At 41.3% G+C, this 72,089-nt stretch overlaps 1 protein-coding gene and 1 long non-coding RNA gene across 2 annotated transcripts; one reads left to right on the forward strand and one right to left on the reverse strand.

The window, feature by feature from the left end:
- Nucleotides 1-15,277: 15,277 nt before the first annotated feature.
- Nucleotides 15,278-29,227, reverse strand: LOC106487354 (uncharacterized). Its single transcript, XR_001293051.1, has 3 exons — nucleotides 29,215-29,227; nucleotides 19,584-19,640; nucleotides 15,278-15,359 (listed from the first exon to the last, which is right to left on the reverse strand). It is a non-coding gene; the product is annotated as an uncharacterized lncRNA (long non-coding RNA).
- Nucleotides 29,228-46,316: 17,089 nt separating this feature from the next.
- Nucleotides 46,317-48,819, forward strand: MAP10 (microtubule associated protein 10). The gene has a single exon (XM_013946045.2). It carries the CDS (start codon nucleotides 46,335-46,337, stop codon nucleotides 48,651-48,653), a length of 2,319 nt encoding a protein of 772 aa, XP_013801499.2. The 5' UTR covers nucleotides 46,317-46,334; the 3' UTR covers nucleotides 48,654-48,819.
- The last annotated feature ends 23,270 nt before the right edge of the window (nucleotides 48,820-72,089 follow it).

The following is a 72,089-nucleotide window of genomic DNA, read 5'->3' on the forward strand; positions in this document are numbered from 1 at the left end:
TTCTACGGGTATCCACAGATGAAACACCAGGCATAGCAACTATTTTTGCAGTGTTTGTTTCCTAAGGTCATTCTTTAAAAGCCATCTCTTTCTTTTCCTCCATATTTATCATCTTTTGCCTGTGGGGAATCTGAGAGCAAGGCATGTACATCTGTACACACCATAACTGTGGTTAGCCCTTTTGCTGTAGTAAGTGAGCAATAAGAATGGAAAAGAAATAAATAAAAGCAACCTGAAAAACATCTAACTTACCAAGCCAGTAAGAGCTTTCAGACAGAGACAAACACAGTCTTTCTGCTTGCACAAATGCACATCTAAAATAGTGTTGCCAGTATATTATGGCTCTATTCCAGACTCACATCACTGTAAGATGAGAGTGAATTCTGGAGCCCCAAAAAAAGTTTAACAAAAGTGAAGCAAGTCTGAGACTTACGTAATGTGCTGAATTAATAGAGTAGTGCACTTTAGAGGCATTGTACCAATAATAATCAACTATCAGTGAGGAATATTCATCAATTTAAAGCTTTTAAGACCTTGAATTGGATGGCTCATTGGTGTAAATTACCACAGGTCCATTTAGTTCAGTAAAATTTTACACTGACTTGCACCATCTTGCAGGTCTAGCCTCTTCTTTTCTTTTCCAGGACTGCTGATTCTTAAATCAAGGTAGGTAAGTCAGCCAAATTACTAAGGACAAGCAAGTTCCATAATGGTCAGAGGTTCCTGAATACAGTTTCCAATAACTTTTTCAAATTTCTTACCAGTTTGATTGGTAAGAATTAGCATGGTAGTCTCCTCAGAACAAGCTTTCTCTAGACATCACAGTAATTCTCCGTTATGTATTAGCACAAACTTCTGGATGCAGAGACTTGGCCCTTTGTTATACCCCAAAGGAGGCAAACGTGCATAGGTACCAGCACTCACTTCCCAAAACAGTGTTTGCCAAGTTCTTTGGACACTGCTCCCTTACCATCACCCATGGCTCAGACACCACGGCACACCAAACTACACTGAATACTGTTGTTACCAGATAAAGTGCTCCCATATACAGCAGTGATTAAACAGAATAAAATGAGAAAGGTAGGCATCTCTTAGACAAGCATCTCTCATTTTAGCTCAATCCACACCCTTCCTAAGTACGAAGGCACCTGAAAATTAACAACAGCCAAAGCTCTACTCATTCAAAGTCAGGAGAAAGATATTAGAATAGTTATTCTGAGTCTGCTAGTAACACATAGGTCCTGCTTTGACCATCAGCAGCCTGGAATTTTCATCCCTGAGAAGAACAGTGTGGGTGAAAAACCTAGGAAAAGCTAAGGCAGCCCAGTGACACAATACTACCAGTGCTGACTCAAGAGCGACCTTGGGATTCCTGTTTCTGAGTCAGTGGTGACTCTACACAACACACTGGTAATCGGCTCCTTATCTGAGGATGAGCTGCCATACTATTGCAGCAGCCCAGTGACTCATCCAGGAAGTATCTGCACTGCTATTCGTCTAGCGGGGAACGCTGACATTTAGTGAGGGGAAAATGGCCTTGTTCCAAAGCAGTGAAGTAATGGTATGATAGTAATAATAATTTACTTCTACAAAGTGCCTCTTATTGTGAAGAAGCACTCAACAGATTATATCTATGTGTATACGTAGAGATCAATCAGTCCCCTCTGCAGGGGACATGCCAACCATCCTGCATCGACAATACTGCACAATAGCATTTTAGAGAAGTGAAGAAAAGCTTCTCCAAATGAATACACAGAAAAAGCATATTGTGCAGGAAAAAATGGCCAGGTTATATTTACAAATATGTGCTTATTCAGACAGGAGATTCTCTTATCTTCTAGTTTCCTAATGCCAGGCCAGTGCCAGGGCAAGGCTTTGTGCAAGCATTAAACAACAAACACAAGAGAAAACCCAAGGCACAAAGGTAAGTAATAAATACATGTGCATTGGCAAGATGGAAGACCAGCAGCCTACACACACTGTTACATTCAGTCTGACCCCATGGACCCATAAACTCAGTGACCTTGTCCCAAGTTGGGCCAGCTGAGGATGTTGCCCATCAGCTCTCACCCTCGGCCAAGGGAGGAGCCCAGGCAGCCGTGAGCCTCCTCACCCCAACCGGTTGCCACTGCCATGCCACCTCTGCCCTGCCCCACGCAGCAAGCAACACTCATTGGCTTCTCACCGTCCTTCCCACCGTGCCGTGCATCCCACTCCCTCCTCTGCACTGCCAGTAGTGGCCAGCTGGCTGTGCAGTGGCCAGGGGAACAGACAGATCCAGCTGGGCATAAATAAAACAAAAAGAAAAATTTTAAATAAAATAAAATGTCTGTGCTCAGCTCTTCCAGTTCCCTGACCCAACTCACCACCTAGCCCCACAAGTGCTTGGGCTGATACGGCACAGCCTTTGGCACCTGCCCAAATCCACACTCTCCATTCTGCAGCAGATAAGTGAATCCACAAGCCTTGGTCCAATTCTTACTCACACCAGAGGCACCTGTGAGGATACCGTAAGTGGATGCAGGTGGCCACTATATAGTGATAAAGTGCCTCAGAGGATGGTTATTTCATATCATCATGGCCAACTGTTACTGTCTTTGTTCTTTCCACAATAATCTTATAGGAAAGCACAGTAGCGTTCAAGTAACTGTGCTTATTAACTCTGTGCAAGGTGTTATATGAACACATTGCAGTGCTAGCAGTCTTTTAAAGCACAGTAGGGCCATAAAACAAGCCACGTACAATTTAAAGTTAGCTTATTCCTGTCAATTATATATTGGCTTTACTATAAGAATTACTGCAGTTAATATACATAAGCAACCCAGAACAAAGGGAAAAAAAGCCAGTAGGTTTTTCAAGGCAATGCCAGCCAAGCAGACAACAGACATATCCTGTGTGGGATTTTCAAAGACATCCAACAGTGACCTAATTGTTCTCCCATCAAAGTCTACAGGGGTTTTACTATTGATTTGCAATATAGGTGCAGTTAGTATGGCTGGAATTTAACAGTAGTGAAAAGATCTCTCCTCTGCCTTCAGTTTTACAGACAACCTCTTCCTGTTCATAACTTTGGAGTTCTTTTCTTTCATGTCAGCTATAAAACTTTTGTATAGAAAAGTCATAAATATTCAATCCTATTGAATTTTCTCTTAGTGCAATTTAGAAGCTGGAAACAAGGCAGGAAAACCAGTATCACAGTATCAGAAAAAATTGTGGAGTCCCTCTGCAACAATTCACAACTACTTCTGATCTGTGTTTTCCTCTGAGTGTTGCAAGAAGGTTTAATCTGGGAAGACATGAGGTGGATTTGGAGTGGCAGACCCATTAGGCAGAAAGAGTAGGTAAGATCTTAGACTGTGATGCTATTGTAGTCTAGGAACCATTGAGATCAAAATCCTATTGGATTACTGGTGTAATTTAATTAAATGCTCAGACATACACATACAGTCACATTTATGTATATGGGGCATTACACCCCCAAACCTCCTGTTAAAGCATATTAGGGATTCATATTTCAGTAACAGCCAAACGCTGCTGGCAGTGGTATTTTTATTTGTTCTCTAGCATTACAAACTCTGTGCTAGTCAGCATGTGAAACAACTCCCCCCTCCTCCACAACTTAGGGTAGGGACAAGACACCTTAGAAGGACAAGACTGGCAAATGAACAGCATGTGGGTATTGTATTTTGTCACCCTCTTGTTTGCACAGTGTAGCTCACCACCTGCTCAGCAGCTATTTTTCATATGTTAGTTATTTAGATCATGTCAACAAATGCATGTTTATGTGTAAGTGCTAATTATGCCAATGTAAAGGAAACCAAGATAATATTAATGATCCTCTCTTCACTCTGCTTTGATTTTGTTTTCATTGATTCATTGGGTTGGCCTCACTGTGTGTTGCAGGGTGGCTGAGGTTCAAAAGCACGCATGATGGATTACTCATGCTGAACTACCCAGCACCCTTTGTAGCGAAGGTCATGTCTTAAACCATTCCCTTGCTCGTAATCATGTCAGAGTCGATAAACATTTATATCTGAATAGCAAACGTAGCAGTGCTAGTGGTTCAGATTAAGGAGGAAAGGACACAGGTCAGGAAAAGAGACTGCTCTATTGGTTTTCTCCGCCACAATATCCTTGATCAATACAACTAGCATCTCTCACCACCTGACCCAACACATGAGAATATCTTACCTGGATCCTTTTATAAAAAATAAGTTTACTCTGCTGGTATTTTTAGAGAATCCTGAAATGCAGTCTGTTCTGGACTTTCTTCAAGGTGAGACCGGATCTCTTCTGCATGAATTTGCAAAGTTAACAAATCAGTTCAGACATGTTCACAGGGGTGTTTCCAATAACACCAGAACAGATCATAAATTTCACCGCTTCCACCAAAAACAGGAGATAATCTCTAGGCTAAATTGCAAGCTCAGCTTAGTCAGAAGCTCAAGGCTCAGCCTGAATGCTTCTGACTCCCCCGCACATATGTTGAAGTACTTGTAGTTAGCCTCTGGCTTTCAAAATTGGCATTTAAGGAGATAGGGCTTGTGTTCCTCTGGGCCTAAAATAAATTTTACTGAGTGGAAAATAAAGTATGTAAATTATTAGTCCCTAGATTTGGGTAATTAGAGGGTTAGTGGACTTATATCTGCAATTGCACTACAAACAGAATGCTACAGTATGCTTTCTGTATCTCACTGGACCAATTGGCACTTAATGACAGTGAAATTCAAGGTATGCTGCTGAAAAGCCGGCCCTTGCAAATGACAGCTGGAGCTTGTGAACTGCGCTCTACTATTTTTCTGCCAACATTGTGTGCAGGTTGCTTGAAATCTCACCTTTGTGGGAAATTGGGGAAAATGAGGGACTCATGACTGACTGAACATTTACAGAGAAAATTTTGTCTGAGGCAATGCTTGTTTTTCAGTGGTTTCAAGTCATCTATTCAGAACAATCACTGGAGGGATGGGTTCACTGTGGCAAAACAATAATGGTTTTGGAAAAGTTTTCAGTAAATTTGGAAGACCCTTGTGTGTGAATTTCCTTTAAGTAACTTATGATCTAGATTCTTTTTTCTTTACTTTTGTCTTCTAAAACTATGAGCTGAGTTTAAAATCCTGGCAAGCAGCAGAGTCTGAAGTAGGTATGTGGAAGCTGGGTGCACCTAAAACAGAAAAAGCTCCTCACATGCTGTGGTGGTGCAGCCAAATTCTTCATTGTCATGGACGTCATTGAGACATTCATGCCAAGGAAAATTTGTTGTGAAAATTACTCTCTGGTTTTATAACGTCATACAGGATCCTTTCTGTGCTGGTAGAAATGCCAATATAAAACACAGCAGTAGCAACCCAGGACCGGAGCATTAATGGACATTCACCTGACTCCAAATAGCAGGTCACCTTGACCACACTCATCACTGCTATTAATTGCATTTTATTCATGTGAGACTCTATTCACCACTGCAGCACAGACCAGTGCTCGGTCTCCCACGCTGACAAAGCTATCAACAATATCTGAAGGTAGGTCTTCAACTAAGAAGAGTTACTGTAACTCCACTCAGCATAGCTTGAAAATTCATACTACCTGAGGATTTGCACCCATCCCCTCCTCTGTTACTGATGGTTTTTCACTTGTTCTGCTCTTGGGAAAGTTTCACCCATCAGCATCATGCAGTTTGGTTAAGCACTTCTACACCATGAAGCAGATAATTCGAACACATAGAAGTTGGACATTTCCCGACAGTTTAATCAGTAAACAGTTGCAAATAGGGAAAAAAGAGAGAGAGAGAGAAAACAAAAACAAAACAGAACTCCCTAATTGATTCACAAACTGAAAGGATTAAGAACACTCTAGATTATTTATTCACAGTTAACAATTTATCCAGCTCTAATTACAGCTGCTGGAACACTTTCCTAGCTGCAGTATTAATTATACTTATTTCATGACTGCTATTTCTATGAACGGAAGATGAAATATGCAATTAGGTGATCAGATATCACACCGGTATCACTGTTTTTTTTTTTTTTTTTTTTTTTTTTTACAATAGATATCATTATCCTCTTAAAACACTGCTAAAGGTTGGGCATAATTGCTGCCCATCATTTAACACAGAGTAAAGAAAGAGTTTAGCCCCTTACAGAAGCAGGCACCTTCTACCCAACAAGCAAGCACAGATCACCCAGAACAAAGGCACACGTGTGCAAAAAGGTTTGCAAAGGCTTGAGTATCAGTTACAACTGCAGAAAGAAACAGAAAAGCTAAGGGAGAAGGCTACCAAGAAACACCAGATTAGTCTGGACAGCACTAAGCACACAGTCCTGAGAAAAGTAAAACAAAGTGACTTCTGCACCTACGTGCTGCACGGAAAGGACCTCAAAACCACGAGCAAGGACACTGACCAGCTGGGATCCCTGTGTCATTCGAAAAACAAGACTCTGGCTTTGCACGGGAGAAATTCAAAGAAACCCTTGATTCCATCACCAGTATCTCCATCTATGGAAGCAATCCATCATGATGCTTTATATTTAGCTAAAAGCTTGTGTCAGAAAGAGTAACAACAGGAAGAACATTAATATCTTGTTCTTTTATACTGCTCCTTGTATACTACTTCTCAAAGGAGATAACATTATTTCCATTTTACAGGTAGTAAAACTGAAGCACAAAAGAGACTAAAAATATGCAAAGGCCTTACTGTACAAAATAACAGAAAAAATAATATTTCCATTATGGAAGCTCCTATAAAACATATTAAAGCAGTAAGTCCTTAAAATTACATTTTATGGCATGTTAAAAAAAGAAAAAGGGAAAATACAGCATATTTAATTTCATAGGATCTTAGAGTAATTCTACAGAACTTATATTACTGTTATCTCTGCTTATTTTATAGCTCATATTCTTTGTTCCCATAAAGATCTTATCCCCTGGAAAAAAAACAGATTAGAGCTATCTCAGGCATTCAGTTTTCTTATTTACAAGTTTGAGAAGGAGAGTTTTGCAGACTATCTTTTCCCTACACTTTCAGCAAAAGTCTATTTTGGTCATTTTTTTGAGCGTTGCTTGTAAGGTTAGTTGATCGTTTGCCTTTTCTGTGTGGAAAATGAGAGCAGTACGACAGACTCAAGAATTTCCTTTTAGAAAGAGAAGTATAAATATAAGAGGATTATCGCATTTACTATTTAAAGTCACAGCAACCTATATGATTTATTTTTATGAGCCCTGTTAATTGTCACAGTTACAGGAAAGCAGCAAACTTTAACTAAGAGAAAGGAAGCCCTTTTCCTTGTATTTTGCTATAACACAGAGAACAAAGACGGGCCAGACTGTTAATGATTGCAAGTTTATGGAGTTTTGAAAGCCTGAATAGCCAGCCTATGTTTGCTGTAAAAAACCAAATCGCTCTGTGATTTACTGCTGACTTGCTGCTGCAGGTGCAATCGCGTGGCTGGATCCGAAACGGCCTAGATGTCCCCTGTTACTCGCCCATTCGCACAACTGCACCTTAAGGGTCTCAGTACTGTTTCCCAGAGAAATCCAAAGGAAGCCAGATTGCTTGTAGGAACCCGGAGCCTACGGTGTTCTGCCAGGACACAACACATCACCCTGGTGTTGGTTAAAAAAATATTTGGTGGGTGAATATTTCCTTAAAGCTCCTCCAAAACTGAAACCTTTAAAGAGAACGTCTTGATCTGAGCCAAATTACCAATAAGTGAAGGCTTAAATAAATAATTTCCACTGCTTTTCATTTACATCAGCTGTTCCATTCTGTCAATGCCAAATTGTTTTTGTGAGGTAAAACTGTTTCCATTCAACCTGATTATTTTGAATTTTAATTTAAAATATTAAGGTATTATTTTTAAAAATTAATATTGAACTATTGCAAGGGGAGCAAAATGAAATGATTTAACATTTTCAAATGGATTTTATACAGGAATTTCCCTTTCAAAACTTTTTTTTTTTACTTTTTAATCTTATTCAGAATAGAACATCAATTTTCAAATACTTGAATTTCCATTTTCTAACCATGTCTTGCAGGTCAAAGTGCCTTACAGTTTTATAGTTTAACCTAATTTTCACTATTTCTTTGTCCATTTGATAAATAAAATCTCACTGTACAGCTCATTTGGAGTTCATTGCTGAAAGCATATTTCTGTAGGGAGTTCTTTTTTTATGGCTATGACACATTTTCTTCCAAATTTAACTTACTGAATGCCTTTGATTTCCTTAGGTGACCTGAGCTTGCCAGGGAGAAATATGTAGCGTAATATTTTTGAGGCAATAACAGCCCTCACCTAGTTGATGAAGCAGCATTGGCTAAGGTTAATCTGGAGAAACAGTCCCTTTCAAACAGACCTGCTGTGGAACCATGAAAATTCGATCTATTTTGTTGAGTGAAGAACATATTTTTCTTTGAAAACTGCCTCCTTCAAAGCAAACTAAACTCCAGTCCTGTTGCTTAGAATAGTACGCTACTTTCTAAGGCTGAGACACATGATAGATGGCCCACATTGTTTCAAGACAAAGCTGTTTATAAATAGCTCAGCCTAAGACAAAGGGTCTGATCTCACTTATGCCAATTTTAGCCCTGCTTTACATTAACTTATGTGAAAGAAGATCCATAACATATAAACTCTGCAGAGTAAAGTTTCTTCTAGAAATGCGATCTGCTTCCTGTATTTGAAATATATTTATGCTCTCTCCCTAGCAGACTGAAGTCTGCAGGGATTTTTTTTTCCTGAGGAAAGATTGTTTTACGATGTTCTGTACATGTTTGTATGCAGTCAGTCCCCTCTGCATTTTAAAGGTCTTTACCTTTTTACCTTCACCAGCAGGACTCAGTAGCAAATGTGTATTGAAAAAGGGGACCATCAGTATGAGACTGTCACCTGACATCTGGGCAGACATAACGTGTGATGCAAATTTCTGGATCTCATACCGGAGACTGTGAGGCCAATTGCTTAAAAGACTAGCTATGTCGATAGAGCCCCCCCATCCTCCCATTTTAATGCACATGAGTAATTAAGATATCTTCCCAGCTCCTCCTTCTATACCCTTGCAGACCACTGTCTGCCTCGCCTCCTTTCCAGGTTGGATGAGAAATATCCAGATCCTCACACACATACCACTCAAGCTGATGGGCTCATACGTCTGAAAACCAGGGACAAAGGCAAGCTGGACAATTAGAGAAATGCTGCAGTAGGTCATCCAGAAGAATCAGTTCTGGAGGGGAAAACAGAGTGAGAGCAGAGAGAGTCCATTAATAACAGGCTGGTTTCTTTCCACTTCAGGGCTCGCAAGGTGCAAAGCTTCAGACATGCAAGACTTGACAGGTCTGTAGCACTTACAGTCAGGGTACATATGTGGGGGCCTTTGGCACCACTGAGATGGTTGGTTGGGAAAATGTACCGTTGATCTTATCAGCGTGTACAAGTATCTGAAGGGAGGGTGTCGAGAGGATGGGACCAGACTCTTTTCAGTGGTGCCGAGCGACAGGACGCGAGGCAACGGGCACAGACTGAAACACAGACACTTCCATCTGAACATGAGGAAAAGCTTTTTCACTGTGAGGGTGACAGAGCACTGGAACAGGTTGCCCAGAGAGGTGGTGGAGTCTCCTTCTCTGGAGATATTCAAAACGCGCCTGGATGCAATCCTGTGCAATGTGCTCTAGGTGACCCTGCTTGAGCAGGGGGCTTGGACTAGATGATCTCCAGAGGTCCCTTCCAACCTCAGCGATTCTGTGATTCTGTGATTCAGTCATCCAACAACGGGAGTGTTAGACGCTTGTCACAGGCAGAAATTGGAGGGAGATGGCAGCTGAACAGGGGTCAGGATACTGGTAGCAAAGATGGTGAGAATCCCAGAGATTAGGGAGCGGAAGAGGAGTGCTTCCATGACCAAACAGCAAGAAAGGAAATGCAGCCACAAGAAATGTCGCACAGAGCAGCAATGCAGTTGGAGAAGGGGTCACTAGAGCCGAGCTGAAATGCAAGACTCCTCCAGACCCAGAGGGAAGAGTCAGTGAAGCCAAAGCTGAAAAATAGCAGGCTCCACTACCACGGGATTTGCAAAAGCAGGGAAATCTGGTGAATAACCTGCCAAAGCAAGGGCTCATATCCTCCACAGGTGAGTATCCGGGCGGCTGCCCACAGGATGGGAACAGTTTGTGCTGAGCTTAGTGGTTTCACCTTGGCCGGACCCCCCGGCTCCCAGGGATGCAGTCCTAGGGCACTGCGAGAAGCAAGCTACCAGGGGTGATGTCTGTTTAACATGGGACTGACGTTTGTGATTTCTCCAGTCTCTAACTCACTCTTAGTAAGTTAGTGTTTAATATTTGCCAATTCAAAAAAGAAAAAAAAAGGTGGAAAGTTCACAACACCTCAGATGTAAGCAATATGATATTAGACAACTTCCTCTTTGAAACACATTGTGAGACTTGCAATGTTTAGGAAAAACTTACTGACTAATATATTTTCCATAACTAAAAAAAAAAAATCATACCACTCATTCAAAACAAACGCTTTGGAACTGAAATTGCTGTCTTTATTGTGCATTATTTTCCCCTTCAACTCAGGTTCTTTTGGAGTCTTTCTTTTAGGTTCATAGGAACTTGAATTTTATTTTTTTCTTTTATAATCTCTTCAGGGCTAGATTTTGTTATCATGTTCCACACTAAGGTCCTGTTGTCTTTTTTAGTCTACAGGAAATAGTAAAATTTACTTTACAAAAGAAATCTAATTTGATACTGATCTTTCCATCATTAATGTTAACAAAAGATGACTAAGTCAGCCGTCTGACACTGAGCTACAGCTAGTGAAACAGAAGGGAAAAAATCAAATGTCCTTTTTTCCACCATTGTTTGTTGTATAAACCTTAGAGAGATTGAACAGGTATTTTCTCAGGCATTTCTACTTCAGCAAAAAATTCCTAGCCACCCTCCTAAAGCCTAGCATCATGTCTGCTTTTCTATAAACCACACCATATAACCCATCTGCTTTCCCATAAACCTACCTTTGAATTTCTTTGGAGCGTAGGTTTGACTTTTCACATCTGCCCAAGAATGCTCCCTCTAAAACATCTTGAACATGCTGGTAGAAATACATCCTGTGTCATGGAAAACAAACCACAAAAGACTAGCTGTTGATTTTATCCATGCAATGGCTAAACATAATGTGTATAGTAGCTGCATATACAAAAGGACTTCCTACAGAAATGTGGATTTATTTTAGCATGGGAGGAAAATAAGTGAGTGTATTAAAGGAGTCAATGTGAAGAACACAGAATAACAGTGTGCTTGGCACTAAAGGCACACTGGTGTGATGTTAATATACTTCTGATTTACATTAGTACAGACTCAAGCTGGCTGTGACTTTTTGGTTAGTGTGAATGTAAAGCTCACTAGTCACTGATCTGAAATGTTTCCCTCAGGGCAACTAAGACAGAGTGATGACTTAAAGAAGGCTGTCATCATTGTGACTGTCACTTACTGTCCATAGAACAAAGCATACTTTAGAAACCTAAATCGAGGTATTCAGTAAATCAGTTCAGTTTATTATGGAATTGGAAAAAAAAAACCATTTTGTGAAGAAGACAACATAGAATAAAAGGCCTTGCATCTTTATACAAATCTTGTTCTGCAAGTAATGCAGGTGTAAGAGAGTGTAAAATCAGATGTCTCCATTACTTTATGTAAATGACAGCTTTCTAAATCATCTTTTTGTTTTCACCTGTGATTCACTTCCTGTGGCTGTCCTTGCTACATACTCAATAATAATGATGTAAACTACTGTTGTAAATGACAGAAGAAAAAATATTTCCTTTCTTTACACAGAGACGTTGAAGTTCTTATGGAAAAGGAAGAGCTCTGACTCTTCAATACCTGCAGCTATGGCAACATACCAGTAAATCCTCTAATAAAGTTTAGAACAATGGTAAACTTCTATTACAGCATGCCCAAATCAAATAGATTTTTAGCAAAGGACAACATGTATCTAAAACTCTGCAAAGTGATGTGAGACTGCAGTGATGAGCAAAATCAGAGTGACTAGCATCTGCTTCATGACGATAATCGGTAATTTGTCAGCATTTACGCCACCATAAATTCATCAACCTGGAACATATCTGAGGGAAATGCTAGGACTGGAAGAGCAGGAAGGCTGCTGGTCCAGATGAAGATAGCGACAACTCTGGATAGGGAAGTTTCCAAGTCCCCATGTGCTGCACGCTCCTTTCAAACACATGCTACCAGACCTCACCCAAATCACACAGGCACTAACGCCACGCACATGCACAACATGCCGAAAACCAAGAACCTCCTTTCCTGACACATATATCTAAAGACAAAATGACCTCCTCAGGGCCCTTCCAGCCTGAATTATTCTATGATTGCATTGTGTAGGTTTTTTGCTACGTGCCAACACTAGCTATAGCACCAGATTACACAAATCTGAGAAAAAGGTGCAGCTGGCTGCCCGCAGGCAGCGAGAGGCACCCCTGACAGGGAGAGACTCTGCCCCCGTCAGCTGCCTCCTGGGAGCTCTCTGAGCAGAGCAGCCAGCCTGGAGAATACCAGTGCTGCCCTCAGTGCTGGGATGCAATAGGTTGATATAACTTCAGCTTCTAACTGCCAATACCAGGAAAATGTTCATACGCTGGAAGTAAAAAGCAGCAGATACCAGCGTTTCAGTGCCTGCCATGTTTCATGAGCACTTAGGAAGCAGGATGGCTGGGCTGGTGCTGCCTCTGCAAACAACGAGGCTTAATGTCAGGTATCTAAAGTGGCCCAAATATTACTTTACTGGGGTTAACAGTAGGTACCGCCATCTGAGACTGCTGGCCTTACCTCCCAGGTACCAGGCGGATCGCTTTCCCTCAGCAGTGGATCACCACACTGGTTCCCATATTTGCCCTATGATACCTCTCTTTGCAGTGACACTTCCCACAAATGCTTTGTTAATATTAAACTGCATGTGTGTATACCAATGGACAAGGAGGCAATGATTTAAAATAATTAGAGACGCTTAGGCCATCTGCACTTTTGATTTCTTAAAAATGTTTACCATGTAATTTCCAAGGAAAGTGCACACCGGATGACTGCGATTGCAAACTGCGTTGTGACTCAGCTGGGGCTGACTCCCAAGTCCCCCTGCCTCACTGCCACCATGTAGCAAGCAGCAGAGCCGCCGGCCTGAAAGCCCTGCCCTCCTGCCCCACTGCGCTTCACACGCAGCACCCGTGCTGAACGAGAAGCCTCTCCCAGCCGACTATCACATCAATACATCCGTAAGTGCTTTTAGAGACACCCTTACTTGTCATTAACTCTCCACAGTTAATTTTTACACAAAGTCAGATACAACATGTTACAGAACAAAAGTCTTGAAAAGTTTTGTTTTATTTCAGAGGTTTGTCTGTCCCCTCCCACTGCGCCAGAAAACTTCTTATCTCCCCAAGCATTTATAATTCTCAAGCAAAGATTGCAAATTTGGCACATGCAGATTATTCATCTGCATAGGAATTCACTCAAATCACATTCGCATTTATTGATTTTTAACATAGGAAAAGAAAATTACAGATATCTATACAAAAAGGCAACCACTTAAGAGCATTTCACAGGTGCTATATTGTTGATTCTTTGGCTCAAGCAGTGAACTCTGGATTTTTTTGTCAGGATGAGATGCAAAGTATGTTGGGCGTATCTAGCACCATTTGAGAAATCCTAAGCTATCCAGGTAACATCTGACACAGGACCTCTGGAAGGCTATTGCCCTTCTTCAGAGGGAAGTGAAGGCAAAGCAGAATACTCTTAAGGCATCTCAAACGATGCTAGCTGCCTGCAAATTGCTGAATTGTTCCCCAAATCTTGTTTCTTCTAATGAAGATCAGCTGGTAGCTTCCTAGCTTAAAAAAATCTCTGCCTACTATTCCAGGAGGCTCCATACCCAACCTCTCTGCCCCTTCCCTCATTTTAAAGTCAGTCTTCTGCTAGGGACAGAAAAACATTCCTTAGCTGCTAAGTTCATCTCTGTGTTCAAAAACCTGAAAACCTGTCAGTCCATACAGTTTAGCTCTGACCTGCCATGCAGGGCTCCACCTTCAGAAACAAATGAAAAAATCATAACAACTTCAGACAGGATATTACTGCACCTGCTCAGATTTATGGATGTATGTGCAAGAACTTTGATGGGTTGGGGATGCTTCTCTGTAAAACAGGCAAGGCCATTTAGAAACCAGATGTCTGGCAAAACTACTCACGAGTGTCCTAGTGCACTGGGCAGCAGCCTCATATATCCAGCTAGTTTTAGTATAAAATGCAAAGCGCTGCTGAGGCTGAAGGCAAATGTTCAGCTTTAAATAAGGTAACGGTTTCTGGATTCAAGGCTCACTATTCAGTTATTAACATTTTTCAGGTTAAGAGAATGTCATTAAGAGCATAACAATGTCAATATAACAAAGTATAACAAGTAACAAACCAATTTTAGTGAAGCATTTATAATGATGGATTGTTACCAATTTTAAAATAGTTGTCATACTTCCTTATGTCTGGAGTTGGGAGGTACCTTCACATGCTCCTTGACTGATTTAGCAAAACACAGACATTTACCTTGAGATAGCTGCCTTGAATCCCTTCAACAGACAGTGGAGAAAACAGACACATTCAGGGCATGAGGTGTATATCTTAACACGGTGTCTAAAAAAGGCAAATGAATCATGCCATAAAAGGGCCTGTTTCTCCCCATAATGATAAAAGACATGCCAGGTGATCCGCTCAGCTTGTGGAGACAGGGTACTTCCCACGATGAGCAAGCAGGATCCCACCTGCAATGCCTCATGCTGATAATGGCCCCAGATACTACGACAGATTGAAGGGGAAGATACAGAAACAGAAGGCCAAGAGCTTGACCTAGATTATCTTAGATGTGTTTAAAAAAGTACATTCCATTCTTTAGACATGTTTTCACCTTTTTGGAAAGCTGGTATTGTCATTTTTTTTAATGTGGGGCATTTCCCTTGATCGGGTTGAGAAGGGCAGTTCTCGGTGAGTAGTCACATTGAAATACAGGAGGATATGCTCTGCTTTCTCTATTAAGGAGGCAACACTGGGATGTTTGTAAGCAGGAAAACACGATATCTTCAAATCATGTCAGCCTAGTCAGAAATATGTCAGACGAACCTGTGGTGTGTCAGTTGAGCACGGAGTTGTGTCCACTTGAATCGCTGCAGTGCTGCACACTAGACTTCAGCACAGCCTAAGCCTTCCCAAGAGGGCAGTTTTTCAGGCAGCCCCTTCAGCTGAAACATTGCACCTGGATGGGCAGTGCATGTCTGTGGTGCAGCCTAGCAGGTTCAGCCCAAACAAAAAGCTCCACCTGCAGAGAAAAATGAAGAGCAGAGGAGCTGGAAATAAAAGTCCCACAAGACACTGAATCTCAGCTGGACACATGAAAGTTTTTAAGAAAAGATGAAAAGAAGTATTTCAGTTAAACAAGCAGCATGTGTAATTTTGAGACTCTAAAGGCCATATAACGTTGATTCATTTCTAAAAAAATATGACTTCCCTGAAATGTCTCAACTTTTCATTCCAAGTCATGATGAATAAAAATTAAAAGTATCAGAATTTTCCATAGAATGGAAATCCTTGTCTTATTACCCACCTATAAAAATGATCTCAGGTTACCTGCTGTTAAGATGGATGTGGAAAGGAAGTGAAAAAATGAGATTTTTCTTTGTCAGTGGCAGCATTTCAATTTTTCAGTGATTCAGGAAGAACAGACTCTCCTGATACGCTTTCAGAGGTAGTGCTTTCAAAATAATGATTTTTTTTAATGAAAAATTATATTTACCAGAAAAAAAAAGATAGCAATCCTGTGGTATATATTTCTCGGAGCTGTAATTATAGTTCAGCTCTCTTCAAGGTAAATTAAATCCATGAAGAACAATATTTTTGCTCAGAACCAAAATGGTATTTAGACTAACCTATGTCCCAAACCATTTCCTTAACTTGTTTCTAAAGACAAGATTTCTTCATGTGCCAGCAATTCCCTGAAGGACAGGTGTTTAGAATGGAAGTGATTATGAGAAACTGATGATTTTCACATTAATTTAACAAATAATGTGAAATCATTGAACAGTAACACAGTAACTCTCTTTTTTTAATTATAAAACAAGAACATCTTTTTCTTCTGACTTCAGCACAAGTAGAGCTTTTCCTTTAAATTGATGTTTCAGGCAATCTCACACACTCCCTGATCACCTTAACATTTTATATACATCTGGTATGCACATTTACTTGCACTATATGCCCAAGGGTCAAAGTATGGTGTAGGCAGCACGTGCAATTAGAGTAATCAAATATTTATGCAGATGTATAGCACTGCTGGATGTACTTTAAGTGCTATATGCAAGAAACAAAATATGGGTGTGGAGGAAAACACTCTGCACAATATAAAGGCTGTCCACAGGCAATAGTTACTGGGAACTTTGTTCAAGTAATACTACCCACCTTCTGCTCTTTTTTTCCCCCAGGCTCTACATAAAATGGAGTCACAGAAGAAAATAAAAGTAGCAGATCCTAGATTTCTGTTTCACTTAATTCCCTCCTTTCTAAATATCCATCTTTTTACACGTGAAGGCAATATTTTTCTTCCACTTCTTCCTATTGTAACTTGATACAGCAATTACATATGTGGAGATAAAGTATTTAAGAATGTTTTTCCTTGACCATAGATAACTTCATATGTCTTGCCAAAAGGCAGTATGTTTCCCCCCACAGGACATGGAGTCAGCCATAGCTGTTTCCAGACAATTTACAAAAGAGTTTTATAGTCTCAGGATACCAAAATAAGGTGTAATGAAGTGGAGGAGGTCTATGTGCTATCACAACATCTTGCAACAAATAACCTTCAAAGGAGTGTTAGATAAAATGGCCAAATTTGTACTTTACGTGCATCGTTTCTGAAACCTATCCCCAATTCTGCAGGCCTGGAAAAGAGCGAGTCACAAATCACTTGTAAGAGTGGAAGAGTTCTTTGGTTAGTGACCAAGGAGTCCAACTCCCCTGGGGAGCATGAAGCTGCTTATTCAAGGGCATGAGCTAATATCTGACTAAGGGGCTTTCAAGGGGCCCTTTGCCATGTCATGGGTTTTAGCCTGGGGCTAAAGTGACCATAAGGAAAGATTAAGAAAAATAAGACTATTAATGTAATAGGCTTACATTTACCTCAGTTCCTCCACTGGAGTATGTGTCTGGGCCATGAAATAAAAATAGAAAGCCCTCAACCAGCTCTAAGTCAGTGTGTGGAACAGCTCCATCTTATACAGGAATGTAGGAGGATCACCTCCAATAGAGTTAGAAAAAAATGGCATTCAATGACAGTTGTTTCCAACATGTTCTTTGGAATAATCTAGATCTCATCTTTTAGATTGTATAGTATCTGTTTTCCTGTCACCTTGTTGCTGTTTTCATTTCAGAATTAACTGCACAAATGATTTTTTTGTCACAAGAAGCAATGGACATTTCATTTTGCTATCTAACTATGGAGAGGTCAACTTTTTCACCTAAAAGAGAGTCCCAGGTCCTTCTGACTTCACGTAGTTTACTTGTGATCAGTAGGCAGACTTCTCCACGGTTAAATGTCTGCCATCAGGTTGAACTATTCTGCCTACCCATTCAATCTTTTTTAAAATGTACAGAGACTAAACACTAGACTGTCTTTGAAAAACCTCCAAAATTCCATCAACTGAATATAATTTCTGTGTTCTTGGCATACATAATTGAGTTCTGAGCACCACCCATACTTCCCTTGAGTTTTCACTGACGTATTTTCAAGGCCTTTGGTCAATGTCCACTTAGCTCTCTGCAAGGAAAGTGGATGTGCCAGGAAGCACAAATAATGGTCTAAGGATACAGTCACTCTGGTAATTACCACTACTGAGGAGCTGTGCTTGAGGGGGACTTTCATACCCCCCCAGAAGAGCGTAGCTGGTGTGATCTGGTTAGAGGAGCAAGGCCCTGCATGGGACTTCTTGCAGCCACAGCCACGTGGAGCAGGGGACTGGCCAGGAAAAGGAATCCTTCTGACATTTCACATCTATTTCTCCCCTTCCTCACAGAGAGCAGAATGGGACTTTTGTTACCTCTGATAATTAACAAACCCAAGGAACAGCGCTGAACAAGTATCATGACCAGCTCTTGTGTACTCCACTATGCTTGGGCTGAATTTGGCCCTGACATATCTCTATTGAGCCAGTGCCTGACAGGCAGAACTGAAAACGCTGCACATATCTTTTGGAAGAATCAACACTTGACAAAGTATCCTGAAATGAGTTTCTCTGCCAGAAGTTATGCAGCACCAGGTTGAACCAAAAATTCCTTGTTGCTATGGTTGCCACTTCCTCTAAATCTCTTTACTACTCCTTGTTGAACAGCAGCAAAGGAGAATAAAACATATACAACACTTGTAATTGCCTAGTGCATATTTTAACATTTGTCTTTGGTGGCTGCTTTAAATTATGCAGTAATTTTGCTGGCATGTTTCTTCAGTCTCTCTTTCCTAAGAGGATACATTTTACAGTGCTGAAATTGGACACTGGGTGTAAGAATCACACATTTGAATATTTTTTTCAGTAGCAAATGTGTCACATGCAATGTATTACAGCTCAAGCTGTAAAAATTAAGTGGCATTTGCATTCATTAAGTATACATGAAATCTAATTCCATTAGGTCCAGTAGCATTAAGGTCTGTCTGTTGCTGCTGCTGCTGTTATAGCTTAAGGACATTATATCTTCTGGGAAGATTCTGTTTCATAACCTAATAAAGCCAGGAATTAGATCCTGGCTTGATGCCTTTGTAAATTCAGCTCAGTGAACATGCAACATGAAAGCTGTAGATGTAAATTATTTATATTCATCATTGTCCAAAATATTAATTTACCCGAAAAGGTTTAAAAGATTAAGCAAACTGTGGGCACCATGCCCACAGCAGAACTAATTTAAGAGACAACAATATGATTTGCTGAAGCCAAGTCTCACTCATAATCTTCCAGCTTTGTTACAGATATGGTACAGAAGAACTGTTAACATTTCATCAAGGCTATTTAAAGAATCAAAATCTTACAGTTATATTTCACTCAGCTTCTCAGAAACGTTGATCTGCACAGTTCCCTAGGAAAATCAGGGTTGCTTTACCTTTTGGATTTTGATGTTTTTTTAGCTGACATAGAAGTTAAGCAAACAGCAGAAAGGCAAAATGTGAACCACAATGTTTTGCAGTTTTTATAATGTATTGTGCTGAAAGGATAGTTTGATTGCAGTATTACAAGCACAAGCCCCAACTCAGCAAATAAACCAATGTGGACAAATCACTTTGGTCTGCAGAGTTTCACAGAAGACAACATAATGAAGAACATGAGGCTGCCCTCCTTACTACTTCTGCAAAATCAAATCTATGAATTAAAAAGCATTAACTGAATTCTAACTGGCACTTTCTAAGAGATACATCCAGGCTCCAGTGTAAGCTTTCTTCCAGAACTTCATCCACAATCCTTAATTTCTAACTATCAAATTAGCCAGGGTTTACAAAGTAAAACCTTACCTTTTAAAGTCTCGGATTTCTTCTCTGATTCTTAAGGACATTGTCAAGTTGGTTCTCCTGTCAGAAAAAAACAGCAGAATGTTTATTTCTAATGAGCTGAGCAACAAATCTATTTCCATGGAGATGTGGGAAACAGAAAGGTTTTACTTAATTATGTATAAATGATGCCTTGTTTTCCTGTAAGTAACTCCCCGCTGGTCTGAGAGGTTATTTTGCAGAAATTGAAGTTCAAAACACTCCTGTTGGAGACTGTGTCTGCCCACATAATTTCAAAGGCACAAGTGTCCACAACAGGCAAGAGATTATTATTTTTGTCTATTCAAGGTAATATATGTATTATGTATAAATATATTTACTTAGTTATTTATTAAATGTGATTAAACTCATGGCAACCTTACTGCTATTTTCAAACTATTCCATCATCTGTTAAAAAAAAAACAAAACACAACAGAACCTACCAAGCTAGCCCTTGGAGTTCTTTAGAAAATAGCATTTATTCTGCTTTTGATATGCAGACTGAAAGAATTCATTTAATCTAACAAAGGTATCTAAAAAGGAGCCATGTAAGTCTAAGCTAAGTCACCCATACCTTTCTCCATAGTCAATGGAGAGTGACAGGGACCTGCAGAAAAGAATCAATCTCATCTTAAAATAAGTGGCTTAGATAAGAGAGTTGAGACATTTTGGAGGTCACTGTTGCCCTCTAGGAGAGAATGCACTGGGTAGCTTAGATGACTAATTTTTAGAAAGCTAAACTTAATGAGATCCATCTCGATATCTACTTTAACTGGAATCCACTTTGAAAGCACAGTCTCAGCTCTGTGAGTTTCCCATTAATTTACCACAGCTGTGTGAGTCAACATTAACCGTTTAATCTATAACAAAAAGGTATGCAGGCTATCAGTTAGCAGCAAACTGTCCAGGCTGTCAAATATCCAACTTACAGAAAAAGCCATAATATAAAGTTTTAGTTGTATTTAGAGAGAAATTAAATGCATAAATTTTTATTGAAGTTGAAAAAAAAGTTGTATTTCATTTTCTGCTTTCTACTTATCATGTTTTCACATGAGTGTCACTCTGGAACCTGACCTACCACCAAGTATGATCAGATCCCCTGGCCCTGGCCACTTTGTACTGCCAAAATGACGCAAAACATGCAGAAAAAGCCCTTCAGGGGAAGCTAAGATTACTCTGTCTACAGCTTCTCTTCAGTGTTGACCTGAGTCAGTCGATCCTGGCCTTTCCACCACAACGCTCTGTGCTGACATGTATAAAACAATGCATTTTGGTGTTGCACTGCCTCTGAGCTGGGAAATATTCTGGGGAGGTTATTTTTCTTGGGTTCTCACGGTACAACATACAAAACTGCTCTTCATTTACAGAGTGCACTTACTCTCTTTCTCCTTCTCTCTCTGGCCTAGCATAGAGTCTATGGCAATGAGAGAAAGATATTTTATGTAAACCACTTCCAAATGCAGTTACTCATTAATAATGCAGAGAGCTCTAAAGGGAGAAACCCATGACATTTGGCAGCAAGAACTGTTAATGAAAATGTCACTAAAGAAGTCAATCTGCAACCCATGAAACAGCCGCTCTACCTTTTCGTTTCTTTCCAGTTTTCTGCATATCAGATATGTACCTCTGGGTACATTTCCCTTAAGTTAATCTTTTGGGGCACCAAGACACCTTTTTACCTGGAGGTGGGCATCCGTCTCTGGCAAACTGGTCAATTTGAGGGGAGGCTCTCTATTTAAATGCTTGGAAATGTGACAGAAATATAGCAGTTACATATGGGACTAAATGGCAAGGCTGAGGAAGGGGAGATTCCAGTGACTGGCTGTAGGTTATGCAATTTCCAGCAGCGCTGATCTGGAAGTTGTGACACAGCCCTTGCTTTGCTATGTATTTGGTAGAGCTGATAACTGGGCATCTCTCTGGCTTAGATCTTGCAAGTTCTTCATGTTTGTAACTCATGCTGTTTGCTGCAGTCTCCTCCTGATCACATCTATGTTGTTGGGCTCTCAAATTATTTAGCTCATCCAAAAGACCTAATCCAACAATTCTGCTAAAAATTACCCTACTCCTTCAGACCATTTATAATGGACTATATTATCTGGAAGCAACTGTTTGACAAACTGACTCAGACTGACGATGAACATCCCTTTTCTCTCTGTTTCCTGGGGACTTTCCATTTCCACATGTGCATGTTAAGGGCTTTCCTTCAAAAAAACAGCCATTGGTATCAGGGAGAGGTGACATTTCTGCCTGGGTGCACACATGTTTGTCATGGCTCATGTTCATAAGCTGTAAGGGAAACAGATGCCTTTCTCCCTGTTTTTGAGGGAGATTTATTTCTTTCAAGATCTGAATTGTATGCATGTGTTTACATTAAGCCAGGGAAATTTTGTGGGTAAAGTCAATATCTTTTAATGAAAAAGCCACCATATTTAGAAAAATACCCAAGCTTTGGGGCACACAGAACATGAATAAAGCATGTGTCCAAAAGCTTGTCCATTATTTTTTTTCTAATTATATTATTGGTCTATTAAAAAAATACTACTCTATTCACAAACTTTATCTGCCTTATGATGTTACAGTATTACGGCTGTAACAAGCTTACTACCATAATACTGTTTAAATCACACATTGTCTCCTATTCGTGCTTAGTATATCCTATCCCAGTTTGTCAGTACAGTCCTTTTCCCATCAGCTAGGATACTGGCTCAGGCTTTTACACTCTAGTACTATAATCCACTGGTGGATTCTATTTCTTCTCAGCATAGAGTGGCAATTCAACATGATGTGGCGAAAGATGGCAAAAAAGTAAGTGTCATTTCCCCATCCTGCAAAGAACTGGAGGCACAGAGAGACTGCCACTAAACTAAGTCTGCCCCCCCTTTCCCTGTCACTGTACTTGGCAACAAGAAAGAAAAGAGTACTGAAAATTTTCACACTAGGCAATAATAGATTGCCAGTGATGGGCGGAGAAAAGCAAAGCAAAGCTGTTCCTTGCTGAAGTGTTAAAAAATAAATGAAAGTCCAACAGACAGATGAAATGTAACCAGCATTTCAGAGCACTGCTCCTTTTGCCTTTGAAACTTGCACCCCAGTTTGGCAGCTGGCGATGTGGAAGGTCACTAGCACGTCTCAGCTGCCGCGGGATGCCTGTGGGACAGCAGGCACCACTGTCTTATAGCCCATATTGATTTGCTGCAGGTTGTCCCTGGATCCAACTGCTTTTTATTGTGCAGGACACATATTGCGTTATGCCTTGGTGGATGTACTTCACTGTCATGCCTGATCAAAAGTGTTGCCTTGGAGCGATCTTAGCTTGAGAGAACCCCAAGCAGTTTTATAAGAAGTCACCTGAAGGTGACACCTGAGAGGAACAACATTAAAGCCTATTCATCTCTCTTGTGTCCCTGGCTACTTCAGACAGCTCACAAACAAAGCCTCTCTCTGCTAGCTGGCACTTGGAGAGTAAAAGGACCCTTATGCCCTTGTTCATGTTTTATCAGGGCTTCCTAAGTTGTTAAAATAACTAAAAATGCTGACTCTACTCAAGAAAACTGGATTTTTAAGTAAAGATAGTTAAGTAAGGATATGCTTTAAAGATATTTAACTAAAGATAAAAACATGTAAGGTAGTGAGCTTGCTCTTTTACAAGGCCAGGGAGAAACCAATGGCACAGAGACATCATTTCAGGCCTGATTTCAAGGCACAAACCCACCTGTTACACAAAACAACAACATACCCATGTGTGCATGCAGGCAATTCCCCTGAGCAGTGGGAGCTGCAGTCCCCCAAAGGTTTTGCCTCGTCTCCGAGCACATGCCTCCGCTGCGGGCAGAGGTGTGAAGCGGAGACGCCTGAGCCAGGGAGCCTGGGCTAGCTCCAGAGCCAGGGGAAGTGCAGCCAGTGCAGGGCGACAGCACGTCTGCGCTAAAATGTCCTACTGGCACAAGCTGAGCAGATCTCCCGCGTGCTGGGCTGAAGCACCATGCCCTTGCTGCCCTGCGTCGCTGCTGTTCAGCAGAGACGCTCACAGTTTGGGGAGACGGAAATGCTCTTCCCTTGAATCCACTGCTGGTTTATGCAAGCAGCGGAGTCCTGTGGAAACAACCTTCTGGTCAGTGGTTATAGCAACACTGCCAAGACTGCGCTTCCTTGCCCCTTGATTCAGTCTGCCGACAGTATCTTTTATTATTCTACCTAGACTGATTTTCTCCCTATAGGTACAGTACCTTGAAGTAGCCAAACAGATCAAATTCTCCTTCTGCTTTTGTCTTTTTCAGGCTAGGCACATTCACAAATTCATATGTTTTCTTATAGCCCTCAGTCAGTTCTATGTCCATCTGCTGAAATCAGGAATACAAATTACAGATGATGGGTTGTGGTCAGCAGCCAAGAATGGGTTAAGCGAGTCTCTTGGACAAAATAAAAAATGCCACATCTCTTAGTAGTTGAGACAGGACTTATCTTGGGCAAAAACACTTTGATGGGACTGCCAATGTTATTTATCTCCTGTGTCTGACAAACAGTTGGAAGGAAGAATTTGTTAAAGATTCAGCATCCTTTCTCATTTGGTTAAGCGCTCAGAAATCTCATACCCAGTAGCCTTCTGAGCAGACCTCCTCTGAAGGCAGGGAAGATTCCTCAGGTGAGAAAACAAATCAGGCAGCTTGCTTAGGAGAGAAAACAGCTACTCTTTCAGACTGTGCCCATTACACCTTGTCTTTTCCTTACAAGGTCAGCAGGGGAATCCCTCGGTCTGGGCAATGCCGGACGTCACAGCAGACACTAGAACCGTCTCTCTGCTTTTACAGTCAATGCATTTTTCATTTGCATATGGGGTTCCCAGTAAAAAACACCAGGTTCATCCTTTGTCATCAGCCAGCCACAAATCGTTCTGTGGCATCAAGGGATTTAACATATTTCTCTTAATTAGCCCTACTTAAAAATGGGAGGAAATAGTTATTTCCTCTCTTTTTTCATCCACATGGAAGTGTAAATTTTCCATTTTTTTCTTATTTTTGCTACACAGTGCACCAGGGTCTCATGTCCCAAAGTCCTTTAAAGGTGTAAGATATCAAAGGTGTATATCAGACACTACCAAGCAATGGTAAGTGGACAACCCTGAAAAGGGCACCTTGAGAACTACCGAAAGACTTTGCAAGTCAAAATACAGACAAATTCACTTAATTTTTCAGAGCTGTTTGAAAGACCGAGTGCTGACAAACATTTAGAGATATTCAGAAGTTCTTCAATGAAATGTTCTCTTATCGGAAAATACCAGGTCACTGAAACAAGTGTTTTGCAGGGAAACATACCAGCATTGCCAAAACTTTTGTCAGAAAAGATTTCTCATCTCCAAGATGTGATTTATGATCAAAACCCAAGAGAGGTTTAGAATCGACAATAGCCTCAAGTCCTGGGCTCTCACAGACCTGAACTTAGGACACCTGTGTGCTAGGCAGGTGCTATAAATCACCAAGCTATTAACTACCTACTGAAGTCAGTCTCACAGGTTGGCACTGTTCCATTTTGCATAAAAAATGAAACATTGTGAAAGAGATCCCTGATATTTCTGTGGTCAAAGTACTTTTCTGGAATGCTGGAGGCTGGCAAAGTTGAATCTTTTACACCTGATGTGAGTTGACTAATAAACTGTTGGCTATGCTAAGTTGGGCTCTCTCTTCCTTTCTGCATTTTTTCTTCACAAAAATATGAGGAATTTGGTTTCAGCTCTATAGGGAACAAAAGGGTTTTTTTTCTGAAACCTCGAAGTTGTGCACAACTAGAAAATCATCTCTCACCCAGCTGCTAGACATGACTCATCCCTGTAAGATGGCCATGATTTTCTTTTGGGAAACTCAATAGCTTCCAGGTGAGCTGCAGTGCAGCACATAATGGGCATGTCCTTAATTTGCAGGGGTTTCTAAAGCAAGAAATTAAATTAAATTAAATTAAATTAGGCTCCTTGGAATTTGGGAGCAGAGACTCAGATTTAACAAGGAGTTAGAGGGAGAGAGTAGCAGGAGGTGGGGAGTAGCATGGTTTATACTTTGTGTCTTTTCCAGGGTTCTGCTGCTTCGTGCTCATGGGAATCTAGGATTCAGGAATGAGATTTTTAAAAGCAGCCTGCCCTGGATATGGGCGCTGAGATGAAACATTTGTTGCAGAGGGACCACATAATTTTGCAGTTTTGGTGGATCTAGGTCCCATTTTAGCCTTAAATCAGTGTTAGGATATAGCAGTTCATTCTAGCTTAGTGCCCCTGTTTTCACCTTACCACAAGTTAACCGGGGGCCATCGTACAACCAGTTATTGTTTCATGTAACCAATAATACATCTAGCTGTCTGGATCACTGCACACTTATATATCAACAATAGGACATGAGTTAGGAGTCCTTGGTCCTGCTGTTTCACATATGAAACGGCAACGAAGCGTAGCCACCATGTCAAAAGCTGCTATGGGGGCTGGGCAAAGTGGAGAGTTACCCAGGAGACTTCAGTTTTACTTACACAAAGCAGCTGTTTTTGAGTTGTGCCCTTACAACCACAGTGTGCATATCCATATATGCATGCACGCTACAGTTCAAAGAGGCAGGAACGACTGCATGCAGCCTGGCATTTTTACATTTGAGTATCCCAAGAGAGATGGCGAAAACGCCAAGGGAAAGAAGCTGGCTATCTCCTGGCGCTAGTGGGCAGCGAGGTGTTTTTGCAGCCTGACTTGCTGTGTTTTCCCACACGGGCCAAGTCAGAGCACCATGCAGCATTAAACAGCGCTTCCCAGCAGAGCAGCAGTCTCCTGCTTCTCCTCGCACCCAGGCAAACCACTGCGGTCAGCCTCGAGCAAGATGCGCTACTGAGGCGGCCAGGCCTCGGGGAGCGTCCCTTCACTCTTTCACCCCATTTCATCAAGCAGCCACAGCGAAGAGAAACCAAAACTTTACATGCTCCCCCTGTAGCAGGTGTATATTACTATTTAGAAAGAATGACCTTTACAAATCAGCTGCACGATGCTGTAGCACAGAATAAAATTGAGTCCCCCCCCAAGCAAAGCTCTTTCGAGGTGCCTAGGGATCTCCTGAAAACCTCCAGCTCATCAAAACACTGAAATAAGTAGAGAGCTGGCAAAAACCATGATGAAAGTAGATGTTGATCTGCCTTTTCTCATCAGTCCCTACCTAAATCAGCCTTCAGGAACAACACAGAGCAGCCCTAGCATTTCTCCAGAAATTGCAGATTAGCCTTTTCTTGAAGATTTCAGATGGCTGAAGGCCCACTGTCCCTTTGAAAAGCCAATGATAATTATTATTCCCCTTTCAGTCCTCCCAAAACAACATTTCCAGATTAGCTCTTTCAAACACAAAATACCAGTTTTCTTCTGAAAACTTCCTGTGGATACATGCCAACTATTAAGACCAGGGAGTTCGGCAAAAATCCTCTGGGATGTAAATGGCGCAGCTTTTGTTTCAGGTGTGCTGGCTGACAGCTGATACATACTGCCAGTGAACATGAAAAAACATAACTGTGTTTATCTGCACCTACTGTTTAGCTTGTGGCCATCGTCACATTAGGTAAAGCCTTCAGTCCTATTTGAAGAGACAGGTAAACAAATTTAGCCTAAAATAAGCATATCAAGCACCTGTAGTTTTTCCTGCATGACAGACTGTATGTGTTTGTGCCTATGTGTATGTCAGACAGTGTTGGAATATTTTTAACACTAAACTGCTGCATTCAGAGATTGGTAAATTAAATAATCATTCATTAGTTACCATAGTGATGCAGATGCAATCACACTGAACAAAGAAGGAATGGCAGGGAGAAGACATGAACAAATGCTGGCAAGAGCTAACAGGCCCTACATTGATTTTTGTTAATATATTTTTATTTATTAAAATCCCTCGACTGCAAGATCTTGTTCAATATTCATTAGTGTTTCACCTGCCTGCAAAGAGAAATGGCAGATATTCTGATATGGCCTGAAAGATTCAAATCATGAGCTGGAGTAAATTGGTATAGCTCTATTGACTTTGGCAGAGCAAAGCCAGTTTACGGCAGCTGGGGATCTGGCAAAAAGAGCATCTAATTCTCTTTAGCTTCTGCAGCAACTGAATACTACTGCATCTTCTGCTGCTTTATAACTTCTTACAGCAGTGCCTTCCAGTAAACAAGAGACAAGACAGGGAGAGGCTGGTTTTTCCAAAGCTAGTTGGCGGATTTAGTCACATAATTGTCATTAATTTCAATGGCAGTTATATAGCTGAGTCTCCTAGTCAGCCTTGAGAATCTCATCAATAATTCCTTTGCTGCTGATAAGAGAAACAGCATGGGGTTAAGAGTAGTACTCATCACGCTAGGTTCAAATGGGGGGGAATGTGCTGCGTTGGCCCAGCACAGCGATCCTCCTGCCTTGCAGGTAGCGCTGCACCCAGCTGAGTACCCCAGACCCCAGCAGCACCGAAGCAAGAAAGCGGGAGCATCAGTCTGCAGGAGGCAAAAGGAGAAATGGGAAGAGGACCCTGCCTTTCTTTGGGTCACCAGCAAACATGCCCGTGGTCATAGGAACCTTCCTGACAATAGTCCCCCTGGAAATGGCCAGTCTGTTTTATGTGCAGGTAAGAGAACCAATATTAAGCTTTTTCACATGCTAGTAAAAAAAAACAAACAACCCACTTCATTGTTATATTGTGAGCTGTGAGATGAAAAAAAGCTTATATTTACATAGTCATTTTTGTGTTACATTTTAATTGATTTTAAAGACTCTCTATATACTGTCTGACTCATGTAAAGGGACCTCTGTTCAGAAGAGAACAGTCTGGGGTTGTTGGCCTGGGTTTTTTTATTTCTATTGTAGGCTTTATGGGTTAATAGCCTTAGATCAACCTCCTCACATTCACAGCATTCTAAAAAGCACAAAACCTTGAGCATATGGTTCATCTCCTCTCTCACTTCCACGGGTACTAACACCACTGAACCTGTAATAGGAGGAAAGAAGCAACTTCCCCACGTTTCTGTGGATTCTTTGCCTCTACCAGTGCCTCGACCAGCCTTCATATACCACCGCTCCCTGGGGATGCAGGCTTCTGCCACTAGAATTCACACATCCCACAGAAAACTCTCCTCCCCTTGCAGCAGTCAGGCAGTGACAGATTCAAGGCTTCTCAGTTCCCGCTGCAGCATAGCAAGCACCTCTAAGCACCTAGTCTCCATCACTAGGACTTGCTGATCTTCTCAGGCATCAGTAAAGCTTTAAGAGCGAATATCCCCACCCCCCCACCCCGGTAGGAGACTCTCACCCTGTGAAGTTGTAAAACTGAACTGCATATGGAGAGCATGTTGACATTGTTAAGATTAATGATATAACAACAGAAAGCACATTTACAGGCAAATGGATTATAATAATTGCCTGAGCAAACAATACAAACAACATATTGCAAATTGGCCTTCAGTGCACTTTAGCGGCATTGCCGTCATCATCGCAATTCCACAACAGGTAGTTTGCTACCTCTGATCTGTGAGGGATGTGATGCTTTCCACAGAGACCCTCTGTACATAACTGCTGACCGCACATAAGCCGGAAAAATACACCCTATGTCTTACTATGCGCCCTGAGATATACCTTAGGGTGCCCCTCCTTGTAGTTTTGTGGCATTCAGCAGAGGGAGTGATGTGGTTTCCGCATCACATGTAGCTTGCCTTTGACTTCCCAGCCAAATTATCAGCTACTGATTGCAGGTGTCCTGGCAGCAAGAGGCCTTCGGCACGAATCCAGTGAGACATTAACTGCTTTAGCACTGTGAGGTGGAGGAGGAAGCAAAAAATAAAAATTTACTAAATAAAATATTACTCTTTCCCATCCCAAACCCAAGAGGTTCAGTATGTTGATTTTTTTTTACTTGTTAGTCCTGTTTCAGGATCTTTTCAGTAGCACTTACGAGTTTTTAATGTTTTTGCATGATCAAAGCCTTTGACAAGAGCATCTGTCACAGACAGCATGGTTGTGAGCCATGGCTTTCATATATATGTTAACCAGCCTTTATAGCATTACAGGGCCTTGGTGACACAAGAGTAATCTAGTTAAGATGCAGCGAAGTCAAAGGTTTCAGCACAATACATCAGAAGACAGAGGAGCAGGGGACTGAAAACTGAAAAGCCAGAGAGCAGCTAGCTTGGTGGCATTGCACTGCACACAGCTAATACGTAAACACTGCTGTCTGAAAGGAGGTGAGCACGTGGGACATCCTCTGTGGGGACAGTTCTGCTTGGAGCCTTACATCAGGAAAGCAGGCTGTGAAGAAAAGCCTTTTCAGCTAGACAAGTGTTTATGCACAACTTAATCCTGAAGTGAGAATCTGGGACAGCTTGAAGTGTTAAAGAATATCACATTACTGTCGTCGATAGCCAAATTTGCCCATCAGCGAAATTCAGTCAGAGATATACATAGAGTGAATTTGCTTTTCCCTCTGAAAAAGTCCCCTTCATGTAACAGGAATCTCTGGCTGGTGTAAAACTGCCTTTGAATAAGACTCATGCCTTGAACCTCCTTAGGAGCTTTTTGAATATCCAACTTAAAGAGTCCTAGCTTCCACCAAGATATCATTTGTCTTATTTATAAAATGACAGTAAACCCAGCACTTGTCCACATTTGCAATCTCTGAGGAGAGCTGCTGAATAAATGCAAGTATTCTGCTTTGCTTTTTTTAATGTAATATTTTCTCTGGAGGCTTAAAAAGCATCATCTACTATAACACAGAATCTTGAGATGAATAGAATAATACAAAATCAAACATTTATAAGGTTAACTTAGAGCCATTTATTGGATTTCTATTTCTAGGCTTCAATTAGAGTAACATAATTTGTAAAAAGCTGAACAGGTAATCAAACTGCAATCAGCAAATCTTCTTAAAAAAAGAGACAGAGAGAGAGAAAAGATTTAAACAACAAGCTTTACGGATATGAGAATAAAAGTAAATTCTCTTCTACAGCCCCATGGGAAACTCTAGATGTAATCAATTCATGATAAAATTTAATTAAGAGAGAGCAATGGGATGGGGAACAAAATTCAGGTATATAGGAAATCTGTGAGAAATTCTTCTGTGAGAAAAGTACGATCATTGCTCTGTTCATACGGTGGAGTCATATCAGTAGGCAATCCATATACACATCATACTACACATCATAAAAAAAAAACAGAAAGACTCATTTTCTCCCCCTTCCCAAGTAACTCCCAACTTAGATGGGGTAAAAGACCACAAGTGCTTTAAAGGATTTCAAATATTTTTGAAATATCCTCCCAAAAGTGATTCATTTATCAGTTCTGTTTTATCTAAATCTTAACTCCTCACTGGCCTGCCACGTAATTTTGGTTGAAAATGACCTAGAAATTAGGCATAACGATAATTTTAAAAGTGAGGGAGAAAGATAAGGGATATGTAGGTATTAAAAAAAAAATCGCACTCTCTGAGAAAAAACTCCTATTGAGTATGGTACATAACTGATTATTAAACACAATTGAGTAACTGATAAAGAACATTAAGTTAATGTACACTAGAAATATCACATTGTCTAAAACAGTGCATAAACTGTTATATACTGCTTATAAATAGAAGAGTATACAACTCCCTTAGAAAACTCCCCTAAAAAATAGTGAGAGGAAAAGAAATAAAACATAAAAAAAGAGAAAATAATTTAATGCAGCTCAGAAAGTTTCATTTGATCTACAAAGCATGCAAAAGTCAAGCACAAAATGCCAAGAGATAAATTAATGAAATTCCTAATCATATATTGCAAATTATAAATTTCATTTCATTTATTGGACTTTTCCTGCCAGGACACTACAGAGCATGATGGGGCAGATCTTCAGCCAGTGAGAGCTGTTACAAACCCTGGACTCAGCTAAGGTGCCAGTACTGCCTCTGGGATCACTACGAGTGGACCAGACAACAATATACAAATAGCTCAGCAAAAATGACATGCAAACAGAAACAAAAGGCACCTGGCAGGTGGGCCAGATACCCCCAGGGATCTGGAAGCAGCCCATGGCACCTTCACAGCCATGCTACAAGACCAAATGAAGGCCAAGCAAACAAAGTTAGCATTTCAAACTTCCACTTGAGCAGAAAATATTTTGTCAGGATAGCAAATATGCACCTCCGCATTCACAGTAGTGGAATATGCAGGAAGATTTTCACTAGGCTGATCAGTTCTGCCAACCATGCAAGGCCACCGATTGCATGTTACTCTCTCAGCACTCTTCCATGGCAGAGACGAATATAGTGAATGGTCCCAAGCCTTTCCACAGTGGACTTTTGTGGTCACTGCCCAAAACATACATAGCTCATATCTGTCACTACCCCTCCCTGACGGCTACTTTCTCTGTCTCAGCACGTGACTCACTGCACCTTCCCTGATATATCCGTGCCATTATGGAGGCCTTCGGGTCACGCTGTAGCATGAAGCTGCAGGAGGCGGGAATTGGTGGATGAGAACTACCCCTGTCCACATCAGACCTTTATTCCAGATAAACACAGGGTTGTCTAAAGAGTAACTGCCAAGATTTTCAGATGAACTAAGAATCAAAACAAAACCCCAGCCCTAATTTCAAAAAAAGCTTTACTGTTCCACCTGTAACTCCTGCATGTTTATTGGAGTTCTGCACCTGCATATTTAAAACTGCATTTCAGGCCCTCATTCTAAAAGGACAGGCAGCTCAGTGATGGGATATAGAGGAAACTTTGAGGCTAGGTATCGAGAAAAATGCTGTCAGAAGGATGAAGGAAAAGTAAAAAACAGGGGAAAATATATCCCCTTTAAACTCTCTATAAATTCCATGCTGTCCTCATAACACTAGGAGGTAAAACATTTCAGGCAGAAATGTAGTGTCTGAGTTGACAGTATTCCTTTAAAACTGTATATTATGATGATAATGAATAGTCTCCTGTTGGTGCTTTCTTGGCAGAGATTTCTAACTTTCAAAAGGAAAATGAGAGAATTCACAGAACAGAGAAAAAAGTCTCTCAGTGATAGATGCAAGGAAGATGTTCCATTTTGTTTAAATGGCCTTTATAAAATGTTCATTGCCCATCAATTGATGTATTAATTATTGACAGGGAAAAAACAACAGGCAGTGACTACATTCAGTTTAACTGAGGGTAGGAAAATGGGTTTATACCACCAAATGCAGAAAGTGCCTGATCTGCAGGAAACTGTCCCAAATGCAAACCCATTTTTTAAGGGGAAATTTCCTCATGAAAGGAAGATGCTGGTAAGAATCCCTCTCTTAATCCCACTTCCTCTGAGTGAATGCATATGCAAAAGGACTTTTATATCAACTCAAACTTTGTATCACATTAACATACTTTTTAAAAAAAAACTGTATTCTAATTGTTAGGTAAATAAAGGTGAAAAACAAGTTAAAATCACTCAAAGAGAAATGAACAGCAAAAACCCTAACAACTAACAAGGATTTTAATTTAAAGCAAAAGAAATACATATATAATGTACATGTTTATAACAGTTGCTGGAAGCTAGCAGGTTGCTAGCTGAAATTATGGATGTGCTGAAAAAGCTGTAGTCAGATTTTGCTTAAAATCAGATTACGGTTCAGTGTATCAGGGGTTAAATTGTGCGCTAAATAGGAAATCTCATGACACTAGCTGTTTGCAAGAAATTTTGCCAGCACAGCAAAAAGTTGAGGAGAATAAAAAGTAGAGGTGTATACTGTGTGTGTATTAGATAAGTAGTGTGTATTGCCCAAACTGAGGTGTGTTTTGAAAGTTCACTCCCAAAGACAACACTGGAGATGGTGTTTTTTGCAACCTAAAATTTCCTTCTATTGATTTTCTTCCCTTTAAAAAAATCACACGCCTACCACATTTCAAAGGAAACTGTCCATCTTGTATGAATGCTTTCTTTTTCTGCTGTTCCTTTTCCCTGGGTCTCTGTAGGGGTGCAGCTACACACTTGAAATGTATATGCAGCAGACCAGCACATTGCTCACCCAGTGTATAGTGAAATACCTCCAGGAACACAGGCCTTCCTGCTAACAGAGCAAATGCAGTATAAGAGATTCAGAAGTGCCAATGAAAGCCCTGTTGAAGAAACTTAAGAATTTTTGAGACACTGTAAGAAAGCAACCTGCAAGCAGGTGTATAATTATACATCACAGTTCAAGCACGAAACCCTACCTAAACTTCTGGCCTTCCTCTCCATCTCTCCACCCCAAAGTCTAAATATGTCTTCTTTTCCTTTTCCTCCTTTTCTTCATCTTCTACACAAACTGTGCTCTTGGCCCTTTGAGTAAATTTGCAAGAGCTACTCCTGACCTACTTCTCTGTTGTCACTCCTGCAGCTCTCACCCGGAAACTTGGCAGAATCAAAACACTTGGTAGCAAGGGAGTGAAGTCCTCTAAGAGCTGCATTAGTGAGCAAACCTTTCCCAGACTCACCGTGTCCTCATTTCTGTTTCTTTCTCATTCAGGTCAGACACAGGCTCACAAAGGAAGAAACCTGATCTCCCTTATGGAGCAAAGAATCCAGAACCAAGGTCTTGGATTTATCCGAAGTGGCAGCCCATGAAAGATCCTAGGTACAAGTGAGGATATTTTGAACTTTTAGGGAAAAAGCCAAACTCACTTGGCCTGCTTGGAGTTTTGCCAATGCAAAATTGGCAGGAGGGGACTTACGGCATTGAGCAGAAACCTCTCATTTGGCATACCACTCTTGGAAGCTAATAACATGACAAAACCTAACAATAAATGCAAAGATACAAATACAGTCAAGGACAACAAAAAGGACAATGTGGTTAACTTGGCTATCACACTTATCTAAAGATGATAACAAAGAAAGTGACAGCAAAAGTGAGAAATTTTGGTTTTCCTTCTGCTCATTTACTTTGTGCATCTGGCAGAACTTTGTTGCTTTTTACTTTCATCTCTCAGCTGTGCTCCATCCTTGCAAGATAAACCACATGTGCACACAGCTCCCTCAGGGCTCTGATGGGCCTGTACACCAGCACAGAGAGCTACCCTATCAGCCAGCAGGCAGGATTTGGGGCATGATTAATGTATTTTACCCTGGCTGAAAAGGTCCTTTAAAAAACTCCACCAACCCCTACCATTCCTAACTAATAAAAGAAAAAGCAACCCTAAGAAACTGAAAGGAATTTTAACAAGAGAATTCAGTGCATGCTCTTTTTTACAGGGTGTTATACTAGAAATGGAAATCTTTTGCAACTTAAAAAGCAGCTAGACATGGAGTATAACCAGCACCAACACTTCTGACGCTGGGGAAGCTTCAATTCCAGATCTGGAGCTTTAGATTATCTGTAGCCTTAACACATCCCATTATGGCATCAAGGCTCCAGAAGGTGCAACCATTGGCATAATATAAAGAAACATTTTTAGTTGTCTGGGCAAAGTTGATGTTTCCAGCTTCCCCAGTATTCTTGCTAGTTACAGCTGTAAGTACTGTTCAAGGAGAGAAGCCTTTTATTGCAGAAGAACATTCTCCTTTATTCAAGAAGAGAAGCCAGTCTAGCTTGGTTAGTTTTCTTTGAGCAAGCAAAGAATGCGTGAAAGTGGTCAGAATTACTGCCTTAAAAGCCAAACTACATTTTTATCCACAGTATGAGCTGGATTTTGTCCTTAAATTATCCTAATATATATCTCGAACCTGACACAAAGGGAGTACCTCTCAGCAATGCACAGATTTTTAGGCCAGAAAGGTCTATTATGATAATTTAGTTTGGTCTCCTGAGTAGCACTGGCAATGTCCATTCATTTACTAGCTTCTTTCAAGAATACCAGCAGAGGAACCAATTAATTTTGTTTGGTCATTTGTAGAATGTCACCTCTCGTCTACTAACGACTTCAGAATGTCAACTCATTTCCCTCAGGCCCCCACAAGCCTTCAGACACTAGTGACTGAGTTACTAAGCCACACTCGAACTAGTGATCTAGGGTTGAAATTCTTTGTATGTAGTTACCAGCCTCCTGTGCAATCTGGTATGTTAGAGACAGAAAATCATAATCAGCATGTTTTCTCTCAGCTGACTTTAAGTACCTGCAAACTTAATGTTCTCCTATTCTGAAAAGAATGTGTATGCATTCAGCTGTTGAGCTAATATCCTCACTTATTTCAGCTAATACTGTCTTGCTTTTGCCTGTTTGATTTCAGAGGAGTTTCCAACACACCTCGCCATGTCTATGCAATTACCCTGCCACAAATTATATTGATGATGTTTCCTCCAGCTTGCGGATCAGGTAAGATCACAGCGTATTTTTTAAAGATTTGTCTTTCACACAATCAGAGATTGTGCTGAGCAGCAGTTTTTAATAAAGCAGAGGCTTTGTTTCTAAGAGAAAAAGAAATAACTCCCCCACTGGAATTCTTCTGGTTGTGTATATGGAAAATTGTAGGAGTAGAATTAGACCAGCATAGTTAAATAAACATGGTTATGCTCTGGACTGACGTTCTTGATGAACGATATACCTTCTTCCCACCCCCTTTAACTTTTTGCAGAGAGAGTTAAGATAGAGTAATCTATTTCACACTGGGACAGTTAAGGATGTGAACGTGGTCACTGAGAGCAGCAAGATTCATCAATGGTCCTTGAGATATCAGCATCCATCATCTGTCTGCTTTTGCTCACGTGCTCAGGAATGAGCTAATCACCAGATTTTGAGTCAGGAAGCAATTCTCCTCCAGATCAGCTCATCAGAGACTACTGGGTTTTGCTTGTCTTCCTCTGGAGCATAGTGCATGGTCCATTCCCTGGAAGCAGCTGCAAACATCACCCAGCAAATCTCCTGCTAGTTGGGAGGACTTAAAATATGCCCTTAATCTCTTCTGTCCTCCTGCAGCATGATTCTTGTGGCTTCTGGTCTTTTAGCATAGATTTGGAGTCTGTTGTGAGAAGCTTGGAAACATGTGGCATCCTGGGTTGAGATGAGCTACTGTGCTCAGGACTGCATGTCTGCAGCAGGCCTGTCTGCAGTCTGAGAGGCACTGACTTGATGAGTTAGGTGGTGCCCTTCAGCCCTACATTCTTAGCTCACTTGTATGGCCAGTCCTCCACTCTGCAACGACTGCCCCAGAGGGAGCTCTGCAGGTAGAGTGGATGCAATTTATCTACATATCTCTAGCTGTACGTGGCTACCCCTGAGCTATTGGCTCTCGGTTCTTTTATAGCATGCAGAGTGAAATAGATACTTCCAGGGTACACTTTATCTCCTCTATTTTCAGTCTGCATTTGGTCAGATGAATTCCACCTGCAATAATGATACCATTCCAGGCTGCAGTTTTAACTCTAAGTGGCTATGCGGACAAAGTGCTGGGCTTTGCTTTATTACTCTGATTATGAAGAAGGGCCTTAAAATTAGCATAACAAAAATCAAGCAACTGACTGCACTCTGTTTGTCTGCCAAACTTACCACAGATTGACACACAGAGGTCAGGATCATCCCACTCAATTTTAGACATTTAACTGAGCCAGCTAAACAAGACTGTAGTTACTCTTGCTTTCCTCTACAATCAACAGACAAAAAGGGGCTCCTCAGAGAGCAGTCAGTTAATCCAAAGATCTGATAGCTGTGGAAGAGCCCCTCTCTCCCCCTGGAGCAGAGGGCAAAACTAAGTCATCTCAGTTAAGTGGGATGAATGTAGGCCTTAAGAGTGGAAATGGGCAAACTGGGAAGACATATAAATGAGAGGAATAGGGGGCGAAATGTAAATTGCTGCAAAGTTGACATCTGCTTTGCGCAGTGTGTGTCTCTGTCCCTCGTGAACATACACAGATTTGAGATGCAGGGGTTGCACTATGCTGAGAGGTCACACAGCCATCCCCTCTCTACAAGGGCCATCCCACCACAGCCAGGATACCTCCATGCCACTCCAGCTTGCAGTGCCCCATTCTTGGTGCTCACAGGAGAATTAACCTTCCTCCTGTTTAAGATCAGCCTACAAAGCACAGCTGAGTTTACAGAAATTATTTTACCCCGTCTCCTTACAATAATACAGATAGCTTTCAGGACAAGTGAGAAAGTATTGGGGGGAAAGGAAAACTCCCCTGAGAATTTTCAGTGTTAAAGCCTTCATGAAAGATGTCATTATAAAGAAATGAATGAATGCATTTGTCAGCCTCTGGGAGGTTTCAGAGTGGCTTCTATTTTTATCCTTTTTTATCCCTTGAAGGAACTGAGAACTAATATTTGCAATGCCTGACTGAGGATATTAATGTTTCAAAAAGCTGCCATTCCTTCCAGGGCAGGAAACAGAGTAACCTGTTTTGATTTTTTCACTGTTTTGTGTCTTGAAATCAAATTTCTGTGACTGTGTGTTCAGTAAGATGTGCCTGCAGGACCATCCAAACCTTCCATTCCCATCTATTTATCGGGTATCGAACCTTAACAAACTTGAATGATGTGTGAGCAGCTAATGCATGTCCAAAATGAAATTCTTTTGCTTTTCTTTCAGTATTTCTACAATGCTGTGCTACGTGTGATTGTACAGCCTGGGCTTACAGACATGCCAGGGAGACCACAGGTTCATGTAAAATCAGGATATGTATTTACTGAAGATGAAGTGCTGAGAGAAAAAAAAATGAATGAAAAGGATGTTTTCAGAACAGAATAATCTCATGGCTAACTGTTAAATTGCTATCCAGCTCTCTGAGTGTAATGATTTGCCCACTTGGAGCAGAAATACGTATAGTTAGCTAAGTGCTAAATCATTAGTCTGGCTCCTGGTACATTCATGCCTCATACACACATTTGCAAATACAAGAAGGCTTTTTGAAAAATCATCACCCACTACTGCAAGACTGGATGAAACTTTTCTCAAAGACTGTTGATGTTGCATTTGATGAAGCAGATGGGTCACTGCTGAGCACACACTATTTCCTTGCCAGAGGCTAGGTCTATTGTCAGAGCAGCACTTCTAGCCACCATTGGCCTGAACAGTAAAAGATCAGGCCTGGAAATTGAGACTGGAGATCTCATCAAAAGGAGATGGCAGAGAGCTCACTGGATAAGTCCCCTTCCTTTACAGAGCAAAGATTTCATATATATTTTCATTCACTGCATTTTAAATTTCACTCTTCAAGACAAGGACTGAAACCATTACCAGCCTATCCACATGATCACTATCTCAGGACTTAATGTTTGGAATAGGATGAGATACTGCAACCTCTGAGTGCTCTACCACAGAAAAAGGGCAGGCTTGCATTTTCCAGAACTTTTTCTTCTTGATTATTTCCCTTGCAAAATTAAAATTAGCAATTTAAAGGCAAATTTGAATTAGCATATTGAGGACAGTTTATTATTTATGAGATGGAAATCAGGATCTTGGATGACTGAACTCATTAAAGACCATTTGGAACAGTTCCCATCTATTTCTCCACAGCACCCACACAACAAATAATTCACATAATAATTAATGCCATGTCTTCCCAAACAATACATGCTTCTAACAGGAACTGCTCAAATAGGAAACGCACAAAACGGCACTGCAATAGTAATAAGCTTAAAATACATATCAGCAAAACCAGGAAACATTGTGTTAAGGCAATAACAGCTGCTTCAGCTCAACTCACTGGGCCAAATATATCCCTGAATTATCTCAGGGAAGGTCACATGGCGTTAGTCATGGGGGCAGTTTGGCCCACCAGGCCTCTGCATTGCCGTAGCTGTTATTTGACCTGTGTCAGGAGGCTTATAACACAGGCAGCGCTCTGTCTTTCTGCCCACGCAGACTACGCAGTGTAGCACAAGAGAAAGAAGCCTATTTTCCTCCCTAGCTGTAGCCCACAGGACTATTTGCATAGTAGTGAATTAAATACTTCTTCAGCATTGCTGCTGTCTGTGAGAAGCTCCTGCAGGCACAGCTACACTGTGCAGTGGTGCACAGCCCAGGGATCACCGGGACAGGGCCAGCTGAGGAACCGGCATCAGGAGAGCTGTGTCAGCATGCTGCTGTGCCTGGACTAGCCCTATCAAGAGGTGGGGAGATAATTAGCTCCAGCAGGCTGCCACATTTCCAGAGCCAAAGAGCCCTGCATGGCAACACATCGAGCTCTGCAGACGCACTGACCTTTCCGAGCGTCTCCCTTTGCACCGCAGGGCTCCCCCTGAAATGCGGGAAGGAGTGGGTCGGGTCTTTGAATAAGGAATCCCTCCCTTCCAGCCTCTCTTCCCCCTTGTGTGGAGAGTTGGCTGCCTCATCGTAGGGCTGCTGCACTCCCTTCTGGAAGCGAGCAAAACAATCCCAATGGCCAGGCACTGTCATTTCCCAGGCCTGTAAGGCTGGCAGAGATGCTATATGTGATCTGCACATCCAAGAGAAATGTTCCCTTCCAGAGAGTACTTACCCAAACATCATCTCTGAGAAACACAGGTCTTGTTTTATGAGAGGAACTCAGGCACAGAGAAATTAGATCTTCCCTTAGGAAGATCTAGGGAAAATAAGGGTTCTAAAGAAACCTAGGGAAAAGAAGAGGAGTGAAAGCTACGTTTCCAGATTCCCACACCTGGCATGCTAAAACACAGCTTATTCTTTCTCTCTAATCAATAAACCAACATAACAGGTCAGGACTTTGCCCTGTCCATTCATTTAAGTTTCACGCCACAGCCATCACCATGGTGCATAATAGTCAGAAAGTTAAGGGGTGACAGTAGGACACTAGTGAGAAATACTCTATAATTCCTGCCTTGCTAAGTAACAGCAAGGACAGAAGCTTGAAAGGATTAAGAGGGCCAAAGGGACACTGCTGTTGAGATCCCCAAAACAAAGCTGTCAGCCAAGAAAAGGACCTCATAATTAGAGGGGAAACCCCACTGCCAGGCAACCCAGGGATAAATGTCATGAGGAAGGCATCTTTCTTCACAGTCCACCTTGCTGAAACATGGGATTGCCACCATGTTCCCTTGGAAAATAAGAAGGGCCATGAGAAATACAGGGCTACTTGGGCCCTCTTTTCACCACCTCCACAAACAGCTTCATACCTCCTGTTCACTAGGTAGGATGGAATATTTCAGTGCCCTTCCTACCAGACAGACAGTTGGGTGTCATTCAGCCTCATGCACAACCAGTGAGGAGCATCTGGTCCAGCTCCGTGGCTCAGCTATAACATCCTTGCTCTTTTTCTTTTGTTCTCTCAACAGGAAAGCTCTAAAGCAGTCAAACTGATTTTAATTTGATTTTAAAGGGAAAAGAGAAACAGCTTAGAGGTTGGAAATGTGCAGTGAACAAAACAGCTGTACTGAAAAAACATACTTTACAATGGTAATTACGACAGATTAAACAATGAGTGTCATCAGTGTGACGGTACAATGCGCTCAGTACTAGCTGTTTCCTAGTCAAATATTTGCAGACATCTCCAATTTTTTTTTAAATGAAATCTCATCTAACTGTTGAATTGAGCTTAAAAACCACCCTGAGGCCCACAAGAGCTTTCACTGTTGGAAGCTCTGTCAGATAGCTGAACTCTAATTTGCCCCCGGTGGTTCACAGCCTGAGCTACAAGAATGCTGTAAACGCAGCTGTTTAGGTGGTGGTGAGACAGAGAAATCTTTGCCTACAGGGAGAAGGTCAAATCCTGAGAGGAGCTGAGGACCTATTCTTCCCTTAATTAAAACAGGAATTGTAGGGACCCCCACACCTTGAAGAAAATCTTTGATAAAGATTTTCTCTGCTTCACAAACACATGCACACACAGCCATGCAGTCCTGATTAAGCTGTCCTTTATGGTAACTAAGTGCCTGGAATCCTTTCGTCATTCAATACATATGTGAATGACAGGTATGGGGTTGCAACCATGATGCCATAGAAAATAAACTGATCCCTTTGATAACTTTCTGAGAGCTTCCCAGCTATTGGATGGGGTGATATCACAATTTAAACAATGATACATTAATTAATGCTAAATTATAGCATGTGAAACCATGGGGTTTCTATTTATAGCAAATGAGTTCATGGTGTTTTATAAAAAATACAAGGAAAGCCTGATGGTAAAGCCCTCATGTGCTAATGACACCCAGTTATTTAAGGAAATAGGCTTTACATGTTGCTGGACATTATGCAAAGAATATTCAGTAGGTTGAATCCTGAAGTTGACCCTTCACTATTTTTTTTTTAAGCAAAATGTCCATTGGCTTTAATAAGAACTTTGTTTAAATACAGGAAATCACCTCAGACTTGACCCCTTGTGATATGTCGTACTGTCATGTTCAATACAGCTGTCTAAACTTCTGTATTTGTGACATCCTGCCTCCTCTCAGGTCTCACAACATCATTCTCTCCCAAGTATTTGTCAGGTTTTCCCAGGTTTCCTTTAAGTATCTACTTGGACTGAGTTTTCCCAAGTCTAAGAGAGAGAATGAGGAGCGCTCAGCAGAGAAGGAGAAGCTGCGTTTTGCTGCAGTCCCATTAATCCTTGAAGAAATTTGGAATCAGAAGGTGAGCTGGCACGGGTTGTACTCTCGAGCTGGCTGTGAAAGCCACAGATTCACACACGGCCAACCATTCCCCCCCCGCCCCCCGAGGTAATGAGAAAACAATCCTGTGAGCCTCCCCTGCTGGCTTTGCAGAAGTAACTAAGCCATGAGCCTTAACTCCCACCACTCTGAGAAAGTAAAATACTAAGGACAGCAATGAAATCATTAAAAAGAGAGGAAACAGACTGATGTTTGCCAAATGGGAAGGGTCACACAGCTAGGCAAATAATGTTTATTTTAACACTCCCAATGTCTGCTAAAGATAACAGAGTGAAAATTAACGAGAGCTATCATACTGAAAGAAGAGTAGTTAACAAGCATGTTTAAAGTAACAACACAAGGGAGGTATTTTGGTGTTGTACGTCTGATTAGGTTTGTATCAGCTGTCCTGAACACCCAACATACGGGGCATTTTGTGGACAGGAAGGGGCATCTTGGGAACTGGGAAGAGACCCCGCTTCATTTCAATGAGATTTCTAACGGGACTTGTGCCAATAAAACCATTACAGCTGTTCCTAGACTGCTCCATATAGTATCAGAGCTGGGTCAGAACACAATCAAGAAGCATGAATTAGAATTTGGATGCAAGAAACAGCTGAGCTCCCTGCAAAATTGTGTCTGGAAACTCATATGGAAAACAACTTCTGAATGGATTTAACTTTCCTATTTGACTTTACCCCTTTTGTAAACCCTTTCTAGACTCTCCAAGAGAGAAACCTAAAATATATAGCAAAGACCCCAACTGAAATTTTTTGCTTTGCTCCTGTAATTTATAGTTCCTGATTTTTCTGAGCTGAAGATGAGAGTTGATGATAACTGAGGGAGTTACAGAAGGCTGCCATCCTTATTCCTGAATTTCTTCCTGTTTATCGCTCTTTGACAAGTGGCTGACTCAATAGACAACTGAAAAAAGACTAAATAACTCTTCTCTGAGTGGTATTTTAAGCTGGAGTATTTTGAGAACTGCTATTACTGTTGCAACTGAATATTCCAGCAGACTGTCTGACCCCCTCCTGAATCAGAATGCTGTCAGGCTAAATATTTGCACAAATTCCAAGTGCCTGCAAATTCTGCACAGAGAAGATTTATTTTACATCCAGCACAACAAGAACTGTTTACTCCACCATTTGATCTTTAAAAAAATGCAGTCTTTAGAAATGACACCAAAATAAATATACTTAATTGCAGATCCAGCATAATCCATGTTTTCTCAAGATTTCATTTAATATTCGTACCTCTTCATCCATGAAAAGGTACAACTTCAGCAACTAACCAAACATTAACACAGTCACAGTAGATAGATCAATAAATCTGAAATTTTACAAAAGTTAAGGGCAGAAGGAAGGCATTTCACAGCCTTCAAAAGATTGATTTGAACCAAAGTTGCTGAGTTGCTGGCTAATAAAAGCAATTGTCTGGGTTGGAATTTTTTGAGAGGAAATGTTAGTACATCAAACATACAAATGAGGTCAGTGAAAGACTTCACCTAATCAGCAAAATTCTTCTGTCTTCAAGTCTTTTAGAGAAAACAGAAGAATTGAAGTCTAGCTCTGAGAAAGGAGGATTGAGAGATTGCACTGAGAAGAGATGGAGCTACTTTAAAAAGTTTACTGAGTACAACTAAGGAAGGTCCCCCCCATCCCAATATGCACCTGCTGTCTTTGGGGTATGGCTATGTCACCCCATGCAGTGGTGGCTGCACACCCAAAGCTTCCATTTATTTGGGTTATGTGTTACTTCTGAGAAAAGCACCGTGTTGTTTATTGGTTGGCTACTAATTTGCTTCTCAACCAGCCTGGTAGATTGGAACTATCATCTTAACATAGCATGTTGCTAGCATGCCCAGCACAGGATGGGGCTGGTGCCAGCAAGGACATGAAAAAGCTGGATTTGAAAGAAACCCACAGTCAAAATATTCAACAACAGTTTTTATGCTCCCCAAAGAATAAAAACAAGGAATTTGAAGCCAAAGGCTGAAAATGCTTATTTCTGAAGGAAAGATGATGAACCAGACTGCAAAGAAGATTAGATAGATAACAGAAAGAACTACCTGCCTCTTTTTGAAAAGGAGAGGAAAATATGCATTTTGGAGCCTTCATACTGGGGTAGTAACAGAAAATGAAACTCCATTCCATAATCCCAGCTCTCTGAGGCATGTCGATTTCCTAAACGGCTCTCTTCTGACCACTTTTCTTTTTCGTGTATCTAGAAAAGCCTTATCACAAGTCTCCTTGCAATGGTGGGTACTAGGAACCAGGACTATAGGAAGGTAGAAGGTTTCTCTGTCTTGTGTGTTCTTTTCCCTAACTTGCAATTAGTTTGTTATTTTCAGTAAAATTCAATGAGAAATATGCTTTTGTGATCAGAAGATTCAGTTAATAAAACACACCAACTAGAAAAAACTTAAAAATCTATATCCCTTTCTATTTGAATAGTTGTTCTGTCACTAACTCACTGACTGACTTTGCACAGCTCATTAACACCTGCAGTTTTCAGAAGTATTCAATAATTTGTATTTATATTCCATTTGCACACAGAAATGCAGGATTAAGACTGATTTTCAGGGATAGTGGGCACCTATAATTTCACATGAAGCTGTTTGGAGTGCAGATGCTCAATGTCTTAAAATAAAGATTCAATTCATCCATAATTTAGCGCTTAACTTTAGTTGCAGTTACAACACAAAAAGATGTGTCCATTGCCTTCTCAGGTTGGAAGATTCAAAGAGGTTAAAAACCTTAGACTACACATCACAGTAACAATACACCTATCTGAAAAACAGGGAAAACACCTATCCGTTGGCTTCCCTGGGGGACGGTGAGAATCACTGTTTGACCATTGTTAAATTCTTCTGTTGCCTCCAACATACTGGGGGATCTTTTGTCATTCTCCTTTTAGACAGAATGACAACCAAACCATCAAGCCTTCCTGGAATGGGAAAGGGCTAGAAACACAAGAAAAACAGACCACTGATGACAGGAGATGAATGCAGCAGGGAAATGGACTGCCATTTGTTTCATCTCCCACAGTGCCAGTGCAATTGCGCTGCCTGAACAGTAGCAGCACTGATGGCAGAATACTTGTAGTTCTTATATAACTATCCTTTTCTTTTTCAAATTACTACACATTTAGGATGAAGGCAGTGGAAGAAGTGAGGGAGGAGGAGATAATTATTTGCTATTTAAGCCCTGCGCACAGTGGAGGCCAAATCCCTGTCTTCTCAGCAAAAGACAGCTAAGTAACAAAATAGCTAATAAAAGGTGGCGTCCTTAACTAATAATGAAGATCAAAGGACCTGACCTGCAATTCTTTATGTATTTCCCTGTGTTTTCTGATGTTCTAAAAAAATGATTGTGATTTGATGGAGAAAGAAAAGGGAGGAAAAAGGAAGGAATAAACAGAACAAAGAGGAGGAGGAACAGTTTTTCTTTGCCATTAGCTATTTCTCTGCTGGCAAATGGTGATTGTGTACTGTCACTGTAACTGAACATCATCAGTTCAGGATACATTATTTTACATTAATCCTATTAACTGAACAAAACAATGTTCTAAAGCATTTTCCCAGCTCAGCAAACGTTTTGTTCTGTTGATGGCAAGCAGATGCTGATTTAAGGAAAGGGTGACAAGCGAGGGAAGGGCGCTCTCTTCACCAAGCAAGAGATCAAGCAAGAGAGCATCCTCTTCCTCCTGATTTTACACCAGTGTATCTGCCGCAACTCCCAATTTACACGGACACAAGAGAAAAGTTAGTAAGTTATAAACGTGCGCTTCGTTTCTAAACGCCACTTTGGAGTGGGGGGAGCCCCCGCGCCGCCACTGCCCCGCGCCCATTTCTCATGGTAGCCGTAGGCCAGGCCAGGCCGCAACATGGCAGCAGTGAAGGAGGCAGGGGGCACGCGGGGCTATGGGGCCCGTCGTTATGGCGGAGCGCTCGTTCCGCCTCCGGCGGCATCCGCGAGGAGCCGGGGCTGGTGCTCCCCTCCCGCGCAGCGGGGGAGGGCCGCTCCCCGGCCCACCCCAACGCCCACCCGGGGACCCCACGGACTACAACTCCCAGGGCGCTCTGCGATGCCGCGTTGCTGGGGCAACGAGCAAGCCGGCTCCCTGGGGAGGCCGCAGCACCTTCCCCCCCCCCCCCCAGCAGCCTCTCGCGAGAGAACGGCCGACGGGGCACCTAGTCCCTGCAGGTCTCGCGAGACCTGCGGCCGGCACGGCCGCCCGCCGCCCGGGGCCGGGTGGCCGCGCCGACATGGCGGCGGCGGGGGGCGGCGAAGGGCTGTTCTCGCTGGAGCTGCTGGTGGAGGCGGTGCGGCTGGAGGCGCCGGGCCCCGCGCTGCGCCCGGCCGTGGCGCTGCGCCTCCTGGACTTCCCGCCGCTGCTGGTGCACCCGCCCGCCGCCGAGCCGCCGCTGCAGCCGGGGCGGCCCTGCCTCTTCGGCCGCGGCAAGCGCTGCCTCTTCCGCCGGCGCCGGGGCTCGCTGTGCGCCGCGCTGCGCCGCCGCCCGCTGCGCGCCCTGCTGCTGGCGCTGCCCGCCGCGCCGGGGCCCGCGCTGGGGCCGCCCCGCCTCCTCGGCGCCTGCGGCGTCTCCCTGGCCCCCGCCGCCGAGCTGCTGCGACGGCCCGCCGCCCCTGCCTCCTGGGGCCGCCGCGGCCGCTTCCCGCTGCGGGACGCCGCCGGCCGCCCCGTCGGCGAGCTGGCCCTGGGCTACCGCCTCAGCAGCCTGGGGGCCGCCGGGGAGCTGGGCCCGCGCCGGGCCCGCGCCGCCTCCCCCTGCCCCCGCGCCGGGCCCGCGCCGGCCGCCGAGGAGGGCGAGGAGGAGGAGGGCGAGGAGCTGGAGGGCAACATCTTCCGCCCCCCTGTGCTCTACTACAGCCGCGGGCCCGCCGAGCCTCGCCCGCCGCCGCCGGCGGGGCTGCAGCAGCGCGGCGAGGCCCGGAGCCCCCCGCGGCCCGGCCCCGGCCCCGGGCGCTCGCCACCGCGCCCCGCCAGCCCCGGGCGGCTCCGCGACGCCATGGGGCAGCTGCCGCTGCTCAGCGCCCTGCTGGCCGAGCTGGCCGTGCTCGTCCACCCCCGCCTGGCCTGGCTGTACCGGGCCGCGGGGGAGGCCGGCGCCGCCTCGCCGCCCCCGGGCCCCGGGCATGGAGGAGCTGTGGCAGGGCCCGGCGGGGTCGCCAGCCCGCGGTTCAAGCGGAGCCGGCGGGAGGTGGCCTCGGCGGGGTCTCTGCGGGCTGGAAAAGGAGCTGGGAAAGCTGTGCCCTTGGGAGAGACGGGCTCCGAAAGGAAGCACGAAACTAAGGCAAACACAGCTCCCAGGAGGCAGCTGTTGTACGGGCTGACAAATACCCTGAGGCTACGGCTGCAGCAGACCAACCCTGGCATGCTGGTGGTTCATGAAAGGAGGGAGCAGTATAGAAAAAAGCAAGTGGAGATGCTGAAGGAGAAGAAAAGCCCTTTATCAAAGAAAAAGCTGGTCAAAAATGCTGGAGAACAGCACCTGGTTTCTTACAGGCACTGCAGCAGAGGAGATGGTTCAAAGCAGAATAATCAGTTTGATGAAGCTGTTGAGACTTCATTGCAAAACAATGCTTGCAAAGGGTACTCTTCCACTGCAGGAAATGCATCCCCTGACCTGCAGAAACAGGCTGTTCACAGTCCATTGAGGAATTACGAAACTGCACATGAGGAATGTCCATGCAAAGTAACTACAGCCCCCTTACTGGAAGAAAGAGTATTAAAATCTGCTCATAAAGAAAAGGATGTGAAAGTCCAACTCCTGGCACCTTTCAGATTGGATGCTGATGCAAAGGAAAGTAATGATAGTGCTTCTGTTGTAAGCGATCATAAATCAAAACCAAGCCCTAGCATGAGTGTTGAAAGCAACTCTGAATTCATATACTCAGATGACTTTGTTGCTAGCCCTGAGAACACAGTTTATTCAGAAGGTATCAGCAGTGTTGACTATCCAGGCAGAGGCTCAGAAACTCCTGACAGCAGTCCTGAACCTCTGTGGCTTGAAAGCCCAAAGCAACTGTATTCACACTCAGAGTCTGAATCCAGCAGGTCCAGAGTTTCAAAGATGAGTCGAAGAGATGAAAGTACTTCAGCTCTTGTGCCAGTCCCTTCAGCTTCATCTCCAGTCCACTCTCTCAAGAGAAACTATGACGTGAAAACCAGCAAGAGAACTGGTAGTGAAGCTGTTGATTTACTTAACAATGACACCTCCTTTCAAGCAAGGTTATTACATGAAGAGCAGGTAGCTCACCAGATCAATAAGGAAGAGAACAGAGTTGATCAGCATATTAAACAAGCATCTACACTGAGAAGCAAAGAAATTAGCTCTGATACTGATCTGAATATAGGAAAGGGGCAGACTTCTATAGAAAAAAGCCAGTCATTAACTCAAGCTTGCTCATATTTGCCATTTAACATGTCTGATCTTGAACTTAGTGCCCTGGAAAACAGTATGTCAGACAAAGATGATGATTTTTTGGGAACACTAAGCATTCCTAATCAATATAAAGACATCGGTGAACTTGTAATAAGGAAGCTTCCTGGATATACAATGTAATTAGAAGTTTTCCCTGTCTCGATTAAAGTGTGATATTTAAACTATATTTTTATAAGGACTGTTACATTTAGCTACAATTTATACAAGTTAATTTGAGAATGCATCATTTGCATTTAAAACATCGGTGAATTTGTTTATGAGTTTTTTTAATAAACTATGTTGAATATCTATTAAAAATGGCTCCAAGTTTTACCTACAGCATGATTTCAATGTCAGTATCCTAATTCAAAAGTAATCTAAACAGCACAGGAAAAAAAACTTATTTTCAAAAGCAGAAATTAAAGCAGAAGTAGCAAATATAGTACCTGCAAAACTTGTCTAAGGCAGAAATAACAGCATATTACAGAAACAACCAAGTACAAAATACATTCCTAATGAAAAATTAAGTTTTTATCCCTCATGAAAATAGTTCCACACTTCATTGGCATTACAAATACATTTACTTAATACATATGGTCACAGTCAATAACAGCACAGATTTCTTTCAGCTAATCTGTATGATGTATTTGCTTGACTGTTCTATCACTAAATATAATGGTTTCAGAGCTAGGCTAGCACTTTTGAATTTTTTTTTTTTTTTAGGTTAAAGTTTCTCATTTAGGCCAGATTTTCACAATTTACTAGAAAATAGTTAAAGCATTATCGATGACCATAAATCTATATCATCTAGGAGAGTTTTGAGAGGTCGATGGAAGTTACTTGACCTTGAAGAGTAAGGGTGTGCAAAGAGTAGGGCAGAGACATTTACCACAGTAAATTTTCAACGCCTTGCAACTCCCTGATTGCGTTCCCTGACATTGGGGAAAAAAGGGCAGGGGGGAGTCATGACCACAGTCAAGAAGCTCTGCACAAACATGCACATCACATCTTGATTTTGAGATCCAAGTTAATGAAGAATTTGCCACATCCCCTTTTCTTGTTCTGGTTGAACTATCATCTGATGATCACTTTTTATTTCTGGTTCAATTTTTATGACTTCCATTTTGATCACTGAACTTACAACTTTTCTTCTGTTTAACCACTGAGTTTTTTTAGAGTCTGTTTCAGAGATGTTCTTCAATTTGAATCTGAAGAGAGCTCAAAATTGCTGCCATTGTCTCTTGTTCCCCCACTTTTTCTCTTGGCAGTTTCCTTTGCCAACTTTACTTTCATAATTTTCTTATTTAAAATGTTTATCTCCAAGGTTGTTAAATGATGTGCTTACCATCTCGTTTTCCCTATAATTTAAAATCTGGCTTCTTTGCCTGACTTCTTCATTTCTCACCGAGTCCTTCCATCTTTCATGTACTCATTGCAAGAATCTGGTTTTACGCTTTTACAGATTGGACAGATTTTTTTTCCATCCTACTGTATGTTTATTTTGTAGGAATGACAGTACCTTTCCTATTTAAAATACCTACATGATCTATTAGGATTGTTCAAGTATCTGCTGTTGATTTCTGAAAAGAACACGACCAGTATTGTTAATTTAAAGGTAAGCAGCTAAAAATACCTGTACATCAAAAGAATCTCTGGGTAGAGCAGTTCTAAAATGTTACTTAGGTGGCATCTGTTTCATCAGCTCCCAATCCCAGGCAAAAAAGATTTCTTTCTTTTTTCTCCTTATGCCTTGGTCCTCTGTAGCACACATGGATTCAGAGTGTCATATATATATTGCAGTAATTCTGATTTTATTGATGGGAAAAGTTCTATGCAGTTCTTATGGGCAAAGCTGTCTTTGAAATACAGTGCTGCAAGAGTTGGCCCAACTGTTTTTACAAGGTGGCTGTTTAATGTTTATAAAATATGATTTAAAATAAATTTTTCTTAAATAATGACCTCCAAATCGTAGACTTTTAGTGTTAGTAACTCATTTAATCATCCCACAGAGGGTTGAAACTCAAGACAGAAATTCCTAATTTTTCTTCCCTCCCCTTTCCCATTTCCCACTTTTCAAATTCCAGCAGTAAATACGGTAGGAACAATACTTGTTTCATTTAAATAGTGAAACTAAGCAATCTATTCATCTACTTTTATTTGGGATAACATCTGGGATGTTTATGGTTTAACAGCATTTATAATTTTCTCCGGACAATGGTGAAAGTGACAGAAAATGCATACCTGCAAGACAGTAGGAGACACTACATGAGAACAGAATGTCAGCTTCATGCTTACGTGGTTTAGTCTGGTTTTGTCTTTTTAAACACAGACTCCAGGTAGTTATTGTTGCATGGAGAGTTAACAGCTAGTTTCTACCCTTTGGGATAATAATTTTTTCAGATATTATCTATGTTGTTTTGAGAATAAACAAAGTTTTATTTAATGTTCAAACAAGAACTGTCAGTCAACAAAAACAGGAAAGAACTTACTGCCACTGGTTTATCATTGAAGAGTCATAAACCAATGTATTCACAAGGAGTACCTGTTAATGACAAGAAGACTCCAGATCTCAACCCAGCAGAGCAAAACGGGTATTTACTATTGGCATAAAACATGGAAAAAATGCCATCAACAAATTCCCTCTTGTATGAATCTTACAATAATGTACACTTAACTACATTATATTAGCTAGGCAGTTTTGTTATTATAACTTGCATCATGTACTCCTGTGATCAAATGGCTAACATCAGAGGCTTAATAAGAGATTTCTTTACCTTAATGGAAGCATTCAACCAATTTACCTCAAGACATCTTTTCTAAATTGTAAGGGCTAAATCGCATAGATTATGTTTGTGTAGGGGATGCTGGGAGAGGCAAATGGGTAGTAGCATATCTCCTTGTTTCATGCATATCCCAAAAATAGCCTAATAAATAGTTTCTGACCTCAGGTTATGGGGCTGTTTTTCAGATGCCCCACAGGCATCCCAAGAAGCAGGCCCATAGTTCCTTCTTCTTGCTGTACTCAGCAGTAGAGCTGGGGTGTCAAAATTAGGTAGCAGGAGAAAAGAGAAGTGTTCATACTCTGGCAGTTCTGCACTACTTTTCTGCCCTAAAAGGCCTGATTTAGTCCTCAGATAAAGTCAGTGCATTTGAAAGCTGCTTTCCTAGAAACATCTCACAAAAATTGCTCCCTAAAGACTGCTTCATAGGACTAGAAAAAAGAGAAGATATGGGAAGAATCAAATCCTGTGCTCCCACCATACACCAAAACCTTGATTTGAAAGTTCAGCTTTCTGAGTAAGCACAGCTAATTTTTCCACATGCATCCAATCCTGTGTTCTCTGTCAGAGTTGCTGGAAAGAGTATTAATTAGTATTACTCATTACAGTGTGGGCCCCTGTCCACTGGGAGACTGGCGTAAAAACAAACTGGTTTCTAAGTGGCTCCCACCTATCTGCTCATAAGAGCTTGTGATTGCTACCACCCATTTGGATTCATACCAGCAACCTGAAGGTTGAGCAATCCCTGTAAACATGCGGTCTTTGTTATGGATTTGTTATGTGCCTGACAGAGCAAATAACTAGTCACAATGTAAAGCATAACATAAAAACACAATATTTACTAAAAACTATCTATTTCCTAGCTTCCAATAACCTTCAGAGATTTCACATATGGTCATATTTTGACTGAATATGATGTAGTTTTCATTTCAGTCTCACTGACCCATCAACTCTAAAAATCTCTTTGCTCCACACTATTAAGCAGTGAACTATAGTTACTTCAAACTCAAGTTTTACATTGCTCTTAGTTACACTTTACGACAGTGAAATTAAAATGTGAGATATAATTACCTGAACTTATTATAGCTCATCTGTAAACTAAACCATCTGGCTTCTTTCTTTTGACTTGCAACTGTAACATCTGATCTTAAATTCTGTACTGTACTTTGGGAATAAGGTCCCATTATTTGATGGTTGTTCAGAACCCTGGTTTGATTGCTTAAGATAAGGCAGTTGAATCAGCTGAAATAAAATTTAACTTAATGTTTCACCACACATTTCAAACACAGAAATAAAGTTTTAAAAAAATCTTAGAAATACATATTAATTTCTTTCAAAATTTAGGTCCTTAATACAACAGTTTGCTATTACTGTCTTTTAAATAATTATTTCAGCATGCTGTTTGTTCAAATACATTTATAGAGCCGGTATTATATAACTGATGGTGAGGTGAGAAGAGGAGAATAACAAACGCTGAGAGTTTGTGTCACTTATTCTTCTACCACTTCTACTATAAAGTTTTTCTACTGTTATGTAGCTCTGATCAATTTTATTACTCATTCCTCTATTCTTGTGTCATTGGTACATTTTTTGAGATGTCCTAGCCTCGCACCAGTTTCCTGCATTTCATTTTTTCTTCCTCAGCTCTCATCAGCATTAGATGATACAGTTTCTTTTCCATTTGTGATTTTTCCGACCATAGTTCCTACCACCTTGTTTACAATCCCTTCATCATTTTGGAAGTCCTTTTCCTCGGTTTTCTGAAATCATATCCAGCCTTAGTAGCTCTGCAGTTAAATTTTTGGGCGGCGTTATGAATTCTCGTCACTTTAATTTTTGTAGGTCCTAGTATTTTATGATGTCTGGTTTTGTAGCTATTTTGTTTCTCTTTGTGTATGTGCTACTCAGAGTTAAATGCTAGACATTATTTGTAAATCCTCAAGACTTTGCTTTCCTTGTCCTCAGCATTTGTTACCAGCAGCTGCTTTATTGCTTGCTCGGCTTTGATTCTCTAGAAATAAGTCAAATCATTAAACCTTACAGTTGCATCCTTAAATGGTTTTGTTGACTTTTACATGCAGGATCTTCACCAGCACCTGTGAAATATAACAGTGCCCATTCAGAGCTGCGGAAGGACCATCCAGAAGCCAGGGGTTGAGCACTGGGCTGTGTTGGTGGGACATCAGGTTTCTCTCCCTCTCCCACACTGTCCTGCCTTTTCTAAAGTTTTCCATTTCCAAAATAACCTTATTTTAGATGACTGAGGCCATCCCTGTGAGAACATATGCTGGCTTCAGTATAACATGCCTTTTAGAGCTAATGGCAACCACATCTGCTATAGCTAATGTTAGCAACCAGCTAGCTGCTGGCCCTTTCCATCCTCCCTTTTAGTCAGTATAATGTTTGATTTCAATTTCTTTCTTTTTTTCCCAAGAATTCACATTCAAATACTTCCCTCATTTTAAATTCCTTATATGTATGTGGATCTGTTTTTTTAAAAATCACCCAGTTGAGCTTCACTGCCTTTTTCTTTTTTGGTGTTGACATTCATCTACATTAAACTGTTTTTGTTCTGCTCTTTATTATTTCACTTAATCCCTTGAATTCTTGCCTGAATTTTACATTACAATTGTAATAGAACCTCTTCTGCCCCGACTTTACAGAATTGCTTGCATCTTCCCAGATTACTCAGTGCTCTCTATTGGATTGTAGAGGATGGATTTGAATGTATCATGCTGTAGAAAACAGTATTAATCTTCAGTACTACAGAGACCTCTGCAAGTGATTCACTTTCCAGTTGTTTAAAAAAACATGGCCTCGTACAGGAAATGTTTAACTAACATCTGAGATACACATTACTCTGAACTAAATTAACATTTAAAGACTGATTCAGTTACAGTTAATGAGAAAAAAAAAGTTAATAAAAAAGGAACTTTAGATATCTATTAGAACAGCTCTAATATATATATTCATTCCAATTATAGGCATGTTTCAAACATTTTGGGTAGTGATCAAGTAGATTTCCTTCATATATTGAAGTATCTGAGCTAAATTAGGAAAGAATTTGATCCTCTACCTATCCAAGAGAAGGCAGCAGGTTTTCAAAAGGAAGTGAAGGTATTTACATGGTCAAATCCCCCAGAAATTCCATGGGAATTAGTCACCTTAAAAAAGTCACAGAATAAAAACCCATGCAGAGGGCTCTAACAGCATTATCTCTTGGAATGCAGAAATGTTTTTGAAAGAAGATAGCTCATGCTTCAACAAGTATTTTCAGAGCCATTTGGAAAGTTCAGTGGTATCATGATTGAAAGAAACTCCCTTGGTGTCAAGGAGATTCCAGCTCTTTTTCTCTTGCATTTAATTGTTGGCAGATTCTATATTTTTCCTGTCCCTTAGGCTTATGTATTAAGGGTAACATTCAGCTTTCCCCAAAGTTTCAATGCCACCACTTAATCTTGCCTGTTATTCCTCACAATATCTACAGAATCCTATTTCAGGACCTCCCAAATCCTTATTCTTCACTTGACCTTCGTGCCTTGATTGTTACAGCTTCTCCACATCATTTTTTTCACACTGTCTAGAACTAAGCTTGTCCACGCCTTTGTTCAAAAAATCTCCAAGCACTTCTCAAACATCTTCACTGGCTTGTTCTAATCTTAGATATCGACCTCAAACTCTGCCCAGTGTCTGCAGGGCCCTGCATGATTTAGCCCTTCCTGCTTCCATACACCTTTGTTTTCTACTGTGTGCCCATTTTTGCATAACCTTATTTTCTCCCATTCTCCAAAAATACTATTTCTTTTTTTAAATCTGGAAACTACTGTATGCCTGTGTTTCCTTCTTTCATGCCAGTCCTGCTGTTTTTGCCTGCAGGTTGCTGTATTCCTTAGATTTCTCATCTCCAAGATCATAGCCAGCCATAGAATTTAAGACCAACAAAAACCATCAGATCGTGGTCTGACCTTTTCTACATTGTAGCCTGTAACATTTCATCCACTTACTGCTGTGTCGACACTGGTCTGCAACTAGACTAATGCCAATCACCATTTAATGGCATACATAGCCAAAGAAACTCTTCAGGAAATGTGTCAAACCTTGCTAAACTCAAACAGAATATAAAGGAAGCTCTGGTGTACCACTTGTGGATGCAGTTTTGATTCTTTTTTGTATATAACTCCAACAAGATGCAGCAATAAAATCACTGTATAAGGAAATTGTTTCTGATTCATAGCCATCATTCATCGACATTGCTGTCCTCTTCTGAAATAGTAATAGCCTCTTGATTGTTGCATCTCTTTCATCTTCTAGTGCTTCCATAATCCTATTTTAGAGCACTCCATGCATTGTCCATTTTTATTTGTAAACTGAAATAGATGTATAGGGCTTCTTCAAAATGAGCATCTAACCAATTGTTCAGGATCCTTCAGCACAAATATAAGTCCTCGAAACAAGGTACTTCAGTATATTTCCTATGTACTCATTTTTAATAATGAAACACTGGAGCAGATTCACCATTATCAAAACCTTTTATCAATGTGAGATTTGGTCCATTTTCTTTAATGAGAGCAGCAGATTTGCCAACCCACTACTTCCATGCTACTCATCACTGTTATAACACCACTTAATTGCATTCTTGTTCCAAGTTTTTAGCTGTTGTTTGAATTCTGTCAAATTACAGATGTGCTCTGCGAATGTCAAGGGCTGCACTGAGGAAAGCAGTAATAACAACCAAGTACTAGCTGAAATTTGCTTTCCTTTTTTCTGAACCCTTATAGCAGTACAGGAGTCAGCCATAAAAATATTATCCTTAGGCTACTGCTGGCATCACATTTGTGTGTCCATAACAATGAATCATGAGCCATCCTTGAGAAGTTTGGTGTAAATCTGGGGGCTAAGTTCCAGATGTTCCTCTGAAACTTTATTTGTTTTTTATTTTTGAAGTTATAAAATGGAACTGAAATTTTGTTTCCGCTGCCCTCCATGAGATTCTAACAAACCAAAGGAAAGACAAAAACTGATCTTCTAGAAAGTGCGCTTGTCTTCTTAAACAGACACACAGAATCTATGCATAGGAAAAGTATTCAAGGAATGTTTACAGAAGCCATCTGAGAAATGTTTTAAAGCACTTTCCCATTCCACTTACACCCCAAATAATGTGAGAACAGCTTCCTTCACTGTATTTATTACTTCTACTTCTGATCCCAATAGGAAGAACTGTGAAGACATGTATTTTGTTTTGGTCTGAGTTTAACAACAGTTTAGATCCCAGCATTCCTGCTTTCACTAGAGTCATCTCACTCAAGCCTGCCAACAGGTCAACAATGGAGTAAATAGCAAAGTTATGGATCAGCTGTACAGCATCAAGCAAAATAAAACTGTATTTGATGCAATATTAACAACAGGAGTTTGTTCCCTGCACTCCAGGTCAAAGAAAGAATGTCTTTTTTCTGAGGTGGCCCTGCAGGCCTTGCATTTTGACCTGTAGGACATTAAAATGAAGACTGACAGGGACAGGAAGGAAAGAATAAGTTTTAGGGAAGAGCATCCCTCTTGGATAGGCCCTAGTTTCATCTGCTTCTTTCCATGCTAACTTAAGTATCTCATCTGGTCTCTCAGTCGCCTTCCTGTTTGTACAAGGAGAGTTATCTTTTAAGAAAACCTGGATAAAAAATATTTATGTATCAGAAATGACACCTTGGGTTGGATCCTTAAAGTGAGTAGCAGCCCAGCCCTGCACAAAGCACCACAACTTGCTGGTCTCTTCCCTTTCTTTTTGCTTTGGGAGCCACTCTGGACAAAGAATTAAAAATAAGCAGTACACATAGAAACACATGCATCACCAAACACTCTTTGCCTCCCCAGTTCCAGACAACCGGGTAAAGCAAAAACACTGAAAGGAGCAGAGAAGAAAGTCCTGCCACTTAAAGTTTAGGAATTGCTGTAAAGTCACCAGCAGTGACAGAGCTGACTTGTTCTCTCTCTCCTCATCATCTTCCCAACCGCTATTGGGGAACATCAACAGACTTTTAAGCACATCTGGAGAGTAAGTGCAAAAATACCCCTTGATGCAAATGAATTGCTCAAATGCAGCTAGGGAACCACCCAGCTCCAATCCTATAAGTGGTCTGAAAATCCCTGAGGCACCATATCACTTATTATTACACTCTATTTTCAAAAGGTGTCTTTGCTTTTGTGAGTGACCTCAATTCCTACATCTCAGTAGGCAGCTGTATCTGACACTCAGTACCACTCTTGTTGCTCCTGAAGAGACCTAAATGGTTGTGTCCATTTCTGCATGAAAGCTCCTTCTCGCTGTCTACTCACAGCAGCCCAGATCCCCATTCTTACAGGAACCCTCTGCAACAATTTTACCTCCTAATGCTTTATCATCCCACACAAAGTCACAGGAAAACAAGCAACAAGGCCAAAGCATCACTTCGTCACATACGTGGCCAAAAGGGGAAAGATCTCCACAGACCCAGACAGGCAGGGAAATGAGGTCTGACCCATGCCTGCAGCTTTAACGGACTTCAGTGATCATCCTCCTTTTGCCAGAGTATTGCCACGGATAGGTCTGACCGGCTGCAAGGAGCTAGCTCATCACATGCGCTTTTTCTAAGAGCAGCGTGGTGAATATATTCCCTGGCAGTTGAAGCGCACAAAAGATCCTGAGCAAGAGTTTGGAAAGTGTGCAGTGCCTCTGTGTACTAAAATACATCTTCACAATACATATCCCTCTCTTGCCTTTTATAAACCCAAGATGCTAGGCAAATTTTCTCCATTTGTTTGTCCTGTTAACTTCATCTTTAACTTCCCACTTTGAATATCCCACCCTGAGTTCTGGAAGACAGTTATCTCAAGGTAAACACTATTTATGCTGCACATACTGATATGCTGAGACAGTGTGGTTCTGTATCACCACCCATACTGGATCATAGCTTTTATAATCTCATAAATTCATTTTTTTTAATAGGAATCCACTAGTTTATTGTGGTCAAAAAGTTGTTAGGGTCTTGCTGATGATTTAGATGAAAAAAAATACTTTTTTTAAAAAAATTTCTCTATGCAAGTTTATTACTTTACACTGTTAAGTAAGTACTGAAATAATTCTTTTTCCAATATTTAACAATAAGATACGTATGTTAAAAATTTGCAAAGTACACATAGCAACTGGTAACATTAGCTCAGTGTCTGCTGCAAACCAGCACAGAATATGTGGATGTAACAATTAGGAACCATCTGGTGACCTGCCACTTGCTGGTACAGGAATGACATTTCAATTAAGTTTTATTATCAGAAAGTGTAAATGATAGCTCCCATTCGAAACCCCAGAGCCACTAAACTGTCCAAATAAAGAGAAGGATGTCACCCAGTTAATGGGTTGGATCACACTGCTTGATTACATACTTTGTAAGTAATGTGCTCCTTTCCCATGTTCTTGGGCACAAATCGCTTATGCAGTTGGATTTTTAAGAATTGGCCATATGGCAGGTAAATTGGGAATCACACTGCAATTTACTGAGAACAGGGCAATACAATAGATGAGTCAATCACTTCCCAGGTTTGACAAGCCAGAATTGCATCTTGTGCAAGACAAAGAGAAGAAACAAACTGAAAAAACATTTTCTAACAATAAAGCTATGCCAGCTAACACTGCAACTGTGTTCAGGTTCACCTGGAGCTGTAAAACAAAACCCAGAAATTCTTCTTCTCTCCCACCTCAATAGCTCACATTACTATCAGACAGTGATTCAGATGGTGGTCTTCAAGGTGCTGGAAGAAACCCAGCCTATCAGCAAGTTTGAAAAAAGAGACAGATTATTAATGGGGTAGAAGCAACAGACTCACAGTCTTTCAGCTATGAAATATGTTCCCGTACTGGATGAACAAGCCCTACATTTCCTGTTCTCTCTCAGCCATTGATAACTATTATTGCTATGATTTTTTCCTTTAATTTTTAGTATACAACAGTAAGAGTCTGTCAAAAAAATATCAGTCACCTCATCCAAAAATATTTCATCTTTTCTACATTACAGTTTAATTAAAGCTTTAGTTCCATTAAAGAAATAGATTCTGCAGCTACTGATCCATGAAAGTTATTACAGATCTCAATTTTGAAGTCATGAAACCAATCTGCGACAATCACAGCACCTGGAGAAGGTCTGTTCTGCTTCAGCCAATCTCCAGTTCTCTAAACCAGAATCAGAAATTACAAACAAGAAAATTAAATCCAGATTGTGACCCACCGTGCTCCGAGCTCATTCTAGAACACCTCCACAGACCCAAACCAGTGAAGAGTCAATCAGTCTCGGGAGAACTTCTCAAATGGGATCAGTGCACATTCACAAATGCACAGATACACTTGACTTTGCAACACTAAGCATTAACCTTAAGAATCAGTCAGCTTAAGTATGAGAGTAGAGGATTTCTGTCCATTCGTTTTTAACTTTCAGTATTTTCACCTTTATCAAGGGTGACTGCAGACAGAAATCACTGCCGTCCTCCACACAACCAAACCATCACAGCCTTTAGATTAAGCTTCATTGCACAAGTATAATATTGGTTATTATTTATGCTTTTTGGTCACCATGTATCAAGGTAAGTATTTTTCCCTCCTTAAATGTTTTCTCATAGGCCCACTGTTTTGTAAGACAGCAAGCTTAGTATATATAGAAACTATTCTGAATGTTGAAACATTAGATCAAACCCTAACAGAAGTTGCCTCTACTCCCTGCAGTCAAGCAAAAACATCAGTGGCATAATCCTATTCTCCGAGTAAGTTCTGCTTGGAAACTGAATGGCCAAAGTGCTCCCAAGAGTAGCAATTAGTATTTTAGCCAGTGAAATCATTTTGGGAGGCTCTTGTAGGTTTAATGAATTCCCCAGTAGTCACTCCATCACAGTATTGCCAGCATATTAGCTACTGCTACAGATAATGTTGCCAATACATTATAAGCCCTGGATTATTCACTCAGAACTGCCTAAAATTTTAATTCGATGAATTCTGCATACGAACTCTTCTCAGATGGTGATACTCTGTGTTAATGCAATCATAGATGGGCCATTTGGGAGCATAACAAGACTGAACTCAGTACGCTTGGCAGGATGTCACTGGGAAAAGGTAAGGCAAAGCATTTCTCACCCAAACTCCTGCTTTTTCTCTCTTACCTTCCTAATGTTTGTGCCTCTAAACTAGAACATAATTAGATCTACCCCTTCTGGACTTCATTTTCTGGATTAGAAAAAAAGCACAGGGGAGAGGTCTGACTGAAAACTCAGGCTCCTTGTGTATTCAGTCAGCATTTAGAGATGAATACTGAAGTGCTGGATTCAGCAGTGACACACAGAACTACAGAAGACAGCACTTGAAAGAATTAGGGATTTCGTCTAACCCATCCCTGTGCCCTTAGGCAAAAATCAGCTTGTAACTACATCACTTCTGACAGATTTTTGTCTAGCTTGTTCTTAAACCCCCCCAGTAAAAGAGACTGCAACTTCCCCAGGCAACATATTCTAGTGTTTAATTATCATGACTCTTAAAAGTTTTTCCCATGTCTGACTTCAGTGTCTCCAATGCTGTTTAAGTCCATTATTTCCCTTCTTATACACTACAGACAGAAAGAATAAATTATTCCCTTCCTCTTTAAGGCAGCTTTCTGTGTCTTAAGACTCACCTTTCCTCTTAGATTCTTTTCTCTGAACTAAGCAACCACAGTTCTTTCAGCCTTCCCTCATAGGTCACTATTTTCTAGTCTTTCCTACTGCTCTCCAATTGGAGCCCACATCTTCCTTGAAATACTGTACCCTGAGCTACAGTCACTCCAGATGAAATCTTCCTACATCCTAGTAGAAAGAAAGAACTACTTCAGTGCCTTCCAGTCTCTCCCTGTGTATTATCTGCAAGTGTAATACGTGTCTTCCCTCTTCTATCAGTTAGCTGTTAATGAAAATATTGAATATGCCCAGACTCATTACAGACCCTTACAATTCCTCACTACTACCTATTTCCATTTTGACAGTGAACCGCTGAGAACACAAAGCCAGCCACATTAGGAATTTCACATCCAGAGCATGTTCCCCAGCTTGTTGGTAGGAATGTCAGAGCATCCTAATGTCAGGACACATGACATCTACTGATTCTCCCCTATCCAAACAGCCTGTTACACTGTCATGGAAAAAAAAATAGATTAGTCTGATATGATTTGTTCTTGACAAAGCCATGCTGGCTATTACTCATCTCCTTGTTATCTTCCAAACACTTACAGACTGTTTATATGACAATTTGTTACAGTATTTTCCTCCTGGATTTCAAAAGGATAACATCAGTCAGACAATATACAGGCAATCAGTAGTAAGGACAGTATGTTCAGAAAAACAAATGATGAGTAAGTGAACACAACATACCTCAGTGGCTCAGTCTATAAGTAAACAAAACTTTAATAGATCAGAGTGCACTTGACTAGGGGAAGAAAAAAAAAATCTGCAAATGAGGCTCAATAAATCCTTTATGTCTCTTACTCATCTTCACTCACTATCACCAAAGTAATGAAATTAATGTGCCTGTTAAGACAGACTCACCAGAACACACAGAAACCTAACAATGAAATAGCATTAAACCATAGCAGTATGACCAGACTCATTCAAGTCTCAGAACAAGTTTGCCTTAACAGGATGATTGGACTATTACAAAACTTCACTAACAAGATAAATGGCCCAGGACGCTCTAATGAGGAGTAGGTGTTTACATGAATCAGAATAGAAGTTGCATTTCCATTAAATAGGCTGGAAATGGCTTATGGTACAGATTTCTCACCAGCAGTGTTTAGGAAGAAGTTTCCTTTCAGGTGTGATCAAAAAGAGGTTCACGTCTTCTGTGATGCATCAGACACTGGCTCTTGCTGAAGACAGGAGGAGAGCCTGAATCAGAAAGAAATCCAGACACTCACAGTGATATACAGGTACTCAGGCTATGCCAAAAATAATAAACTAAGCAGGCCCAGAGCACAGGCCTGTCCCTGACACATAATCATCTATGCTGTTTAATGGCCTGCACCTCCCCAGCCGGGCTTTAGCCTCACCCAGCAGCCCCAAGCCACGTGCGCAGGCTGGGGTTGGAAGACAGTACAGGCTGCGACAGCTCCCCGGAAACAGACTGGACAAGACCCTCCCTGTCTTGAAAGCCAAGAATTTGACCATATGGAAACAATCTGCCACTGGACTGTGGCCAGAAAGTCGAACCTTGACCTGCTGTGTTTACTATTATCAAGCGTGTAGCTCTGGAGACCATCCTGGACACACAAACCATTTCCCAGAGTGGAGTGAAGCACCCTGTTGGGAATCTGTGACTAACATCAAGCATGTCCCATCACTCACCATCATCTTGACATCGTATTTTTGGATTAACCTAGTAAGCAGCTTGCTCTCTGCTCACCGCACTGAGAGGCTGGGCTGGGTGTCCGCTGGTTCATACAGAGAAGGCAGGGAGAAGGGCTAAGATCCCTACAAACCTTGCTCCTGGATCTTAGTGCATGCCTGGGCAGAGAAGCACAGCTCCCTTTTTCCCCACTCAAGTACAGCATGTCCCTCCCTATGCCTTGGCAGATCCCAGTCTGCGCTTTAGGAGAGGTAGGTATAAGTCCTCTTTCTCTAAGAAAGGGCATAATGTAGAAATGATCTTCTTGCTCCCAGAATGTCAGGGCCCCTCCAGACCTCAGTTCTCGTGGGAGAGCAGAAAGATGGTCTCAGACATGGTTGGAAGGGCAGAGATATTGCAGGTCTTCACATAAATGTCAGCAAAAAAAGGAGGTGGTGAAGCTGAAATACACTTTTGTGCCTCCACATCCCACTGGCTCTAATCTTCACCTTCTTTCATGGACCAGCATTTTTCTTCACTCCACCCAGTACTAATTTCCTTCATCCTTGCCTTAAATGCCTCTCCACTGCTTCCTTCCACTCATATATCCCTTAATCCCATTTTACCTTCCTGCCAACATTTATGCCTTCTCTTTCCAAATTTGTTCAAGTGCTTGCTGAATTTTCAGCTGGACTCAGATTATACTTCCCCCAAATAAAAAGCTCCTATAGGTGTAGCATCCATTTCTCCCTTAATTTTCAGTATTAGTTGGATTCAGGCCTGTGCTGAATCACACGCTTCATGCAAGACAGCTCTTCAAAACTTTGGAGCTTCCAGTTCATCCATTTTGACCATTCAATTTGCACCTTCATACCTAGAAAACCTTTTTTAAAGAAATCTTTTCTTTCAAATTGTTAACTGGCAGACTGCCATGTATTGAGCACCATAAGGAGTAAAAGTTGAGTGGCAGACAACCTGATCTGAGCCAAAAGCTGATCTGCTTGTCTCAGCAAACATTGGTGGAATCCATAAACTCTTTAAAACGACTACCTGTGGTGCTGGGAGAGAGTATTGTGGAAACATTTTGTTTAAGTAACCCCAAATTTACACAATAATATCTGATGTCGATAAGAGAAGTAACTATGGTGTAGCAGAGATGGACCAAAAATTGCATAAGATAGATCATTAAAGGAAAAAAGAAACCCAACTAAAGAATAGCTTTAAAAATTATGAACATTAAGACCAGCAGAATTTGCTATGCCAGAACAAAGCTACAGCATGCTTTGCTTCATTGCTGGCGCATGACTCCAGCTTTAGTATGCTTAATAAATCATTCTGAACCTTGTTTTTGTACTGGATTTTTTAAAAGATCTATCATGCAGATAGTTCATTAACTTCTTTATTTAGAATTCATTTTGTTTTAACAAACCAAAATGTATCCATTAAATACACGCTTACACACATAACTATCAAACTAGGAACTGCTGGTTTTATTTTAACTTTGCCCCAAAACATTATTAATCTATTCCTTTTTTCAAAAAGAAAAAAAAAAGAAACAGAACCACCCATAAAAGTACTTTGCATTTTCTAGTTCAGTTTGATTTCACTGTTCATGGATAATCCTTAGATACAATGCAAGAATGTAGTAGAGTTTTTCTTAACACTTTTCCTATGGAAAGCTATTCCACAGCTCCTGGGGCAGGGCAGAGTGTGTGTTATGCACTTCTTTGCATGATCTGTGATAAGAAATTAACTTTTGACTTTAAATTTGGTTTCTTTTCTCAAAAGGAAAAAATACAAAGAGCCAAATCAGAAGCCAGCTTGCTCAGGTGGTTTGGGATTTCAGTAACAATTGCTTTAAGCATGGATATGGAGCTTTTAATACTGCGCTCGTTAAATAATTCAGGCTTGAATCTATTATCAAAAAAGTGAATTTGTAACTTGTAAACAAAAGGGCAAAATTCTGTTACTAAGATTTCCCAAGAGCTTGGACTTGAGACTTCTTGGCTGCAGTAAGAGCTTTGCCTCCTGTGTTACTGTCCCCTAGGCAAAAGAGATGACTTGCATGCTTTTTCAGTGTGCAGATACATTCACTTCATGTTGAATTTTAACTGGACCTATCAGAGTTATCAACTGAAGCAACTCTGAATACCTTACTCAATGTGAGCAAGGAGAGAGATGCAGAGATCTCAGAGTTACAGACCGGAAACTATACAGAGAATTTGTCATCTTACTAACCACTGCCTTTAGCAGTTGTTGTCATCAACACCCACTTGTCCATGAGCTCCAGAAGTCAGACCCAGGATCAGGATTCCTATGAACTGCTGTTTGTAGTTTTTAAATAAATGTATTTTTCTCTGCACAATTTTTCAACAGCTGGAACAATCTCCCACCCAAATTTTTCAGGTTATATCCTGCTTCCCATATTAGATTTAAGTCAACTATTGTTAGATTAAGGCTATAATTTTCTTTGGCTGCATCATATTTAAAGGTGTCAGACCTCAGAGCAAAAAAATAATTCAAGAGTAAGAAGCTGTAAATTATGGAACAGATCTCCCTTCAACAGAGGGCAAACTGGTAAATTTATCACAGAGCCAGAGTACAATGAAGCCCTGTCGTTCAAAGATAAGCTGAAAAGACCTTTCCTCTGGGAACTAACCACTTAGTTAAATAATGATATGCCAAGTTTTAAAAGCTGTTTATCTAGGATTTTACAGAGTGGCTGTACTGGGTCTAACTAAAGGGCCAATAAAAAGAAAAAGGAGGGGAGGCAGCACATCTACAGTAACTTTTCCTCACTATACTCTCAGCCTTTGCTGGTATATGCCCCCAATGACACATCCTTAAAAAGATGTTGCTGATCCCTGCAGTGCTAGAGTAATCGTTTCAGCCAGCTGCATCCCAGACACCTTTACTCCCTCCTTTTATCTCTGTGGGAAAGCACACATGGGACCCTCACTCTGATCCTTCTGACTTCCATTTTTTCCCAAGGGTCTGTGGTGAAAACATAGCCTTTCTTCCAGCAGGAGAGGTGGAGAAGATAAAGGTTCACAACACATGCCTTAGTCCCAATTAAAAAAAAAAAAAAGTCAGGCTAACTAGGTTTGTAACACTGGACATGCTTTAGTGTGTCTTGATGGTCAAGAGACCCCAGATCAACTAAGAAGAATTATCAGATTGAAATTGGGTTGTTTCAAGTGATTTTTATTGTTCTCAGCAATCTACACATACCATCAGCCAGTCTTTATTTCCAATGACACTGCAGTGAACTTCAGAACTTGAGACTGTCACATGGATGAATGTTGAATGAACACAAAGATAGGCTGGGAGTCTGTAATCAGTATCTTTTCTACACCTCTTGGCTGATCAAGAATGGCACCCTGTCCCTCTTTGGGGTGCTAAAAGAGTCTTGTTTTTCCAGAAGATTGATTCCTCTCCTAGGTCTGTACTCTGGCATTGGCAGTGACATACGAAGCAAAAAGGACAATTGTTTTTTCCACAAGCTCTGCTGAGTATGCACTCCTGAAAGCAGAAACAGCTTGTTTATATCAATAAGTCAAGCAAGCAAAGAGCTGGAGTTACTGACAGCCTGCTGGAAAACCTGTTTTTGGAGCAGCTGCTGGTAATGAGAAGGCTCAGTGACCAGGTGTTTCCATCACAAGGTTCCCACAATGCTCCATCCTACTGTGAGGCTGTGAAATGTGGCAAGACTGACTGAAGGGGAAAATGGATAGGCAGAGTTTTAAGGTATCTACGCTTTTCTCTGACCTTTAGCAGTTGTTCTACAAATGGGCTGAATATAGTTTTGCCAAGCTCTTTTAGCCCTCTGAGAGTCCTTTAGGCACAAAAAGGCATTCACTTTTCCCTGACATCCCCCACAGTTTAGAGATAATACAGCTTATTCATCAGTGCCAAGTTTCCAGCTTCTTCCTATCCACAATAGATTTTTTAAATAATAAATATTCATTCATTGACCTGGAAAATCTGACTTCTTGTACTATTTCTGATTTAGACCAACACAATTAAATAGTGCATTTTTACCTGGATATTCTCCACACTCAGACACCTGTTCTCCTTCAAAAGTGTAAGGGGTAACAACAAAAGTGCAAAAGTAGTTCCAAGAATAACCCCCACCCTCACGTAATCTTCTGTAAACCAAGGCAGAAGGGTTATTGTGGGAAAGGAGGTAGATTATGAGGGACCAAGAAGAGGGGTGATAGGATAAACTTCCCTTGGGCATATGTCCCACATATGCTACTGAATCTCAAGGATGTTATACCTATTCATATATTATACTTGCAAACACACAGAGCTTCTTAGGGAAAGTTATCACCCAGGTAAGTGCAGTACACAGAATTTTTTAATCACTTCCTTTCAAGCTAGACTTTTGCAAAACTCCACCTAGCCTAGCAGCAGTGAGAAACCAGCTCCAGCCTAACTCCATCTGGTCTCCTCCAGCACCCTCAATACATAGGAAATAACTAGCCTGAAACACCTACTTAACCTCCACTCCAGTCATTCACTTTTCTGCCTTCAGTCAAAGTAGCAATTTCTTCCCTGGCCTTTGATTGTCACCTCCATATCAGGTTGGACAGGAACAGAGAGGACTGTGGATGCCCTCAGGGGCCTGACACTCTTCAAAACATACCTTTATGCAGTACAACATGGATCTTACCCCCACAGACACAATTGCTGTTGAATTCAGAGCCAGATTTTGGTGTAGTTCTTACAAAAACCCAATGCCTTCCACAGATGAGCTCACCTAAAAGCCCTCAGGGCTATATCCCTTTCCCCTTCCCCACAGCTCCCCAAGCGATGGATACTCTCAGCTGTGTGATGGAGAGCAGCTGCAGACATGTCCTCCCATCATACCCACCTGTGGCTTCACTTGCTCCCAACCTTCCTTGGCTCACATCAGGCAGCTGAGCCAGCCCACAGATACCCTTTCCTCCTTCCCCTCAGCCCCAACTGGGGCCTGACACAGCACACCAACCATAGGCACCATTTAGAAACACCTCTGCAATTTAAATGTTGCTGGCTGCTGCCTCACAGGAAATGAGCTACAAAAGTCTGCTGCTGAAGAGCAATGCTGACCCTTGGTAATACATTTCTGCAGATTAACTCTTTCTGCTTCATCACCACAGCATCAGAGATACTTTATTGGCACTTATTTTCCCAATAGCTTCCCACTATCCCAAACAGGGGAACAGCAGTGACAGTAGCCATTTGCCATCTAACAGCACAGGTGGGTTCCTGCAAATACAGCTTACCTAAATGCCATCTGCTCTCCCATGTACTCATGACTGTTTTTCTTGTGTAAGAAAATCCTGGATTTAGTTTACATAACCCTCTGAGGCATGTTAAGCCCAAAGCCTAATTGTTTTCAAGATGAAGACATCACACAATCAGGGTCTAAAATTGGGAGTTCTGAAATCTAGTTGTGGGTAATTGCCAAAAAAGTAAAAAGAACTAAAAGAAGAAATTTCTCCTTTTCTCCTGCCTTAGCCTTTGTCTGAACTCACCCGGTTTGTTTTTGCTAGCTCTCATGTTTATAGTCAACATGAGTCTCACACTGGGTTGTCCCAATATGCATTAGTAATTTCAAAGGGCTCTGTTCTTCTGTGTATTCTTCACCCTTGCTGGAAGAGCACTATTAATCACCTAACAGCTCCACATGTCTCCATACTGAAGAGGCTGTCATTCCCCCCCGAAGCATCACCCCAAAGCCTTGTGGGTGAGCCTGCCCATTTGCCCTGCTCCTTCCTCCACTGACCCCACGAGTACATACAGATTATGCTGACTTTTTAAAAGAAATGACTGCAGGTGCCTAGCTCTTTGTTTATTCTGGAAAGGCTGAAAATAGCAGCCGCTAACAAATATTTTGCCCTTCACAAGGCTTCTCACAGAGATGCAGCTGTTATCTCATCTAGTAAAAGTGCCAGCCCTAAGGGGAAAACAGACATTTAATTAGGTTAGGATAAGCTTCAAAAAGGTGACTATCTAAAATTAATACCCATAATGCATTGTCGGCTGGGATTCTTGAATTGAATCCTCACATGGGCAGTAAGGAAAAATTATTTCATACTTTTTGTTTTCCATACTTGTCTCTCACAGATTGATGGTTCTGTTTAATCATCAAAACCAGCACGCAACAGGAAAACTGCATGGCTTTGTCAAGGTGGACAGATCCCCAGGACATATGGTTAAGCCTCTGGGTTATATATCGCCCTCTAAATTTCCTGAACTTACAGACCTGGGGAACACACATTTGCAGAGAGTACTTTGCAGCTTTTACACTGAGCCCATTGTGGGGCAGAACTTCCCGATTTTTGTCTGTATCCTGTCAAAATGCACAGAACAAACAGTGGAAGCTGAGACATCTTTTCCCCAATATGGCTTAGCACCTTAACACAAGAAGCTGCCTGTAGTTAGGGACACAGCAGTTAATGCCAGATTTGCAAAGAACAAATCTATGTCCAGTTCAGATTCAATTATTAATATTCATTCCAAAATATCTAGGGCTTCAGACAAACAGGCTCCAAAGTAAGAGAAGAAATTATATATTCTGAACATCTACCATTCATGCCAAAAAGAAAAGTTGTACAAGCACATTGCCATTTTCATAAAACAGCAATTAAATTAATAATACAAAACACAAGTTTGGGGAAATTGAGCCATATGAGATCCTCACCAAGGCATTTCTATCTCACGGTCCACTGCAACAGTGTCTACAGGCTAAGCTCCAACAGGGAGACTAAGCAAAAGGTGATACCAGAGCATTTTTAACAGCTTAGTCTGAAGGGATACAAAGCTCCAGGTATACTGCATTAATCCATTTTTGCAACACCCCATCATCCCTTTTTATAGAAATTCAAGAAGAGAGACATAAATCATAAGCCTTACCACTTCTTTTTACATTACATCTGTTCTGAAGGCTTGAAAGCTTGCCTCAAAAGTTTATGAGGACAACCAGGGCGGTCTGTCAAGACTACGGTTCCCTGCTCAGGTATATAAAACTATTTTTAAAATTATAGAGTAGTATAGTCTGGTTAAGAGGCAAAAGGGATTAAGCCTCATTTAAAACACTTTAGGCTAAACAATCTTTGATATTTTAACAGAAATACCTTCCTGGGATTTCATATGGGGCGTGTCAAATTTATATCTGTAGCTTCACATAAGCACATAGACGCTCAAGAACTCACTGCAATTACAAATAAGCCAGCTCCTTACATCAGTCCTTGAAAAAGTAAATGTAAAGGAGACTATAGTCGAGAAGATCTTGGTAGGTAAGATATTATTTTTAACAGTTTTGACTATTAGGGAGAGAGTAAGCATAGGCTAGGTAGGCATAGATAGACAGAAGATTAGAAAGACAAAAACCTGCACCAAATAAGAAGAGACACCTCAAGATTTAGCTCCCAGTTTAGACTATCATCCTATTTTTCCTCAAACTCCCAGACTTCTGTGCCCAATTGTTCCCAAGGTAAATGCCTGAGATACTATTGTAATAAATATGGAAATACACACCTGCCACCACCCCACACAGTATAAGGAAATAAAAGAAATCCTTTTCTCTGGGTAGCCTCTGTACATTTTGATAGTTAAAAAAACAATAAATATTCAGACTTGTCAGTAAAATGAATTGTATACCTTTCTACAGTTCCACCGCCCTCACCAGAGGAAGAAAATCAGTCTGAAAATAAGCATTGTTATGGAAGATTCCAGGGTAAGTATAGCAGCTTCTCATCCAGGGACAGGACATTTTTATTTTAGATTAATTTGAAACTGTGGTAAAAAGGAAATAAAGAATTATATCCCCTATTTTTTGTATGCCCTGGACTATGACTCTGTTTTTTCCATGAAGTGCATGCAATAGATGTATGGAGCAGCGGCCAGCATCCAGGGCCACATATAGGCAGGTAATAAATAGGGAGGGTAATAGGCATCGCTACCGTCCCCTTTGTAACACTGCAGTTTGGTCAACAGCAATGAGGGCTGGTAGAAGCTGTGGCTCAGACCTCCCCCAGGCCAAAAGCAACACCCCATGGATCACTTTACACACTGAGCGCATGCTGGATGATAACCCACGGACAGGAGCTGCCTAGTCCTGTTTCTATTGCTTGTGTAGGCAGCAACCCTCAAGCATTTCAGCTGCTCCAGCGTATTCTCTTTTATTTTATTTCACAGTGCTGTGATTCATGACTGGGCGGTATCCAGAGTTCCTGCTTAACTGGCAAGGGCTGTTTCAGGAGTTGCAAATGGACGGGCTGTCAGGCATGTTGAGCCCACCTTAACAGATCTGTTTAAGAGCAGCAACGAAGCTTCAAGCCCAGTACGTGGCAAATGTTCAAGGGGAAATACCCTTCATGAAGGGTATTCAAATAGCTTCATGAAGTTCGTATGGCTGCAAAGGCCTCTGTGCCCAAGGACAGAGAGGTCCTGATGTTATGACACCTTAAACAGTGGGGCACAACAAATCTGCTTCAGTTTTCAAGGATGCCCTTTGAAGAGATTACCATGTGACAGAATTTGAGGAATTCAATAGGAAATAATCAGTCAAAAGCACTTACAACTACTTTTGCCAAGGAAGGGGGCTGAAGGAAAGTAAAGCGGGAGCCTTAAAACCTTATGCAAAAAGTAATCACTGCTGGGTCTTGTCTGTAAAATATACATTGCAGAGGGTCAGCTGATAATCTCAGCAACAAACTCTCTTGAACCTTCTCCCAAAACCATATCAAGTTTCAGACTTCACAATGAGACCAGCTGAACTCTGTGTGATTTCTAGTTTTTGGCACAACTGTTAGAAAGCTTTCATTATCAGATGCCAAATAATTATTCTTGCAAGATAAAGGGTAACTTGGATCATAATCATTCATGTTGCAAAGCTAAAGAAGTAGCTGGAGTTACACTGGGGAGCAGTCTGACCCAACATCTTCCAACATTAAATTAATTACAGGAGGAAACTTATCATTTTTGTATTTTACTTTTACAGGTTGTTAAATACCAATGTAATTGCTGTGCTGTTTCATTTCTAGAACATGAATTCTAATTAATAGCATTGCAGCAAGTTAATTTAACGTGGTAATAGCTTCAGAATAGCTTAATTGTTGTCATTATAGAGCACCTGCAGATGTTCAGCCAGTCAGATCATTCATTAGCTGACCATTCTCATATATTCATATGTAGAGAAAACTTTGCCTGGGGAAGGGTAATAAAATGTTTCCAGTGTTACTACCGGAAAAAGCTTTGTCTTTTCCAAGGGGGAAAGTTCTAAGGGGAAGGAGGTGGTTGTAACTATGTAGGAGAATTTTTTTTGACATCCCTGACATTTTAGAAAATAGAACTATCCCTCAATGTCTGTGACCAGAATGTGTGGTCCTATACTGCCTACTGCCTTCCACCTGCAAGGCTATTATAAGTGTTTAACTCAGCCTCATGTCG

Source organism: Apteryx mantelli, chromosome 3 (genome assembly GCF_036417845.1).
Source record: "Apteryx mantelli isolate bAptMan1 chromosome 3, bAptMan1.hap1, whole genome shotgun sequence".
In the NCBI taxonomy this organism is placed as follows: Eukaryota; Metazoa; Chordata; class Aves; order Apterygiformes; family Apterygidae; genus Apteryx; species Apteryx mantelli.

What these genes read in the sequence shown, in the direction of transcription:
- MAP10 (XM_013946045.2), top strand. Translation starts at nt 46,335, where the DNA reads ATGGCGGCGGCGGGGGGCGGCGAAGGGCTGTTCTCGCTGGAGCTGCTG.